Source organism: Aulonocara sp. 'chitande type north' Nkhata Bay, linkage group LG2 (assembly GCF_057382095.1).
Source record: "Aulonocara sp. 'chitande type north' Nkhata Bay isolate Kocher_YH1m ecotype deep benthic linkage group LG2, A_spYH_male_GT1.1, whole genome shotgun sequence".
NCBI lineage: Eukaryota > Metazoa > Chordata > Actinopteri > Cichliformes > Cichlidae > Aulonocara > Aulonocara sp. 'chitande type north' Nkhata Bay.
In genome coordinates this window covers 1390579-1460116 of record NC_141345.1, presented here as the reverse complement: position 1 = coordinate 1460116, position 69538 = coordinate 1390579, and the positions used below count along the sequence as shown (strand labels likewise).

At 40.2% G+C, this 69538-nt stretch overlaps 7 protein-coding genes across 15 annotated transcripts in view; 4 read left to right on the top strand and 3 right to left on the bottom strand.

The window, feature by feature from the left end:
* Positions 1–3708, top strand: part of gla (galactosidase, alpha) — a 5296-nt gene extending 1588 nt beyond the window's left edge. The window contains exons 2-7 of the mRNA XM_086301090.1: positions 21–195; positions 1437–1611; positions 2251–2342; positions 2440–2601; positions 2803–3000; positions 3197–3708. Coding sequence (XP_086157216.1) covers positions 21–195; positions 1437–1611; positions 2251–2342; positions 2440–2601; positions 2803–3000; positions 3197–3526 — 1132 coding nt within the window. The 3' untranslated portion in view covers positions 3527–3708. The remainder of the gene's footprint in view (positions 1–20; positions 196–1436; positions 1612–2250; positions 2343–2439; positions 2602–2802; positions 3001–3196) is intronic.
* A 93-nt stretch (positions 3709–3801) lies between these two features.
* On the bottom strand, positions 3802–9119 carry rpl36a (ribosomal protein L36A). Its single transcript, XM_086301103.1, has 5 exons — positions 8997–9119; positions 8308–8413; positions 7353–7420; positions 6069–6191; positions 3802–3882 (listed from the first exon to the last, which is right to left on the bottom strand). The coding sequence occupies exons 1-5, from the start codon at positions 8997–8999 to the stop codon at positions 3862–3864; spliced, it is 321 nt and encodes a 106-aa protein (XP_086157229.1). The 5' UTR covers positions 9000–9119; the 3' UTR covers positions 3802–3861.
* A 408-nt stretch (positions 9120–9527) lies between these two features.
* Positions 9528–18828, top strand: btk (Bruton agammaglobulinemia tyrosine kinase). Of its 4 annotated transcripts, XM_086301061.1 has the most exons (20): positions 9528–9628; positions 11158–11235; positions 12162–12213; positions 12440–12603; positions 12726–12833; positions 13398–13479; positions 13591–13716; positions 13803–13864; positions 13953–14140; positions 14537–14599; positions 14787–14841; positions 14925–15004; positions 15332–15459; positions 15836–15907; positions 16318–16489; positions 16663–16882; positions 17006–17070; positions 17162–17280; positions 17700–17857; positions 17952–18828. In XM_086301061.1, exons 4-20 carry the CDS (start codon positions 12463–12465, stop codon positions 18021–18023), a joined length of 1911 nt encoding a protein of 636 aa, XP_086157187.1. In that variant the 5' UTR covers positions 9528–9628; positions 11158–11235; positions 12162–12213; positions 12440–12462; the 3' UTR covers positions 18024–18828. The 4 variants fall into 4 exon arrangements, with proteins under 4 accessions (XP_086157187.1, XP_086157193.1, XP_086157203.1 ...); XM_086301067.1 differs by lacking the exon at positions 11158–11235 and having other exon boundaries at positions 9539–9628; positions 12445–12603; XM_086301077.1 differs by lacking the exon at positions 11158–11235 and having other exon boundaries at positions 9539–9628; positions 12729–12833.
* A 4002-nt stretch (positions 18829–22830) lies between these two features.
* timm8a (translocase of inner mitochondrial membrane 8 homolog A (yeast)) lies at positions 22831–24700 on the top strand. Its single transcript, XM_086301039.1, has 2 exons — positions 22831–23061; positions 23677–24700. The coding sequence occupies exons 1-2, from the start codon at positions 22951–22953 to the stop codon at positions 23836–23838; spliced, it is 273 nt and encodes a 90-aa protein (XP_086157165.1). The 5' UTR covers positions 22831–22950; the 3' UTR covers positions 23839–24700.
* On the bottom strand, positions 24362–28211 carry LOC147337169 (magnesium transporter NIPA2). The gene is made up of 6 exons (XM_086301026.1): positions 28058–28211; positions 27728–27860; positions 26446–26502; positions 26056–26146; positions 25641–25801; positions 24362–25519 (listed from the first exon to the last, which is right to left on the bottom strand). The coding sequence occupies exons 2-6, from the start codon at positions 27858–27860 to the stop codon at positions 24885–24887; spliced, it is 1077 nt and encodes a 358-aa protein (XP_086157152.1). The 5' UTR covers positions 28058–28211; the 3' UTR covers positions 24362–24884.
* A 2646-nt stretch (positions 28212–30857) lies between these two features.
* On the top strand, positions 30858–34171 carry mars2 (methionyl-tRNA synthetase 2, mitochondrial). The gene is made up of 3 exons (XM_086301011.1): positions 30858–31324; positions 31671–32005; positions 32348–34171. Exons 1-3 carry the CDS (start codon positions 31048–31050, stop codon positions 33524–33526), a joined length of 1791 nt encoding a protein of 596 aa, XP_086157137.1. The 5' UTR covers positions 30858–31047; the 3' UTR covers positions 33527–34171.
* A 366-nt stretch (positions 34172–34537) lies between these two features.
* On the bottom strand, positions 34538–68997 carry med12 (mediator complex subunit 12). 6 transcript variants are annotated; one of them, XM_086300953.1, is made up of 43 exons: positions 68834–68997; positions 68045–68149; positions 67737–67928; positions 61892–62051; positions 61566–61741; positions 60854–60964; positions 60232–60504; positions 59973–60119; positions 59404–59503; positions 59184–59320; positions 58686–58817; positions 57680–57806; positions 57251–57480; positions 57094–57153; positions 56817–56990; positions 55721–55865; positions 54697–54815; positions 53315–53458; positions 53054–53217; positions 52245–52376; positions 51846–52073; positions 51612–51756; positions 51265–51385; positions 49396–49506; positions 49199–49312; positions 48929–49065; positions 48259–48438; positions 47682–47753; positions 47404–47567; positions 47102–47263; positions 46699–46900; positions 44604–44713; positions 44195–44330; positions 43287–43436; positions 42664–43026; positions 42416–42557; positions 42080–42294; positions 41827–41901; positions 41420–41640; positions 41119–41284; positions 40383–40610; positions 35026–35107; positions 34538–34933 (listed from the first exon to the last, which is right to left on the bottom strand). In XM_086300953.1, exons 1-43 carry the CDS (start codon positions 68933–68935, stop codon positions 34896–34898), a joined length of 6492 nt encoding a protein of 2163 aa, XP_086157079.1. In that variant the 5' UTR covers positions 68936–68997; the 3' UTR covers positions 34538–34895. The 6 variants fall into 6 exon arrangements, with proteins under 6 accessions (XP_086157079.1, XP_086157105.1, XP_086157089.1 ...); XM_086300979.1 differs by having other exon boundaries at positions 40395–40610; XM_086300963.1 differs by having other exon boundaries at positions 40383–40607.
* Positions 68998–69538: the final 541 nt, after the last annotated feature.

Below are 69538 nucleotides of genomic sequence, written 5' to 3'. Positions count from 1 at the left end.
TCCTCCTGTTGCCTTGGCAGTGAGCATCTGTACATGCAGATGGCAGATGTGATGGTGAAGGAGGGCTGGAAAGAGGCCGGTTACGAGTACGTCTGCATCGATGACTGTTGGCCCTCCCACCAGCGTGATGCCCAGGGCCGCCTGCAGGCAGACCCCAAACGATTCCCAGGAGGCATCAAGAAACTGGCCGACTATGTGAGTATTAGTTATGGAAGAGGAATGAAAAGTCTGGATGTGAATATAGTATTAATGCCATAATTCCTCTATGGACATCAAACAGAAAGAGCTTCAGAGAGACTCGGTGAAAGTGAGAAATACTTTACTAGCTGGGAGAAGCAAAATGAGACCATGTGAGAGGACGTGACTGCGTTTATTGTAGCTTCCAGCTTTGGGGCAGCAGTTTGAATAATATACACAGTTCAAAGAATGATAAACCCACTTTATGTTCAACATGCCGCTGTGATTTTATGGTATGCAGTATTATCATGTCAGTACAACGTGTCTAAAATTTCAGATGTTAAAAAGTTCTTGTAGCCCTGGTTGAATATCTCTAGAAATAAGTGATTACATATTCATCATATACCCATTCAAGCTGACCTGCAGGTATTTACACAATGAATAGGAAAGGAGCAGATGTGGAATCTGTTGTCAAATTACCTTCCAGTATAGCACCTGGAGCCAGGGAAGATGTGCAAGCACATATTGTGTTGGATAGGAAAGTGCTGCCGTTGACTCTCTTCGCAGGAGACTCACAATAGAAAGGAGCTGGAAGCCATGATGCCAGGCGCATTTCGATGTATAAGGCTTCACGTATAAAGATTGCTAAAAATATATTGTTTAGCAGGAAAGGAATATATTTAGGCCCACTAAGGCAACCTTGAGTTCTGTATTAAAAGAATCACGTTTAGAGCTGTGCAACATTGCCACCTACTGGAAGAAACATACTGCCTGCTCAGAAAGTTTATGCTTTAAGCAGAATCAGTGGTTTGTTTGTTTTTTTGAGTAAAGTAGACCCTTGGGATGATCTGTTTGCTTTTTGGGGGGTTCATCTTTTTTAGCAATTTGCCTGTGCAGCTGTGGCTCAGGAGATAGAGCAGGTCATCTAGTGGTTCGATCCCTGGCTACTCCAGTCTGTATGTCTAAGTATCCTTAGGGCAAAATGCTGGACCCCAAGTTGCCCCTGTTGCCTTCATTGGAGTGGGAGTGTATGAAAGTGTGTGTGACTGGTTTAATGTCAGTCCATTTACTATTTAACCCTTAAAGGGATATGGTACAAGCTTTTTCCAGCGTGCACAGGCACAGTGGCATGGTTGCTCGGATGGGCTCCAGCACCCATATGACCTTGAATTGGACAAGTGAAAGAAAATGGATGTCACTGGTATTTGTCATTCACTGAGATGAATCAACAAATCTTTGATATTTTTTTATGCTTTAAGATCCACTCTAATGGCCTGAAGCTGGGTATCTACGCAGATGTGGGGGACAAAACCTGTGCTGGATATCCTGGGAGCCTTGGTTACTACGAGAAAGATGCTCAGACTTTTGCTGACTGGGATGTTGATCTGCTCAAATTTGATGGTTGCTTCATGAATCGGGCTTTGCTGGGAGAGGGTGAGTTTCTATTTCTGATTGGCAGTGCCACAAAGGTGAACAACAGGCACCGTATAAATACACATACAGACACATATATGAACGTACAAAAAAACCCTCTGCCATTCTTGGGGGCATCTCCCATTTTGACCTCGTGACCGTTCAGGCCATATTTGGCCTGGATTAGCTACAATCTTCCTCTTAATGATCCTTCCCACTTGGTACCCAATCTCGGGTGATGATATCTCCCCCCCTGACCTGGCATCCTGGCTCCCCCTTGCCGTAGCATGTGTGTTGTACCTGTGAAAGCAGTCTTCTTCCGAACACTTCTAGTTGTTTCATGTAAGCTCTTTTCATCTCTCTGTTTTTGTTTCTTTCTGCTGTAGGCTTGGTTAGCATGAGGTGTGTAGCTGGATACATACGCTCCAGGCGGGAGTCGAACTTGCGTCTCCAACTCGTGTAGTCTTATCACTACGCTATCCAGCTGCTTACAAAAATACATATAAAATATAAAATATATATAAAAATATACGCGCAAACAAACAATGTGGACATGTACTCTCCATCTATACAGGAGGTCAAATTTCTTTCCTAAACATCATTTTATTTACCAGTTAAGGTGTTTAAAGGGTTAACTACTAAATGTTTGCTCTGTTTAAGGCTACACAAACATGTCAAAAGCACTGAACAACACTGGACGGCCTATCCTGTACTCTTGTGAGTGGCCGTTGTACGAGTGGCCTTTAAAACAGGTGAGAACTTGTTTTAATGGTTAACTTGGTGTTTTGTAGAAGATGCTGCAAAAATAATGGAGTATACTCAAAATAAAGAGCATTTCTGTGCTTCCAGCCCAACTACACAGCTATCCGTGAGACTTGTAATCACTGGCGCAACTTTGATGACGTGTTCGACTCGTGGAGCTCCGTCAAATCCATCTTGGACTGGACTGCCGCTCATCAGGACATCATCGTCCCTGCAGCTGGACCCGGAGGCTGGAATGACCCCGATATGGTACTTTGTTCTACTGAAGGCCTTGGACATGAGTGGTTTTACTATCATGAACCTGCTTATTTTTCTTTTTATCTAATGCTAATCTAAATCTCCTCATACTTACTATTGTATTTAGACATTTTTGTAGGTTGTGGACACACTGTAGCATCATCACTAAGCCTGATTTGCTTATGAATTTACATATTGAATTTATTTCTCTAGCTTGTAATTGGGAACTTTGGCCTGAGTCACGACCAGCAGGAGTCTCAGATGGCGTTATGGGCCATCATGGCATCTCCTCTGCTCATGTCCAATGATCTCAGAGACATTTGTCCTCGCTCCAAGGAGCTCCTGCAGAACAAACGCATCATAGACATCAGCCAAGATTCAATGGGCAAGCAGGGATATCGCACTGCCAAGGTGGGTGTGCGACTCAGTACGAACTCCTTCTGCAATGGCAGCTCAGAGTATTTATGGTAGCCTGTCGTTGCTGTTTAGAAATGCTACATGGTTTGTGATCAGCCTGACAGGCTCTTTATAGCATTAATTACAAATGATCAGTGTGGGTAATGGCAGATGAAGGTATAAACCAGTAAGACTTCCCCTTTTTCTACAGGGGAACAATTTTGAAGTGTGGGAGAGGCCGCTGTCGAAGAACCGCCTGGCTGTTGCTGTGCTGAACAAACTGGAGACAGGTGGTCCTCGAGGGTTCAACATTGGGGCTGCCCCCGGTTGGAAGATCTGTGGCCCGCAGTGCAACGTCACACAGATCCTGCCTCAGTACAAGGAGATGGGAGTTCAGACTCAGCAGAGCAAAATAATTGTATCTGTCAACCCTTCAGGCACAGCTCTGTTGACTGTCACTCCCATCAGCAGCGATTTCACAAGGCTTCACAAGCTGAACTGGCAGGGTACATTTGTCAGACGAAAGCACACCATTTTGTAGTCCTCAGGTGGTTAAACGCACCCGAGACGTGTACAATATCTCAATTGTCTGGGAAAAAATGAAGCTGAATAAGTTTTAGGTGTTTATCTTGTGTAAATCTTAGTGAATTAAAATTAAAGCTGCCTGGAAATGGATCACACTTCATCCCATTTATATCCAATAAATTAAACACTTGCTGTTAACTGTCTAGACTACTGAAAGGTTAAATTACCATAAGAGACAAAGCTTGAATTTTTGTACAAGGAAAAAAAAGATTCAACTCAAACACTCAAAAGTATGTTTGGATCCATTTATTGAAAATAGTGACAACTTCATCCATATGACTGGACCACAGTTTAGAACTGGATGACCTGGCCCTGTAAGAAAACAGAGGGAAACATTTGTGAGAATGTGCAACTTATATTTGCATTACTTTACAGTGGTGACTGCCATGAATTTATAATTAAATTCTGACTTTTGTACTGTAGTTGAATAAGACTAAATAAAACCCAGTATCTTCACATTCATCAGCTTTACCAGCCTGTTGTAAAGTCCTGCCACATATGCATACAGAGTGGATAGGACTTAACTTTTGTGCTGTTGATGAGGAAGACAGAAGCTTTTAAATAGAGTAAAGTCTGATTAATGAGGTAACCCAACACATGAATACTGAGTTATGGGGGGACACAGGAGCCAAATCACCTTGAGGCAACTGTTGTTGTGATTTAGAATTAGAATAGAATAGAATTCAACTTTATTGTCATTGCACATGCACAGGTACAGGGCAACGAAATGCAGTTTGCATCCATCCAGAAGTGCTTTAGTGATATAGATATATTACAATATATATTAGCAATAGTATAGATATGTGAGTATATTACAGAAATGGGTCTATTATGGTATGTTATAATGTACACGGTATGAAGTATGTTGTGAATATTCTATAAGTATGTACAGGCTGTAGTGAGTACAAGCTATGTACAGGATATGAACAGGATATAAATATGAAAAACTATACAGAATATGAAATAAATAACTTTACAGAATCTGAGATATACAGCTATACAGAAATGGGAACTATGCAAGTTGTAAACAGTTGTAGGATTAAAGATTATCGAATGTACAGAATGATTATTTACACAGAGCTATACAGTAGTGCAGTTAAGATAAGTGAGGGTGTAGATAGTTTCTACAGAGGCTATATAAAGTGCTAGTGGTTGTGAGTTCAGTTCAGTCCATGTTATTATTGTGTTTGAGGGTACAGTTGTCCATTGTGGGTGTGTGTATGTTCAGTCCATGAGTTTAACGTGGGTCAGATGTCAGATTTGAAATTGAAATAAAAGGTAGCCAATCATGAATTTGAGAATCATGTATTAGAGCTTCTATTGAAGGAAGAAAAAACAAAGACGACAAGCTCAACAGCAAACCTTGTAAAAATAAATAAAAACTAATAACTGTATTGACAGTATATATATTGAGATCAACTCATGCATCGTATTTTAACCACCACAATAAATCAACAGCCAGCCCTGAGTCACCATCTCATCAAAACAAATACAATTTACCACTAACCACAAAAAACGACAACAAAAAGAAAAACAATCTGTCACTGAAAGCGAAATATGCTCCAGTTAAAATCCAAGCTGGGCTGCACATTTATCAAGTGTAGCAAACAAACATTTCCTAATGCAATTCTGGTGCTATAGCATGTGAAATGCGTTCATACATGCAGACACATGCCTCTTTCACAACTCAATTTCAAAAGCGGTTTCTCACTAATTACATCAGAAAAGGGTGGGCAGAATCGAGTCGGACATGGTCAGGGTTGGCCCTTTCCCTCGTCTAACACACAGAGCTCGTGTCAGACGCTTTCACACTACTGGAAAAAACTGTTGGGGTATTTTTCCACCTCTTGAAGAGTGTTGCCTAGGCAGAAGCGCCGACAAATACTCTAAAATTCATATTTTTATATGTACATCTGAAGAATTAAACAATTGCCAGAACAAATAATTCTGACAGGAAATGGGACGACTAGAGAGCGAATAGGCTCAAGATAATTACATATCCGATCAAACTGCATCCAACGTTTGCATTCTCGTGCACCTTCTTTGAATATCTTGCAATATCCATCTTTAGCGTGCAAAGCTAGTGTGCATGTGTAACAACAGCTTTATGCAAACTATTTTTTCCAAACAGGAAATCCATGTTTAAGTGAAAAAACAGCTGATATGCAAAATGTGCATTTTTATAGCTGTCACCGTGTTGGTTCCATAATTTATCATAATTAACATAAAAGATGTCAATATGTCGCATGAAAAACTAATAGTGGGTTATGAACATGAGGTTATTAAATGTGTAACAAAATAATTACCTACAAATATAAGAAGTCAGAATATTTTTAATGACAGATTTCTGTGGGATGATTCTGACACCAAACTGTAGCTTTAGCCGAGATTAAACCCACTATGAAAAGTACTACTGAAATAAAGTTAATATAAAGAATATGTTGTAAAGAATAGTTAACTTCAATCTTTACAATACCAGGGACATATGTGAGTCTTACCTTTCTCTTCTTGTCACCACCCAACTCGAAGTGCTTACATCTCTTGATGGCCAGCATTCTCTTGGATCTGCAGTTGGGCTCCACACACTCGAGCCTCAACACAATCTTCTTTGTAGTCTTAGCCTGTTTGACAGTATTTCAGTGAGTGTCATTTCCCCTCACATATATCTCAACACGATCAATCCAACAGTACAATGCTGTGAGATAGTATTTACCCTTTTCATGATCATTTTTCCTGTGAATTTGTCACACCTTAGCATTTTAACACTAGATAAAGATAATCTGAGTAGGGCTTGCTGTTGCGTTTTGGATCAGTCCTGCAGCATAACCCGAGGGCACTTGCAGATAAAAGCACAAACAGATGGCTGGACACTTTAGGATTTTCTGGCAGAGAGCAGAAGTCATAGATCCATCAATCAGAGCGGCAAAACAGCCTCTGACCATCACACGTCTGCCACCATGTTCGATTGGTATATTTTATCAAATGCTTTTAGTTTTGTGCCAGATCTAACACTACTTACATTTTCCAGAAATTTCAACTCTTCTCGACAGTCCACAGAATATTTCTGTCTTGGAGGGGGAGGGTGGGCGAAAGTGAAACTATTTGGTCAGTAATGGTTTGCACCTTGAAACTCTCCCATGGACGCCATTTTTGTCAACTCTCTCCCCACTGTTGAATCATGAACTCTGATCTTAACTGAGGCAAGTTTTTTAGATCTTTTGCGACCTCCGAGATGAGCCATAGATGTGCTGTTAAGAGTAATTTGGATAGGCTAGTCACTCCTGAGAAGGTTCGTTACTGCCCACAAGTTTTCTCCATTTGTGGACCATGGCTCTCTCCATGTTTCCAAAGCCAGAGAACAGCATTGCAACCCTTTTCATACTAATAACATCAATGTCTTGTTTGTCATCGTTTCTTAATTCCTTTAGATTGTGGCGTGATGTGCCGCTTTTTGATATTTTTTAAAAACTTAAAACCTGTACAACACATTGAAGTAAGTGACTTCTTCATATCAACAGATATGGCAGTATTCAGGCCTGGGAGAGGCTATTGAAATTTTACTCAACTACCCAAAAAATGTGGCTAATTACACTTAAATCATGATTTCACACAGGGCAAAGTAAAAACTGTGCTTTCTATTTACTTAGGTTATTTTTTTATAATATAAACAATTAGTATGATGATGATCTCAAACTTTAAAGTGTGACAAAATTAGCAGAAAAATATAAATCTGGAAAAGGACATACTTTTATTACAGCACTGAATGAGAAAGCCATGGTTACCTTTTTTCGGAAAATCGGCTTAGACTGACCGCCATACCCACTCTGCTTTCTGTCGTATCTCCTCTTACCTGAAAAACATTTAGTTTAGTCAACACATACTTGAACAATTAATAAAATAAAGCAAGGATGCACTGATGCATTATGGGTTCAAAACAAAATATTGGCCCATATTTGCAGACATCTTACAATTTCCCTTCTGTGATAGGAAAAAGATTGTAGATATATTAAGTGCTAAGACACTAATCTATTGATTTATCAAAATATGTGACGACAAATAATCAGATAATGCCATAGATGAGGCCAGTGTCGTGCTAAAAATTTACTGCTGATGCTCGTGTGACTTTGTGTATATCTTTGTTTGTATTAGTAGATGTAGTAAGCAGAATTTACTGAGTTATATATAAAATAAAGAAATGACCTGTTTTACAAGAATCCATCCACGTCATCAAGAAGAAGAAGAAGAAAGTGTACATTATTGTACTTTATTGAGCCCCGTGGGGAAATTGCTCTCTGCATTTAACCCATTCACTCAGTGAAGCAGTGGGCAGCCATTGGGCGCCCGGGGAGCAGTGTGTAGGGACGGTACCTTGCTCAGGGGTACCTCAGGGTAGCTGTTAAGGGGAATCGAACCCCCGACCTTCCGATCATGGGGCAACCACTCTACCTACTGAGCTATCCCTGCCCCAATCCAGTCTTGTTTGGCTACTTAAAATATATTTATGGAAATGCTGTTAAATTTGGTGCAATTTGCTCTAAAATCTTGATCAAATCTACTGAAAAATAAACTTTTAACTGCTTGTATTTTGCGACAGGAACGTTCTTCCTGGCTCATAGTGACTTGATATCACTTAAAAAAGATGTTTTTGACAGATCACAGGTCAATGTTTTATATACAGACACTTTTTTTGACTTTAGACACCAGTGCATCCCTTAAATACAGGACAAACATATTTACCCTGTACATAAAGAGAATCCTTCCCCTTCTTGTACTGGGTAACTTTGTGGGGCTGGTGCTTCTTGCACTTCTTGCAGAAGGTCCTGCGGGTTTTCGGGACGTTCACCTGCACAACACAGAGAATAACATTTGAGCAGACGTGCAGTATACACAAAATACCACAACGCGGACTAGCTAGCCACGTCCAACAGGCCCAAGCCATAAAACTCACAACACTTGTGAAAAATCAAGTGCACAGCTATCAAAGAGTTTTGTTCAATCATTTTCGAAATTGACTTAATACACAGAAGCACCGAGTTTATCATTTAAACTGTGGCCGGCAGTGTTGGGGCAAGCTAACACGTTAGCATCGCTATTTTAATGAAAACAGCGTAAACAAGTGACGCTCCAATACTTTTTACAAAGCAAAACACGTTTTGACGTAGCTGTTAATTGATTGTGATGTTTCGCTTGTTTAGTTTTTCGCTTCTGACAGAAAGGCCGGTTGGAGTAGAAAAACCAACAGTGGCGTTTCGCCACTAAGATAGCATCCATCAATATAACAGCGTTAAATATACCAAAGATGGCCAATACCGCCATCGTTACGCACATTGTAACATTATCAACATGACCGGGTGTATCAAATACAGAAATTGTACTTTAATCGGCAGGATTGAGATAGATTTGTTTTAGGTGTAATGGTAGCATACCATGGCTGCAACCCGATGCAGAGGGAAAGAGGAAGAAGGAGGCCGGAAGCAGTTCTTAAAGTCGCCCCTTCAATAGACCTCAGCCGTAGACAGGTCTGCCCCCTAGCGGCCGGAGATGCAAAGAAGCCAAAACCATGAAAAGACTGCAAACGGCCCCAATTTTAAGGAGAGTGACAGCCATGGAGTGAACAGCATAAACCTGACAAAACTCAGTGGGTCAGTAATATACTAAAACACAAGCTATACATTTTACTCACAGTGAAAAGGCTTTAATGCCTGCAGAAGTTATCATTTTGAAATATCTTTTAACAACGTAATAAGCAGGTGAGAAACTAAGAAATCCACTCAGGTTACAGTGTAACTATATGTAACAACCAAATATGGCCTTGCATTAATGTTTAGCCCGCTTCCACTTATCACCAAAACTGTCCAGAAGGCTGATATGAAAATTAGCAGCAAGAAAAAGGGGAAGTAAGCCCTGTCGATTCCTCTCTGTGGGTGTGTTTTAAGCTTCTTGCATCACAGACCAACACACATTTTATGGAAAGCCAGCTACTGAGGCAAAGGTCCATGCCACTCTTCAAGCTTCAGCATCTGCAGTTGTCTGATGTGTGTCATTTTTCAACATCTGGGTAAGCAGCACTTGTTTCTAAAGGAAGTATTTTTAGTCGCACTTTGTTCATAGAACTATAAATGAGAGAAGCAACCTTTGAGTACACTTCATCTGAAAGACCGAGGCCAAAAGTAGCATAGATTAGTGCAAGTACTCAACTGAAACCCACTGTAATTTCGTTTGTATGCAAATCCTGTGAAATAACCAATGAAATTATGAATCCACAAGTGACATTTTCAGCTTAAAGTCTAACGATGTATAAAGTTTTGAATGTTTTCTGGACATAAACGTACTGTTGTGTGCTGAGTGCTGATAATCCTTTATGTGCACACACTGACACTGTTCATCAAAGTGCTTTCTTTGTAGCAGAAACTGGTTAAATGTAAAGCAAATCGCTATCGCTAATCAGGTTGTACTTTCACACAGTTACTGACTCTCCATGACAGGTATCTTGCATTGAACTGTCATTTTTAATACTTACGTGTGCATCATAGGAAATTCTCGTATCCTGACAAATAGTTCTCACAAGTCACCACAATGTTAAACTTATGTGGTATTTTAATATGCCTGAGTATTCTTTGTGGTTAGAATCAGTCTTGTGACATTACTCACTTTTTTTCTCTCTGTCTGTTTCTTTGTTACGTATGCTCACACAGAGACACACGCAAACACACATACACAAGTACGCATTTTATTGCACATAGCACTTATCTACCAGGAAACACAGCATCTTTACAGGTTCCTGTTAACATTAGTCTTTCATGATAAGGTTGTGTCTGCTGTGTCATTCACATCAGACATCATGCAGTCAAAATTTGTGCACTTTAGAATAAAAAAATGCAATAATGACCATTTATAATGATTTATTTGCTACTTAATTGCCTTTCACACAGAGGGTGTAGTGACACAGTTGGCCTGTATTAGATTATATAGTCTAGGTCACACACAGAAGAGTAAAATTACAAATGGAACCTGCCAAAACTGGTACATTACATGCTTTTCAAATGTCCAACTCATGCACAGCAAAATTTAAAAGAGAGATACTGTCAGGTAAGAAGAGGTGCAGGCCACAGGGTTTCTTCTCTCTTCATATTGCAAAGCAATACTGATGCAACTTCCCTATGAGTTTGTCTGTGTCAGCCACCATGAGTCAACTCCCATCAGAAAAGGCAAAAAAATAATCTCCTCTGAGTAGCCATGATGCATTGGTAGCTGCACAGTTTCAGTCAAAAGGCTTCACTGATTTAGAGGCACATATCAAAGTTTTGGGCGTGCGCCCTCAGAGTTTTTTGACCTTCACTCGAGTTAGTGATGTGAGAAAAGACGGGTCGTGTTAAATGAGGAATGAGTAAACAATGTTTCACAGAATAGGGAACACCTCTGTCTGCTCATGAAGGCACAAACAACACCAGCAGGTAGTGTCACTCGAGTGTGAAGAAATGTCAGACTCCCTGTTAGCAGAGAGCAACAGAAGCTTCTCGTAGTGCCACAGTTACAGTTCAGATGATAGAAGGAAGTTCTCTCTCTCTCTCTCTCTCTCTCACTAAGCTGAAAATAGGCTGAGTTGAAGTGCGCACACATCTGACAGAAACTGACACACAGTGAGCGCTCGGCCGTGTAACGAGGGTGAGTCTGAGAATTTGATAGTTCACATTTGAGCGGTAACCGGTAACAAATAACTTCCCCACATTGGTGCACTTTTGTTGCACTTTTAGAACAATGTGGTGACGGGAATACCTTGGCTTTTCTTCTGGTCATTTGGTGAGATTTTAGTTTTAGTTCTGCATTGGTCAGAACCAAAGAAGCCTTTGCTTCCCAACCTATCATCAATATCTTTCAGCTTTGTTTTCATCAGTTGTCGTGATTTTCTGCGTGTACCGTCACTGCAGTACTATTTATACTGAATTAAGTTTCAGCTAGCTATATTTCCCCTAAAATATCAGGCTGTTAATGTCGCTATGTTACTAATTTCCACAACAATTAATTATTGTATGCTCCCCTTCACTCAGATTCTATCAATGTGTCTTGTTTTGGAGGTGCAAGTTTCATTTCAGCGCTGGTGGTTAGGAGGTGCTGCAAACAAGACACACTACACTGCCATAAAGCAAAAAGAGAGCCTTTTTCATTTGCCTACTTATCTTATGTGCGTGGTAAAATGTATAAATGTGCCCGAGGGGAAGGAAGCCTTCTGATAGTAGGAGTGATATATTACATGATATGTTTGCCAGCAAACAAATTTTATTTAGAAGTAAAACAAAAAATGAATCATGTCTAGACTGTATAGTTATATAAAATGAAAGAACTATACTACTGTATTTAGCCAGGTTTTTGGATCAACAAATCAGGCACTTGATATCCATTCCAAAGGCAAAGAGGAGTTAAATACTGTATCCAGATGACCAGGATGTAACAGCTAAGAGAAACAGATGTGCCACAGAGGCAAATGTTGGAAACCGAGGATGTTGCTGTCAGGAAAAGCAGGGCTTATGCAAACTACACCTAATCACACAGCGATATGCGCTAACACTGCATGCCTGTTCATCTCTTTCCAGATCTCCACTTTCACCTGTTGCAGTGGCACTGCTCCAACTCTATGAACAGTGGGTAGGTATTACATTCTTTAAAATGCTTTTCAAAGGAAACGAAAACACTGAATAAGTGTAAAGTTCAGCAAAACTTGAGGCTTTGTCATAATGCTGAGCCAGTCACAGCTCTCAGCAGAATTACAGATGCTGTTGTAGTCGGGGTGTGAACATGCTGTTTAGTGGAGAAGCATTGTGTTACGCCATGATTACTCTTTTTAAACGTATCCATTTGTCACTTGTTCCAGTGCAGCTGAATCCTGAATGAATCATGTCAGACTCTATACTGGAAGAAGTCTTCATTAAAAGATCTCAACAGAAGAAGAAGACCTCACCTTTAAACTACAAAGAGAGAATGTTTGTTCTCACAGCAGAAAAAATATCCTACTATGACTTTGACACAGACAAAATGGTATGTATATAGAACTGAAGAAAGGTTCGTTTCATATTAATGTTGGCTGGCAACCTTGGGCCACCAAATAAACACTTGGCTCTTTATCTTGGACTTACCTGACTGTTTCCTCTTCTGTTAAGCAGAAGCGAAAAGGTCTGAAAGGGTCAGTTGACCTAGAGAAGATCAAGTGTGTAGAGATAGTCCAGCCAGAGCCCAATGCCCCACAAGAGCGCATGTATCCATTCCAGGTAGATATTTTTCAATCCAATTTTCATTACTGAAGTTATAAACAAGAGTCAAATGCAAATGCTTTGTACCCGATTAAACTTTATATAAAATATACACTTTGCTTGCTTTCACTGCTGTTTAGCTTCGGGCCAGAACACATAACAGGAAGATTATATAAGAATAGAGCTGCAGAAAAAGAACAACAAACACTTTCTATTAAAAAAAACACGTACGAGCAGCACACAGCAGCATGAGTGAGGCTCTCCAAGGACTGTTCGGTGCTCCAATAGTTAACACTGTGAAAGTTAATTGTTAAGAAGTGAAACTTCCTCTCACACTCAGATGAGCTAGGGGCTTTTAGTGCCAATGTTGCCATAAATAGTAAAAGTTCAAGCTAAACATGTCTTAATTAAAGAAAAAGCAAAGTAACACTTCGTGGGTTCATGTGTTGAATTTCCGCTAACGCATTTGAAGAGACTTTTGCCACACTTGCAGCAATCTATTCTGCAATACCAAACTTGAAAAAAATAAAGAAAAAAAATACTGAAAATTGCCGTCTTGCTCCGCTGTGGATTTTTCCACAGGTCATTTATGATGAAGGGCCACTGTATATATTTTCTAAGACTGAAGACACCCGGGTTGTGTGGATAAAGAAGCTCAAAGAATGTAAGTGTGCATGTCTATTCTCGCATTTCGTCACCGTATCTCGTATCATCTTTCATGAACATGACCATATCTTGTGTATCTGAAAAACTCTGTGGCCGTATACGTGTACAGTGGTGCGCTTCAACAGCGATCTGACGCAGAAGTACCATCCATGCTTCTGGGTTGATGGGGTGTGGTTGTGCTGCCACCAGGAAGTTAAACAGGCCATGGGTTGCAAAGTGCTTGATAGTAAGAATGGTGAGAATTAGACTCCCCTTAGTTTAAAGTCTAAAATGATCAGGTCCTAAACTTTTAAATTAATATATCTAATAATGCCTTCATAGGAGTGACATCACAGCTATCTCGAAGGTCAACAAGGAAGCCGCTTCCTCCAACCCCAGCAGAGGTATAGACCTAGGACTATGAGATGAACATTCACCAAGTACACACTGTTTTCTTCTATATGACAAAAAGCTATCTTTTTTTTTTTCCAGAAAAAGCCTACTCGTCCTTTACCTCCACAGCCTCCTGACCCACCAGCGTCCTCTGCAGGCATGACTGTTGTAGCTGAGTACAGTTACACACCCATGACACCACAAGACCTGGAGCTAAGGAAGGATGAGGAGTACACCATCCTGGAAAAGTCCGATGCAAACTGGTGGAGAGCTCGAGACAAATATGGGTAAGCTGACTAGAGGTGACCCAAAGATGTCTCGTAAGAAGAGTGTGACCGCACGTAGCCCATCAGACAAATCAAAAATCAAGCGCAATCAGTTTACTCTGGAAACTTACAGTGGAGGCTAAAGTAAACCAACTGCAAGCATTATAATGAGGAAGACAGATAATCAGTGATGATTTTGAAGCACACAGATTAAAGATCATTTATATAAGAGAACGTTCAAAAAGTGGCTTCCGGGGCTACACGGCTCGTTAGTTCATAAATTTTGCATAACAAGTAGAAATGAATTTATATAATATACGATTCACTTGAATGATTTGTAAAAGTTAGAATCTGCTGGTGTTAAGAAGAAGTTCACGTTTTGCATGTGCCATCTGTTAATGTTCTTTTCTTTTCCAGAAAAGAGGGTTATATACCAAGCAATTATGTTGTAGAAGCTGAAGATGGGCTAGAAAGATTCGAGTGAGTATCAGTGTTATTGCTTTGCCCCTAAATAGGTGTATTAATGTCACATATGGTTATACATTTTATTATTTTTAACCTAACTCATTCTTGGTTCCTTATCTGCACTCTAATTCATTTCTTATTGTTGAACTAATACAACAACATTCAGGAAGAATTAAAAATTGTTTATTTTTTTTATTGACAGCTGGTATTGCAAGAATATGAACCGTAGTCAAGCAGAAAAACTGTTAAAGGCTGAGGTAAACCCATGACTGTCATTGCCAAAAATATGTTTCCGGACTGTGTTTAAGTCAAAACTTATGAAATATGTTGTTGTAATCAGAACAAAGATGGAGGCTTCTTGGTGCGGGACTCCAGCAAGGCTGGGAAATACACTGTGTCTCTGCTCACAAGGGGTGGCGGGTGAGTAAGCTTAGCGGTGTTAAACACTGCTACCATTTATATAGTGCATCCACTCGCTCCGGTCATGTGTGAACGCATGAAAAGAAGAACTGTTTGTAATGAAAGAGGAAACAGTGGCCCACAGAGGGAGAGAGATGTAAATGACTTATGCAAAACTAGGACTAATGTGTCTGCGGTACTTTTTTTTAAATTCCAAGACTGAGCTACCCTGTTCAGAACACTGAGGAGATTTTACCTAATTATGCATATATGATAAATCATTCCTGTTCGGTGGTTCCAGTGAAAACGTGCGAACTAAATCCACCCGTGTTACTCTTCTCTCTACAGGGAAGCTGTTGGAAGCTGCCGACATTATAACATCTGCACCACCCAGCAGAGCCAGTATTACTTGGCAGAAAAGCATAATTTTAACACCATCGCAGAGCTCATCAACTATCACCAGCACAACGCAGCAGGTCAGTATAACTGCCCGGGCCATATGGATACATAGTCTCAGCTTTAATACTGTGGTATTTGTTACACAATAAACTCATTTTCAAATTTGGTTACGGTAACAGGAAAAAGGAAATGAGTCATAAGCAAGTTTGAGTGGGGGGTAGGGGGCCATTGGAAATTTTGTGGGTTTAATTATTCTTTTTTTATTATTAATCTCCACTTTATTTAACTTAAATTTACAGTTGCTTTTTATTTTCTTTTTTAACGTCTTCTGTAGCCCTTTCACTCACATGTCAAAGCTCAATGAATTAGTTCATTCTTGCAATTCATATTCCAGTCATCTTTTCAAAAATGACTATCTTAATAGGTAATGTGGCTTTGTTATCTCCCCACTAGGCATGGTTAGCAGACTGAAACACATCGTATCTAACCGGGCACGGCCCCCATCCACAGCAGGCCTTGGTTATGGTAAGATTATGACTGCAGATGAAATTTAATTACACCTGCTTTCTTGGATTATGAATGTATTCTTTTTTATTATAACAGCTTTCAGAGAGTGTATAAAAGCTAACATGTAAGATACTGATCATTGTTTTAACAGTGTTTTGTTCTATTAGTATATTTGGCAAAGTTATTACACTTTTGTGCCTAGTATGAGATCAGAAGATTAAAAATGGTTTTCTGTCTGTGCACCTGATTACCTGGTTTTTAGTTTGATAAAAGGAAAAATGTTTCTAGTGTTTATGGTAACCAAGAGTGGCATCTCATTTATCTCTCAGCAGCAGCGCTAAAAAGATATATACAACGTGTCAAGCAGTTATTTTAATGAGGTCGTTACATGCTAAAAGAGCACAATTATTTTCTCTTGTTTGACGTAGGTGTGTGGGAGATTGACCCACGCTACCTCACCTTCATCAAGGAGTTGGGATCTGGACAATTTGGAGTGGTGAAGTATGGGAAGTGGCAGGGACAGCATGATGTGGCCATTAAAATGATTAAAGAGGGCTCCATGTCAGAAGATGATTTCATAGAAGAAGCAAAAATCATGATGTAAGCACAACTAAATGATAATTGCTGAATGTCTAACTCACTCTAAGATGAGTCTGTTTGTGCACAAGACTCATAAAACTGATCTGTCATACTGGGAATGGTAGTTCCTATAATGTCTTTGAGGAAACCCAGCTCACAGTGCTTAAGTTCCTTCTTCTTTTTGCTCAAACAAGGAAGCTTCGCCATGAGAACCTGGTCCAGCTCTATGGCGTGTGCACCAAACAAAGGCCTATTTATATAGTGACCGAGTACCTTGCAAACGGCTGCCTCCTCACATACCTCAAGGAGGGCCTGAAGCAGCACCCAACAAGCATCCAGCTGCTAGAGATGTGTAAAGATGTCGCTGAGGGCATGGCCTACCTCGAGTCACACCAGTACATCCACAGAGACCTGGTGAGAGACAATGATCCACTGTGTCAAAGCTTAAAAAAGAAAAATCCTGTTTGCTACCCAAAGATAACGCTGAAGGTTTAATGATTATTCCTGAACCAAAAGCATTGTTTGTTTTATCTCCAGGCTGCCAGGAACTGTTTAGTAGATGGAAATGGCACTGTCAAAGTGACTGACTTTGGGCTATCAAGGTAAAACACTTTACATAAGTTGCAAAAAGAACAAGACACACTGGTACATCATCAGCATAATATTAAAATCCTCTTCCTCCAAACCTTCCAGGTATGTTTTAGATGATGAATACACAAGCTCGGTTGGCTCAAAGTTCCCTGTCCGCTGGTCGCCACCCGAAGTCCTTCTTTACTGCAAATTCAGCAGTAAGTCTGACATCTGGGCATATGGTAAGTAATATACTGTATATATTTTTACTGTTTTATTGATGTACTTCAAAGTGAGTGGACACAGAAACTTCAGTATTAAAAATAATAAAGGTGCAAATGATTTAATAGGTTAATTAATAATTACTCTACTGTATAAAAACAGTTTTGGTGAATACATAGGGAAAATAAATGTGCTAACAAAAGTATTCTTTAAAATTGTAATTAAATAGTTAAATGGAAAACTAAATACATACATTGGGAATTTATATTACAATTAATGCATTAATACCTTCATTTAAAAATATATATTTTTATGCATGTAATGTTTTATTGTTCTGTTGATATCTATTTTTGACCTTTATATTTTGTTTTGTTTTGTTTGCTCAAATTGCATAAAAGCATAATGATTTTAAATTCTAACCATTTATATAATCCATTAGGGGTTTTAATGTGGGAGGTGTACACTCTGGGACGGCTTCCTTATGAGCGCCTCAACAACACGGAAATAGTGGACCAGGTGTCCCGGGGCCTGCGCCTCTTTCGCCCCCAGTTGGCCAACGAAAGAGTTTACAGCATTATGTCAAGCTGCTGGCTTGATGTAAGTGAATTTTCATATTTTATTGCAACTCTCGGTTGAGTTGACATTTAATATTGGCCCTAATCCTAGAGGTTTCCTTTGCTGTTCCTTTCAGAAAGCAGAGGAGAGACCAAACTTTCAGGAGCTGGCGCTGACTGTTCAGGATCTGCTATATGAGCTCCAGTAGGACTCCGAATAATGTATCAGCACAAAACATCGACAGTTCACTCAGAAGCCCACAGAGTCGTATCTTCAGATGCCCCTGGAAAGATAACAGTCAGTGAAAGTAACAGCACAGCGAAGTCCTCTGAAATGTGAATATGTGTACTGTGAATATCACTGTTGCTCACTGATTATACTATCCTTTCCATCCCATAAGTAGAAGTACATTCCTATAGAGTAGCATTTCAATTGTGTACATTTTATTAAAGAGCACCGGATTGAGTTTGTATGTATGTAGTGAATTTTGTGAAATATTTGTTGAATGTGTAAACATCTTTGCATGTCTAAACAAGCTTTGTACGCGCATATGTATTGCACAAATAAAAGCCAAGTATACCAGGCTTTGAAATGTTTGAAACATCATCATGTGGAATGAAAATTAAAAATGAAAATGTGCAAAAGATGGAATGAAAATTTCCAACCATGCGACAGACCTGCTGTATTCACGGATGGCGTTATCCTCACCGAACTGAAAACAAACGCGTAAACACACCCTCAAATGGATACGGCTGTTACGAACTGCGGTCAAGTGAGCCCTCACTTACGAAGTCACAGTCAAGCTAGCCGCTCCGCCAGCCGCACCGAAAATGTGTTTGCACTACTCTTACGTATATTACGGTATGGGTGAAGACCGGCTTAGAAACGAAGTGTTTTGTGTCCTGACACTATTTTACTTCACAATCCACTCCCAGTTTTAGTGTATCTCCACTTTCCCCCCTGTGATCCACAGCCCAAATTACTGTATGATTCAGAGAAAATTAACAATAAAATTTACCCAATTTACTCTACTGTACTCTTAATGTCCTCATCTTTGAGCTCAGATTACAGGAAAACTATAAGAGGTGACACAGATATCTCACTGGATTATGACTCTGGGTGACCCCTCTCTTCACCCTGTGATCCACAGCCAAAATTACTGTACGGATTTCCAGAAAATTGATAGTAAACTTAACACAATTTACTGTACTATACTCTATATATTCTCATCTTTGAGCTCAGATTACAGGAAAACTGTAAGAGGTGACGCAGATATTTCACTGGATTCTGACTCTGGGTGACCCCCACTCTTCACACTGTCATCCACAGCCAAAATTACTGTACGGTTTTTGAGAAAATTGATAGTAAAATCTTCCCATTTTGCTTTACTGTACTCTACATATTGACATCTTTGAGCTCAGATTACAGGAAAACTGTAAGAGGTGACACAGATATTTCACTGGATTATGACTCTAGGCTGTCGCCACTCTTCATCCTGTCATCCACATCAAAAATTACTGTACAGTTTTTGAGAAAATTGATAGTAAACTTTGCACAATTTACTCTACTGTACTTTTAATATCCTCATCTTTGACCTCAGATTACAGGAAAACTGTAAGAGGTGACACAGATATTTCACTGGATTCTGAATCAAGGCCATCTCCACTCTTCACCCTGTGATCCACAGCTAAAATTACTGTATGGATTTCCAGAAAATTGATAGTAAACTTTGCACAATTTACTGTACTATACTCTATATATTCTCATTTTTGAGCTCAGATTACAGGAAAACTGTAAGAGGTGACACAGATATCTCACTGGATTATGACTCTGGGTGACCCCCACTCTTCACCCTGTGATCCACAGCAACAATTACTGTACGGTTTTTGAGAAAATTGATAGCAGAATTTACCCAATTTACTCTACTGTACTCTATATATTCTCATCTTTGAGCTCAGATTACAGGAAAACTGTAAGAGGTGACACAGATATCTCACTGGATTATGACTCTGGGTGACCCCCACTCTGCACCCTGTGATCCACAGCCAAAATTACTGTATGGATTTCTGATAAAATTAAATCCTATTCCATTACCAAACAAAATGAGTTCATTGAAGTATTTGCTTAACTACAAGAAATTTCTTTCCACACACAATTTAAATTTTTCAAAATGTCATTCACACACCACCTCAAGTAGCAACTTTAGTTTTAGACATTATTTATTCAGTGCTTAATCACAACAATAGTCACCTTAAGGCACTTACATAATAAGTTAAACCTTACAATAATACATACAGAGAAAAACCCAACAATCATATGACCCCCTATGAGCAACAGTGGGAAGGAAAAACTCCCTTTTAACAGGAAGAAACCACCGGCAGAACCAGGCTCAGGGAGGGGCGGCCATCTGCCTCAACCGGTCAGGGTGAGAAATTACATTTCTCAGATTACTGATTTCTCATATTACTACTACACAGTTTAGATATATTGTTATTCATTATCTGTCATCACACAAATCAACCCAAAAAATCAAAAAGGAAATACTTGAAGTACGTGCACAAAGCAAGAATGTTATACACATTGTGTTTTACACATGTGTTCCTCAAAACACCAATAACAACTATAAGCAGATTATTCAAGTAGCTTTCACTGCGTGTGGAATTAGGTTACACAAAGCACACACTTCCACTCTGTCTTCTGAGCACTGCTGAGCTGTTCATTTGTCATGTCCAGGCATTCAGAATGGAACCAGCGGTTATCACATTGGATCTGTAAACAAAAACATATGAACTTTCATAAACACATTAAGTAAATAATTCTATGTTTTAATCAATTACAATCTTTAAGACACAGAGTCAAATACTTTGTTGTAGATAACATAAAACAATTATATATATATATATATATATATATATATATATATATATATATATATATATATATATATATATATATATATATATATATATATATATATATATATATGTGTGTGTGTGTGTGTGTGTGTTAGTGTTCATCAGTTTGACACAAATAAATATGTCCATTTGAAGAAGATATTACACACCGGAGGCCTCAAGTATTGTCTGTGCAAATGTCCTTCGTGCCTGGGCCATCTCTTTTTTTGTCGTCAAAAATGTCATTTCTGGTTTATTTGTGAATGCTTCCATTACTACTTTGACCATCTGAAATTAAAAAAAACCCAAAAAATATATCAATTTTCTCAAAAACCGTACAGTAAATTTGGCTGTGGATGACAGTGTGAAGAGTGGGGGTCACCCAGAGTCATAATCCAGTGAAATATCTGTGTCACCTCTTACAGTTTTCCTGTAAGCTGAGCTCAAAGATGTTAATATGTGGAGTACAGTAAAGCACAATGGGAAGATTTTGCTATGAATTTTCTCAAAAACCGTACAGTAATTTTTGGCTGTGGATGACAAGGTGAAGAGTGGCGACAGCCTAGAGTCAGAATCCAGTGAAATATCTGCGTCACCTCTTACAGTTTTCCTGTAATCTGAGCTCAAAGATGAGAATATTAAAAGTACAGTACAGTAAATTGGGTAAATTGACTATCAATTTTCTCAAAAACCGTACAGTATATTTGGCTGTGGATCACAGGGTGCAGAGTGGGGGTCACCCAGAGTCATAATCCAGTGAGATATCTGTGTCACCTCTTATAGTTTTCCTGTAAGCTGAGCTCAAAGATGAGAATATATAGAGTACAGTAGAGTAAATTGTGCAAACTTTACTATCAATTTTCTCAAAAACCGTACAGTAATTTTTGCTGTGGATGACAGTGTGAAGAGTGGGGGTCACCCAGAGTCATAATCCAGTGAGATATCTGTGTCACCTCTTACAGTTTTCCTGTAATCTGAGCTCAAAAATGAGAATATTAAGAGTACAGTAGAGTAAATTGGGCAAATTTTATTGTTATTTTTCTCTGAATCATACGGTAATTTGGGCTGTGGATCACAGGGGGGAAAGTGGAGATAAACCAAAACTGGGAGTGGATTGTGAAGTAAAATAGTGTCAGGACAGAAAACACTTCGTTTCTAAGCCAGTCGGCACCTATACCATAATATGCGTAAGAGTAGTGCAACCACATTTTAGGTGCGGCTGGCGGGGCGGCTAGCTTGACTGTGACTTCGTAAGTTGTTTTTTTTTTTTTTAACTTTATTTATCACATTATAGACATACAGTCAAGTAAAACAGGGATCACATAAAAGATAACATTGTGGTAGTACAATGAGGAACAGAAAGAGTGACAAAGACAGTAAGACAAAAGTGAGTACAAAAAATAAAATAAATCAAGGGGAACATAAATAAACAAAAGTTTGCAAGAGCCAAAATCAAGTTAGCAGTTTCAATCGGTTACAGATGTTAACAGTCTTGAGAGCCTTCGTGTTTTTTGATGAGGAGATTGTCCTTATATATTGTGCAAGTTCCATTTTTAATACAAGAAGTTCAGGCTTTCTGCCGAGGACTTTGCTTTTGTGTATATGAAATTTTGCCAAAAATAAAACCAAATTTATAAAGAAGAAAGCATCATTGTCCTTGTCTTTAAAATTATAATAGCCAAAGATAACATCCTTATAGTACAGTTGAAGATTAGGGAGAACAGAGTCAGTAATAAACTTGTGGAAATCCTTCCAGAATTTACACGTAAATTTACACGACCAAAACAGATGAGAAACTGTTTCAGGTTGCTCTTGACAGAAGGTACAATTTACATTTATTTCAGCCATAAATTTGGACAAATATTGTTTGGTAGGGTAAAACCTATGAATCAACTTAAAGGAAATCTCTTTAATTTTGTTTGTCAAGAAAAACCTTTGTGGTAAAGTCCAAACTTTTTTCCATTCAATATCTGTTACAAAATTGGCCCAATAAAATATGGCTGATGGAACAGAGACCATTGCATCCTGAATGTGACTTTGTAAGTGAGGGCTCACTTGACCGCAGTTGTTACGAAAGTCTACGTGTACAGGATGACGATGCTTGTCACACAAACGTGCTCTGTGATTGGCTGAACTACTTCCCGTTTCCCGTCGTGCACACACACGTGAAGGTCAGCAATAAAGCCATTAAGCATTTACAGTTTGCAAAATATTACTAGTACGACCTCTTTATAAGCAAGTATGGACAGCCAGGGAGCGACAGCTGACCCTCAGCTTCAGCAGTTCATCGAAATCGAGTCTCAGAAACAACGATTTCAGCAGCTGGTGCATCAAATGACGGAGGTCTGCTGGGTAAGATGAGCGTTACGCTACCAGCTCAGCTCTGCCATTTGCTATGTGTATAAATATATCTGGTTTTTTTGACTGATGGCTGGTGTGTCTTATATTATACACAATTTTAGGCTTCCGTTTTTACTGGCCGTGGACAGAAAACTATATTAAAAATTGATTTTAGCCGTTTACAAACACCGGGTCGCACCGCTTTTCTTAGGCGACCCTTACCGCTATGTCAAAGCAGGGATTCAGTAATAAAGTGTTAGAGACACTATACTATTCACTATACCCCGGCTTGGTATAGCTGGCGCTTTAGATAAGGAGTATCGGAGTGAAGCGAGGTGGACGGACATGTAGTATTTTAATGTTCATGTCAAAGCGGGCAAAAGGCAGACGTGTGAGGTCACGAAGGACCGCCTGAGAATTTCCTGAATAACTGGTTTAAAAACACTTTTGGCTTCGACTTCGAGTGTCTGAGCAACACGTCCGAATCGTGGAGTGCCGCACTGCGTGCTGAGGTCACAGCTGGGGCACATCACGCGCTGACGTAAAGTTGGTACTTTGTAACAGCAACTCTGGCGCTGTATCCAATCTTGCCGTTACATTTCCTTTTAATCGTGTCTCTGTTTCCAGGAGAAGTGTATGGATAAACCCGGGCCGAAGCTGGACTCGAGGACGGAAGCGTGCTTTGTTAACTGCGTGGAGCGATTCATCGACACCAGCCAGTTCATCTTAAACAGACTGGAACAGACTCAGAGGAGCCGGGGGTCGTTCTCAGAGACCATGTCAGACTAAAAACTGTCTCTCAGAGCGCTAACGAGGCACACGGGCACTGCTCTGAGAGGGACCGTACCTCTGACCCTGCTGTCTGTACAGTACCTTGAAGAACTGTCCAGCCAATGGGGGGAAAAGGAATCTAAAGTGTTACCTTTTCATACAAGTGCCTGAAAGTAACATCGAGCATGGACTCCTGTAGTTTTTTTTATTTGTCTTCTGCTGGCATCTGAGTGTTGAGAAAAAAACAAACAAAGCCACAAACCTAAACTCTGTTTTTGTCAAGTCACAGAGCTCAAGCTTTAAAACTGAGTCTGAATGTGAAAACTCACAAAATGTGCAAAAACACACTAAGCTGGCCTGCTGGGGGTTTTACTTGCAGCAAGAGGACTTAACTACATGCTGGTGTAATGAAAGGAACTAAAGATGTCTTGACAGAAGAGGCATGATCAGCAGCCGAGGCTGAACATATGCAATAAATAAATTTAACAAAAAGAAAAACCAAACAATATTGTCCATCTTTTGGAAGAGTGCAGTGACATGATGTTGTAAATGTGTTTTAATCGGCATTATCAAACATCCAAAACACAGTTAACGCAGCAATTTGTTACAGCTTGCACACATTAGGTAGACATTTATACAAGTAGACAGCATTCTTTGGTGTGGTTTGTGTGTAATACTGAGGTAATTCAGTAACTGACATCATCGACTCAGAGCAAATTAAGACTTTAACACTGACTGCATTTAAATAAGCTCACACATTTTTAAGCATGATGAAAGCTAAAGGTGCAAAACTTTGGTTATAGTTTTCAGTAACAGAAGGCACAATCTGGCTTGTGAAGGCTACTTTTTAACTCAATATGTTGTAAAAAAAAAAACCAAATGTACACACCAGTATGATGTGGACAACTAATTTTAAATAAAATCCAGTGTACTGATAGCATTACTCTCATTTTAAAGCCTCCTCTCCCATCCTCCTCGCTTTTTTGTAAGATAGATTGTAAAGCTGTGATATGCATTAAAGTTTTAGAATGACTTTGTAGTGATAATAACAATACTGGCCCTCTTTAAGGTGCTCTCTGGTGTATACCCCACCCTCCATTTGTGGCTCCTTCTCTGGGAAGATTCATCTCGTCTTGTGCTTGCAAGTCATAGCTGGGAAGAGCCAAGTATGGCTGTTGGCCCCATGGAAAGCCCTGAGGACCTTTCCTCAGATAAAGTGGGAGGGAATCCCAGGTAAATGTAATGTCTTTAAAGGCATGGAGGAGAAAAATTCCCAAAATGATGGTCAAGAACCCACTGATTGTTCCCACTATTCCATCTATGTTCATTCTTAACCATTCCTTGAAGAGGATGGCCGAGCAGGCCATGACAGACGTGGTGAAGAAGACGTAATAAATGGGAGTCACTAGTGATGTGTTAAAAATGTCAAGGGCTTTGTTCAGGTAGTTGATTTGAAGGCTGACACAGATTACCAGGCAGATGATTAAGGCCCAGAACAAAGGTTCCTTCAGCACCGCTGTCCCGGCAAACAGCTCCTTAATGCCAATGCCCAGGCCCTTGACACAAGACACAGAGAGCGAGCCAATCACAGAGCAGATCAGGATGTAGACCAGCACATTCTTCTGTCCAAAACGCGGAGCCACAGCACAGATAAGAATCAGACTGCTTCCCACAACGCACACAGCAAACACAATGAAACCTAACGGGAGCATTCAAGAATGAGTTAGTAACCTGAAAAAAATCAAACATCCAGCTCCTTTCAGGGATTCAGCTTCCACAGTGTTGTTAATCAGATCACAGCAAAGCAGGTCTGGTCATACCTGGATCCAGGAGCTTCTCAGACATGGCACTGAGGGAAGCCACCTCTTCTTCCTGCGGTGCATGGATAACCATGACTGTGGAGCCCAAGACGCAAAGCAAACAACCAATCTTCCCATGCACATTCAACCTCTCGTTCAGAAAGTAAGAGGACAGCACGGCACTGGAGATGAAAAACATACACAGCAGAGGCAGCATTGGCACAAATGGTACTGTTCCATATTTAGAAGGGTATTTCTTTCATAGTGGAAAAAAGTGAAAGCAACAGCTTTTAGCAAATATATAGATATTTCAAACCATAGTAAATATACTGTATTTATTGGGGATCATTTTCAATCTCAGATGCATTTCCAACATGCATCCTTCATTAATAATACTAGTATACAACATAATACATTAAACCTTTAAAACGTTTACCTGACAAGTACACTCAATGCTCCTAGTGGAGTCACAAGTGTGGCTGGTGCAAATGCATATGCGGCAAAGTTGGCAGCCTCTCCAGCTCCCACTGCAACACAGCAAAGATCGTCATTAGCATGCAGATATATTCATATCTGGTGCAGCTGCTTAGGTTAAATATTTTCTTCCAAACCCACATGTGCAAATGTGCTCTTTGAAGGAATGTGTACTTGGAATATTTGGTGTGGGTGCAGTGCTTACTGCCACGTCACCAGCAAAAAAAAAAAAAACAACCCACAAATGCCTTGTTTTGTTTTAAGAAAACAAAGAAGACAGTGTTTCTAGGAAGAATCCTGACCTTGTTGCCCGTTTACAGGGCAGGATTAAATCTGCCAAAGATTCACTTACTTGAAATTAATCCTGCCCACCACAGCCATTCTTTCAGGTAAGCATGGCCCCCTTGACCTGTTAGTTGCACAAAGAGAAACTGCAGTAGATTTCACAATAACAGCTGCAGATTTCGCCCTCAAAACCATCATTGTTGGTACATTTATGAACAACCAGGTTAATGTTACTAATCATAAGTTACACAATGTACTGCGGTAGCTTGAATGTGCACAGCCCTTCCGATACCCGCTGTAGTATATTTTTATTATTCAGGTACACCTGTCTTCTTTTGCACTACAACATATAGCTGTAGTTTTCCACAACTTATCTCGATTTTATTTATGCAGTTCAAAACAGCCAACATCTCAAGGACCTTACGGATTATGATATAAAGTTCTCAGTTACAAAGCCCGAGGTTTTATAAAGTAGTTTAAATCAATTCCATATCAAAAAGCTAAACTGCTGTTTATATAATAATAATAATACAGTAATAAGACATTAATAGAAATGCCTATGTATTTATGGAAGAACTATAGTCCATGAGTCATTTTGAGTCATTTTGTCAAAAGCAAAATATTACATATTTACTGCTTCTTAAATGTAAGCATTTAATGCTTCTTTATGTCTTGAAGCTTTATTATACATATTAACTCCTGGTTAACTAGTAAATCCCTAAAAAGTAAATCCATTCTTTGTTTAAAAAACATACATAAATAAATCTAATTTCATTTGTAATAAGGGATAAATCTTTACTGTACCAGATGGGTGTGTCTTTTAGTAAACTCTTGTAAAACAGGGTTAAATACCACTGGCATACTGTGACTAGCAGCTTTGGTGCTACAGTGCAGTGGTTTCTGCATACCTAGGTGTCAGAATCACATAGGAGAAGTCACAAGGAAATCTCTTACATTTTTTTCTCAAATTAATATGCCACGTTTTCTCATAGTTGTGCTTTTTAGATGAGCTGACTTGTTTATTGTCACAGAAAAGTCCAATATTCTGTCATTTTCCCTCTAAAATGTCAGACTTCGATGCAATGATTAAATTTTTAGTCTTACGTGATAGTTAAGCGAGTAAGAGTCTCAAAGTATGTGAATGCAACACAGCTGCATGACAACTAAGCTCCCTCCATCTTACTGTTGATAATGAAAGCTGGATCATTTCCATCATGACAATTGCAATAACAATTCAGCTTTAAGGGTTACTTTATCGTGTTGTAGTTATTGTTGATACAACTACGTGTTCTAAAAATCTCTTCGCGCGCTCGCATAAACTTCGCTACAGTTGAGTTTTGTTGTATCACCTGCTCGCATGGACCCCTTGCTGGCCAATCGGAGCAGGCCTTTCTTCTTCAAGATGAAACTTGAGCCGATAAAAACACTGGAGCTCACAGCTAGTGAGAGGCCAATGTAGAAGTCCAACCGCGTCACCTCCATCTGAAACAGCGGATAATGCAGTTAAACATGTTCCGGGTGTAAAAATGGTCGACCTACTTCAAACACGAAACTTTCCAGGCATCGAGCGCCGGAAAGCTCATGTTTAAAGAAGTCACATGACAGGCTGACCGTACCGCGACGAACTGAAACTACCCATTAAAACGACCGTAAAAGCGGAGCAATATGAAAGTACGTACCGCTCTGATTTGCTTGTAGTTTGTTTTAGTGCAATTCAGCTTTAGCCGGTCGGCTAACGTCACATTTTGTGAAATGTTTTACCTCCGTCGTCACATTAAAGCTATTCGTCACATTCATTGCGGACCGCGGGAGGAGAAGCAGCTGATTGGCTGGTCGTCACCAAGCAACTTCCTTGTGATCGTCTTGGAAACGGTTATCTGCTACCGGTCAAACAAACAGCTGCTCGCCATGTTTTCATACGGGATTACAGATTAAATTATTTTCGTGATATTTAGTTATAATGGCTGTTTTCCTTAATAACATCAACAAAGTACTGGAAAGAAAGTCGTAGAAGAAATAACAGAGAAAGGTGTTAGAATATGATACTGATAAAACAGTAAAGGGTCAGTCTACAGTTGCAGGACATTTTCTGTATGAAATACGACAACATGTTTGTTGTGTAAAACACACTTCTACTAAGATAAAATGTACCTAGTTGTTTAAAACGTGGTTCCAAAATATTATTTAAAACACAGACAAATTGCATTTTTCTCTTGTCCCTACTTGCTGATAATGACATGTCTTATACACTATAGGATTTTAAATGAGTTTTACATTAACTTGATTGTTTTGAATTCGTTAACATATCTATAATTGTTCAACCTTTTTTAAACCTTTTCTAAACATCAGGATAGTTTAAAAAAAAACGTATATATCCACAGCAAGTTCCCACAAAATATGTGCAGACTTGTTACCGAAACCTATTTAGCCTCAAAAAGGAAGAGACAAAACAATGAGGTGGCATGATAAAGAAGAAGTGACATGATCAAGTCCCGTGCTAACACCAATGGTAGACCAAAGGTCAGTCCCTTTGACATATTTTGTATTTGTCCAAGCTTTTCTGACTAAAGTATGTCACTCTAACCATTACAAGTCCCTGTTACCCATATTATCAAAAGAAGACAAATGAATTTCACATTTTCATTCTTTTATTAACTACGTTCATCCCTGACTTCCACAGTACATTACATTCCACATTACATTATCTACAAATTAAGCAAATATAGCTATTCGACCCTGTTGCCTTGTCCTACACTGTTTTTAACACTGTTACTATATAATTTTTATTAAAAATAAACACATTTTTTATTAGCTCACAAGGGTTGGATCTACTACCTTTGTAATAGTAACTATTATAAAGTTCAGCAAGGTAGATTTAGAAAGTTGCTTAAATGAATCAATCTTAGCTATTAGTATTAGTATATTAGTATTCCACGTAAAGGCAACCATCATCACCTTTTTAAAATCTAAACTTTTACAATTTTATAATCTACATTTTCTGGTTCTGGAGAATTGGAAAATATTTTTGTAAGTTTAATATGTAAACTTAAAAAAATATTATACATTACTTAAATAATGCTGACAGTTGATAACATCAGGCAATATCAATATTTAATAATATTTACAGTATTATTAAGTAGATATACAGTTGTGGTCAGGAGTTTACTTGTCATGGGCATGAATGTGATGGTAATTTTTGATGATTTCTTTGAAAAATTTCCACGGTAGATTAAATTGTATGGAACACATGTTCACTGACTTTACAAAGCAATAAAAATTTGGATTTATTTTGGATTTTCTCTAATCCACACTGGGACAAAAGTATATATACAGAGTCAAACATATACACAGGACCACTTAAATCTTTTCAGAAGTGGTGCTGAACGTTCTAAAATATCTTTTAACTTGACAAAGCCAAGGCATACTAACTTCTCGTTAGTAATAATGATTGACAATTGGAAGTTTCTTTTTGCCAGCAAAAATGATTTGTTTGACACCGCTCACTGGACTCACTAATACAAAATAATTCGTATTTCGACGAAGCTATCAGTGGATACAGTAAATCCACCAAATCCAGAAAATTTGGCCAATCATCAGGAAATCAGGCGGGGAAAGCAGTGCTCCACCACTGCTGACTTCGACTAAGGGCATAGACAAGCAGTAGAAGGAATACTTTGTGAACCTCTTTAATCCTACTGACACGTCTTCTGTAGAGGAAGCGGGGTTACTGGAAAGGAGAGTTTGTCCATTAGTTGAACCCCAGATTCGGGAAGAGCAATGTTGTTTTCTTGCGCTGGTGGAGCGCTGGACCATCTATTTATCCTGTTGAGGATAACTGAGTGTGCATGGGAGTTTGCCAACCAGTCTGCATGTGTTTTGTGACTTCAAAGTCTGAGGCCATGGTCTTCAGCCAGAACAGGTGGAGTGCTCACTCTGGAGTGGGGACATGTTTCTGGAGGAATTCAAGTATCCCATGATCTGGTTTGAGTGAGGAAAGGGGGGAACAAGTTATTCAGATGTGTCACTACTTTGCCAAGGTTTGGAAGAAGATTCGAACAATCACAGTTTTGTTTGAACTGTGCTCCAATAATAATCACATCAACAATGTGCATTTTATTAAGCACATTGTTGTATTAATATATGCAACAACTCAACAACTTAATTGTGATGAGTGGATTAAAAAAAAACCAAATCCTTTGTATTTACCTCACTGAAACCATGTGCCTGTGCACATGTCAACTTCCTAGTCTGTTTTTTGTCAATAAATTCAAAGTTTAAAAAAAACGTCCCACTGAAATCGATGTAGTTTTTTTTTTTTACCGTAAATATTTTGCTTTTTGTATAGTTTCTTTTTTTAATATGTGTTAGAATATCAGCGGTAACACTAAATTAAAGAGAAAAAAAGGAAAAATAAGAAAGAAATAGGGGGAAAATACACCTCGTAATCTGATTGGTGGTTGATAGTCAATGCGCAACATACAGCGTTTTCATTGGACAAATTATTGTTATTCGTAGAAACCGGAAGAAGCCTCAACCTTCACAGGCAATGAAACACATGGATTCCAGGGTTACATTGAACTGAATTTGCCGGTTTTACGCTAACACTCTACACTACGTGGATTCAGTATCGTGTTTTGGTCTTCATGTGGACGTCGCTTGGTATCCAACTATGAGGTTCCCCTTTCTGTTTGCTACCAGAGGATGTAGAGCGGTTTACAGACTCCATCAAAAGCAGTTTTTATCACCGGTTCCACCTCTCTGGGAACATCGGAGCAGCGCTGCTTTGAGCACTCAGCTATGCAAAGATGACAGAAGTTACTATATAACTACTCCCATCTTCTATGTCAACGCTTCACCTCATTTAGGACACCTTTACTCAGCTGTCTTAGCAGACTGCTTACACAGGTACAAACTACTGCAGGGATTTAACTCAAAGTTTGCAACAGGTAAATCTTCCATTTACGCTAAGTGTTCGTTTTTCATGTTACTTTAATTAATGGGTGTCTATAGGTATTAAGGTCTTTGTTATACACCATTTTAAGCCTTACACTGAACAGATCAGGGCAAACGAGAAAATGGTATAACAGAGAAGAAAAGACTAAGATGTTGACATAAAACTCTTCTGTGATCACCTTATAATTTTGACATTTTGAAACTGTTGAAAAAGTAAATTAGTTCGTTTTCTGTTTTATATGATTGTGAGTGGAATGCATTTTAATTTTAACCATTATTATTGCTCAGTTGACTTTTTGGCTTTTGATGATGCTCTTGTTATGTTTGTCATACATTCAGGCACTGATGAACATGGCTTGAAAATCCAACAAGCTGCTGAAGCTGCAGGAAAAGATCCCCTGACCTTCTGCACGGGTGTGTCCAAGCAGTTCAGACATCTCTTCAGTAGCTGCAACATATCGTACACAGACTACATAAGAACCACCGAGCAGAGACACCGTGAGGCTGTGGAGCATTTCTGGTCGGTGCTGTGGAACAAAGGGCTCATCTACAAGGGGAGTTACGAAGGCTGGTACTCCACGCAAGATGAAAGCTTTCTTATGCCCTCTCAAGTCGGTGATGCTTTGGACTCATTAGGGAAGGAGATCAAAGTGTCGCTGGAGAGTGGACACAAGGTAATTTCAATCAAACTGTGCAAACAACTTTTTCCTTTTGTCTCTTGAGGAGCTTTAAGAAGTCTAGGAAAAATACGCTAACTTGAGCCTCTAATCTTTAGTGTGTGACATTTGCTGAGTACGTGGAGCCTAACAATGGGTTCGATTTTACCACAGACTATTTACTGCATGTAGTTCCTGTCTGTGCTCTACTGCCCTGCCAAATAAACACTGAAAATGCTTCCCAAACGAATTGTGAAATGGAGATTTTTATCCGTTTTCCCCTTTTCAGTGTTTATATGAAGCTATTTTAACTTCATTAACAAAGTTTCAAAAACAGATTATCTCGCCACTGTTTTGCAGGTGGAGTGGATGAAAGAGGAGAACTATATGTTTCGCTTGTCTGCGTTTCAATCTCAGCTGCTTGACTGGCTCAGAGGAAATCCTCAGGCTGTACAGCCTGAGCGTTTTCACCAGGCCGTACTTAAGTGGTTGCAGGAAGACCTTCCTGACCTCTCGGTGTCCCGTCAGAGAAGCCGTCTTCAGTGGGGGATCCCAGTCCCCGGAGATGATGAACAGACTATCTACGTATGGCTAGATGCTCTGGTGAACTACCTCACAGTAGCAGGATATCCAGATAAACACAACCAATGGTGGCATGTGGCCCGCCATGTTATAGGAAAGGACATCCTAAAATTTCACGCCATCTACTGGCCAGCTTTTCTCCTAGGAGCTGGACTGCCACTGCCACAGGTGATTCATGTGCACTCCCACTGGACAGTAGGAGGAAAGAAGATGTCTAAAAGTTTGGGAAATGTGGTCGATCCTCTTGAACGCTCACAAATGTTTACAGCTGATGGTATGAGATACTTTCTCCTGCGTCAGGGTGTTCCTGACTCGGACTGTGATTACACAGATGACAAAGTTGCCAAGCTGCTCAACGCAGAGCTCGCAGACTCTCTGGGTGGTTTGCTTAACCGCTGCACGGCACCAGCTCTCAACCCAGCTCAGGTCTACCCCTCTTTCTGTCCTCAGTCCTTCCCCAGAGCACACGGAGGCAGAGCTGTGCATGAAGACTACCACATGTTGGATGCTATACAGAAACTCCCAGCTGTGGTGGAAAAGCACTATGAGGCTATGCATATATACAAAGCTCTGGAGGCCATCAGTGCCTGTGTGAGGCTCACTAACGGGTTTGTCCAGCGCCACACACCCTGGAAACTGGATAGGAAAAACAATGAAGACCAGCGCTGGGTAGACACCATCATTCATATCTCTCTTGAGTGTCTGAGGATATATGGCACACTTCTCCAGCCAATTGTACCAGAGACTTCTAACAAATTGCTGTCACGACTTGGGGTGCAACCGCATGAGAGGAGCTGGGCAGGTCTGAACTTCCTGGCGAGGTACCAAGGAATGGACTGTCCTTTTGAAGGAAGAGCACTAGGATCTGACAGCGGAGTGCTTTTCAGTCGCTTGGAACCTCATAATGCCGATAAACAAAAACCTAAGAAAACAAAAAAGTCTGCAAATTTGAAATGAGGATGGTGTGGGTTTGTTTTTTAATGTAATCTCAAAAGTAAGTTTCACAGTGTGAGAGTTGTCACACATGCATTGCAACCATGAACCTTTTCCTCAGTGGTGGGTGTGAGAACACAAAGATCTAGCTCAGTCACACTGCACATTAGGCCATCTTTCATCTAAAACCTCGTTAGGATAAGGGTTTATATCTGATTGCGCTAAGTGCATTCACTGCTATCTGCACACTTTATACTGCAGCACATTTCCAGTAGTGAGAATATATCTGAAGTCATTTCTTGTTGAGTGCTACATGTGAGAAAGGACATCAGTCTCATTCGGATTCCAAAAATCGACAGTTCCTGTCTGAAAACAGCTGAAGCCTTTGTTTTAATATCATCACTCTAAACCGAATGGAGCCATGATTCAACATCTTTTTATTCTACTGTTGGATGTCATACTGTCTGGATTGAAACTCTATTCTAAACACTGTTAAGCTGAAATGAAAACACCTGTATAGTTACACGTGTATACAGGGCCTTTACACCTTGCTGTTTGTATTTCTCTGTGTTGAAATTTTTTTTGAAAACTCCAAGATTAGTTGTACTGAAAAAAAACATAATTAAATACTACATATTTCATAGCTGCCCAGTCTCTGAACAGTTGTTAGTCAAAGTGTCCTTCCACTCTTTTTACTAATCACTATGGTCGCAAGCTGAGGAAACACACCAACTTTACCAGTATGCCTTCCCCCTCTCTCCCAATATTAAACACACAGACGTGAATAATGAACTGATGCCTCAGTCCCATTTAGCTGGTTCACTTTCACAGTCCTTGTAATAAGAACACCGTTTTATTTACTCATTATTGGAACACTTTTACAAAACAGTCATTTACGGTGGTATTTACATCAGTTTGATACATTTTATGCACTCGTTGTCATTTTCCTTCTCCCAGAGCTTGAAAAAGAGCAGCGAAAGATAAAAACTTTCACTACCCGGTTTTAAAAGAGGCAGCTAACACAAGTACCAGACATTAAAAACTGACATGATTTTTAATGAGAAATACACGAAACTGAGAAAAATTGTACAAATTGAAAAAAAAAATTGCATTATTCTTATAATTTGTGGTAATTTTTTTCTTTACATAGGCTCCATCATTAAGCATTACGTGTTTACTTCAGATAAGGATCACTCCATTGATATTCTATAATTACACAAGTGACACAAGATCATCTCTGATTGTGGTCAATATTGGATTTCGTTAATCTGTTTGGTGGTCCTTTGTGCCTTCAAGTCATCCCTCCTAACTACCTTCATGGGACAGGACACATGTATTCCCCCAATCCACAGAGCAGGGCCCCCACTCTGCCCACCACTATGAACAAACATTATCAGTAATAAGAGTTGGTGCCCTGTGATGGTTGTGTACCTGGAAAACAGAGGGGAAAGGTTTACAAATGTGGAACAATGAACACGCATTAGAAATGTGAGAAGATGCCACTGAAGAGGTTTCTGACTTACTTGATAGTTGCTGTTGCAGCTGTCTGACCAGCGCTGCGGTCTGCTGTTGCTGCTGAGTCTGCTGCATTCCCTGTCGTGGGAACTAAAAGAGAGAGAGGGTACTTAAAACTATTTTTGCACCTTTATCCAAATTAACTCATTTTAAATAAACTCAAGCTGGATTTCCAACTTGGAAGTCAGAGCAGCCCTACTAACCCAGGGTTAATGCAAGATGACAATAGTCCACAGAAACCTTAGTAAAACTGGCCAGTCTCTCTCCTTTAACCTTGATTTATTTAAAAAGCAGCCATTTAGCAGCAACTGAATATTTGGGGTGCCTGAATGCTCAAGTGGGCTGGTAAATGATCACAAACTGATCGGCCACTCGATAATGTTCACGCTGGTCTTCGGTAGTGAGTTCTTCACCAGGAATGACGTATGTTTTGGATTGCTATCATCCTGTAAGACAAAGTGATGACCCAGACCCGGTTTTGCTGCTGGCTCTAGTTTCATCTCATCTGACCAAAGGATGCACTTCCAGTATGCATGGTCCCTCTCCAGGTTGTCCTTAGCACACTTCAGTCTGGCTTTAAAGTGTCTCTTCTGCAGAAGTGGAGTTTTTCAGTGCAGGATCCTAGTGACTGTCGAGTTGGCTAACAAATTCACTAGTGTCTTGGCAGTTGTTCTGGGGTCTTTAAACACATCTCTCATCGGTTTTCTCTCCAGAAACATTTCGCTTCCTACCTCTGCCAGCCGCCTTCTGTGCTGTGTGGCTCTCTTAGAATTTCCTGATGATACTTTTCACTCCAGTTCTTGGCACTTGGAAATGCAGTGATAACTTTGTATAGCCATTTCCTGCTTTGTGAGTAGGGCTGTGCAATATGACCAAAATCTCATATCCCGATATAAGAATTCTATCGTCCGATAACGATGTAAATCACAAAAATGTAACATTTTCTGTAATTTCTGTGAATCTCGGGCAGCTCGACTTGCGTGAAGTGTTTCCAGCTGCGCGTCGTGTAGCTGGAGTTTTAACCGATGCATGAAACGACACATTTTTAGACATAAGTTGTAACGGCGCCGTTTTCTTTGTGAGTATTTATTACACGGCGTGCTGCGGGGAGAAGCCTGTTCTAACGTTTGAGTCTAAGGTTTATTTTTTAGCACCTGGCGGCTCTTTTTTACTTCTCATCCGTAAATAATCTGCTCTTTCACGTGATTCAGTTTATTTTGAAAAGTCTCAACAGGATCTTGAGCTTTATTGTGAAAGGTTTATGTGGAACATAAACAAGCGGACACGTGATGGTGTTACTGTCGTTGTTGCTAACGACAACACATAAAAACAGTCGCTTGTCCGTCCGTAGTGTGGTTTTATTAAATATAAGAGAAAGAGAACTTTGAGAAATGAATACAGCCACTACAGTGACCATCAAAACCATGAAAAAATATTGTTGTAAACAGTTTATTTTGCAACACCACGAAACAAACGATAGCGTAAAATGAAAGGACAGATGTTTTTATATCGTCATCCAATATATATGTTATATCGAACAGGCCTATTTGTGAGTGTCAACAAGTCTTTTTCTCAAGTCTAAAATGATTACTCTTATTCTTGGCATTTATCTTCAGTGAGGCTAAATCAGAATCAGAATCAGAATACTTTATTGATCCCTGGGGGAAATTATTTTTTGTTACAGTGCTCCATTTTAAACCAACATTAAGACAAGACAGACAATACGCTAACTAAGAATAGTACAATATATACATACATATATATACATACATACATACATACATACATACATAAGTCACTTATAAATAAATATTTGGAAAAGAAACATGTGTAGCTGTAGCAGCAAACAGTGTGTTAAGTGGATGCGTTGTACAGGGAGATGGCCACAGGCAGGAATGATTTCCTGTGTCGTTCAGTGGTGCATCATGGGTAATCTCAGTCTCTCACTGAACGAGCTCCTGTGACTGACCAGCATGTCATGGAGTGGGTGGGAGGTGTTATCCAACATTGTCTTTATCTTGGACAGCATCCGCCTCTCCGACACCACCTTGAGGGAGTCCAGCTCCATCCCCACAACATTGCTGGCCTTACGGATCAGTTTATTAAGTCTGTTGGCATCTGCGACCCTCAGCCTGCTCCCCCAGCATGCAACAGCATAGAGGATCGCACTGGCCACCACAGACTCATAGAAAATCCTCAGCATTTTCTGGCAGATGTTGAAGGACCTCAGTCGCCTCAAAAAATAGAGACGACTCTGGCCCTTCCTGTAAAGTGCTGTGGTGTTTGTAGCCCAGTCCAGTTTATTGTCAATGTGTACTCCAAGGTATTTATAGTCCTCCACAATGTCAACACTGACCCCCTGGATTGAAACAGGGGTCAAGTGTTTCCTGGTCTTCCTGAAGTCCACGATCAGTTCCTTGGTCTTTGCCACGTTGAGCTGCAGATGATTCTGCTCACACCACGTGACAAAGGAGTCGACCACAGCCCGGTACTCTGTCTCATCATCCCTGCTGATGCATCCAACCACCGCAGAGTCATCAGGAAACTTCTGAAGATGGAGGTCTCTGTGCAGTGGCTGAAGTCTGTGGTGTAGAGGGTGAAGAGGAAGGGGGAGAGGACAGTCCCCTGTGGTGCCCCTGTGTTGCTAATCACCTTGTCAGACACACACTGTGGGAGACGTACATATTGTGGTCTTCCTGTCAGGTAATCAACAATCCAGGACACCAGAGAAGCATCCACCTGCATCGCTGCTAACTTATCACCCAGGAGGGTCGGCCTGATGGTGTTGAAAGCACTGGAAAAGTCAAAAAACATGACCCTCACAGTGCTCGCCGGCTGGTCCAGATGGGTGTAGACACGATTGAGCAGGTAGATGATGGCGTCCTCAGTTCCGAGACGAGGCTGATAAGCGAACTGAAGGGGATCCAGATGTGGTCTTACTATGGGTCGCAGCTGGTCCAGGATGAGCCTTTCCAGGGTCTTCATGATGTGGGAGGTCAGTGCCACGGGCCTGTAATCCTGGGGGCCACTGGGACGAGGCGTCTTTGGTACAGGGACGAGGCATGATGTCTTCCACATCACCGGGACCCTCTGCAGACTCAGACTCAGCATAAACAGTTTATGAAAGACTCCACACAGCTGGGGGGCACAGGTCTTGAGGACGAGGGGACTCACTCCGTCTGGTCCAGCAGACTTGCCTGAGTGAAGTCTCCTCATTTGCATCTCAACCTGGTATTGAGTGAAGGTGATGGGTGGGGGAGGGGTGTCAGGAATCTCACAGGAGGCAACATGTGAAGAGAGAGGCTGGCACAGTGGTGTGGCTCTGGATTCCAGGCTGACTGCAGGTGAGGTTGTGGGGGTGGGAGCAGACACTGTGGTGTCGAATCTATTGAAAAACAGATTCAACTCGTCGGCTCTATTCTCACCTCCCTCAGCTCCCCTGCTGTTGGTTGGCCTGAATCCAGTGATGGTCTTCATGCCCCTCCACACCTCTCTCATGCTGTTCTGCTGGAGTTTCCACTCCAGCTTCCTCCTGTAATTGTCCTTAGCCTCTCTGATCTTGTCCTTTAGTAACACCTGGACCTTCCTCACCTCCTCTTTGTTGCCCCCTCTGAAAGCCCTCTTCTTGTTGTTGAGGAGGGCTTTGATGTCCTTAGTCACCCACGGCTTGTTATTTGGGTAACAATGAACAGTCTGAGCTGGAACAATGGAGTCGGTGCAGAAAGTTATGTAGTCTGTGATACACTCAGTAAGCCCATTGATGTCCTCGGCGTGAGGCTCACAGAGTGTTTCCCAGTCGGTCACCTCGAAACAGCCCTGTAGTTCCGCTATTGCCTCCTCTGACCACCTCCTAACAGTCCTGGTGGTCACAGGTTCCCTCCTCACAATTGGCACATAGCGGGGGGTGAGGTGAATCAGGTTATGATCTGACCTACCAAGTGGGGGGAGGGAGGAGGAGCTGTATGCATCCTTGACGTTAGCATACAGTAAGTCTAAAGTTTTCTCTCCCCTGGTGGGACAGTCCACATATTGTTTGAATGTTGGTAGTGTATTGTCCAGTGATACATGGTTGAAGTCACCCGAGATCACAATAAAGGCACTCGGGTGCTGAGTCTGTAGCCGAGCTATGGCAGAGTGGATAGTGTCACATGCAGCTGTGGGGTTAGCAGAGGGGGGAACATAAACAGCCACCAAGATGACGTGAGAGAATTCCCTGGGTAAATAATACGGCCTGAGTCCAACAGCACACAGTTCAGTGTCCGGGCAACAAATCCTTTCTTTGATTGTTATGTTGGCAGGGTTACACCACCGGTTGTTAACTAAAACAGCAAGCCCACCTCCTTTACGCTTACCGCTAGCGATGCTGTCCCTGTCCGCCCGAACAGTGTGGAAGCCTTCCACGGAAGCATTCTCATCGGGAATGACCTGGTGCATCCATGATTCGGTGAAACACATCAGGCTACACTCTCGGTATTCCCTCTGACTCCGTACCAGTGCTGAGAGCTCGTCGATTTTAATTGCCAACGATCGCACATTTCCCATCACGATAGACGGCAGACACGGTTTAAACCTCCTCCTCGCTTCGAGCCTCCGCTGTCTCACCGTCACCTTTTTTCTTCTCTTCAACCCTTGCAGAAGTTGTTACACTGAGTGTAAATTGGTAGATTGGTTTTTAACTTGATTTTACATGTTTTGATCATTACTAAGCTAAAACATGTCATTACATGTCAGTCATTTGTGCTATTGCTCAATAAAAAGGTCCGTTTTTCAGGCAGTTAATTATATTGACTTGTATTTTTCCTGGATTAATTTCTGTCATTGTGTTCAAATCACTAATTTAAGCTTTCTAAACTATTATTACTAAATATTAAACTAAATTACTAAACTATTATGTTTAGAAATAGTACATTAGAAATGCCTTGCTCTGTTGAAAAAGTACTTGGGAAAATGTTTACAAAAACTTTAAATTTCATGGGGGGTGGACGTGTCCCTATCTGTAATTGTTTTTGTTTTATTATGCAAGACCATTTCCTTATTGCACTTTCTAAAAAAAAAAAATGGAAGAAAAACATCAGAATTAATGGAAGAGAAAAAAGACCCAACAACATTGGAGCTACTCTTTGATGCAAACAGCACCTTTTTTATCCCTCTTGTGAATTATTTTTTGTGATAACTGAACACAGACTTTAAATAATTATTTAGCAGCATAACAACAAGTCTTAATCCTTTAGTTTATCTCGCCACATCCAAAACATATTTAAATACAGATGACGTTTCCACGAAAACTTCCCAGCACCTGCCACCTGTCCAGTCGTAATGAATAAATCCTGCGAATGCCTGGAGTACTAAAAGCCACTAAAATCACCTGGACTCCTACCATGGGTTGCTGCGGTGGCAGCGGCTGCATGCTCAGGCCCTGGTTCTGTGCCTGGCCCGGTGGAGGCACAGCCGTCACCTGTGGCTGTTGCTGCTGTGGAACCTGCTGTTGAGGAGGAACCTGCTGTGGTTGGACCTGCTGCTGCTGCTGCTGTTGCTGCTGCTGTTGCTGCTGCTGCTGCTGCTGCTGCTGTTGATGTTGATGTTGTTGTGCCTGCTTTGGTTGGGGAAACATAACACAGAAAAAGCTTGTAAATTTCAATAATGCACCACAACAGCTGAAAGAACAGCAAGGGCCTCTTGCATACTGGATTTAATCTCAAAAGATGCAGATTTAAACAAGTTAACATGTCCAAATGGTGTTTCCCCCCTAATATGGTAGAAGACAAAGCTAGGGAACCAATCCTATCAATCTGAGATAAGACTAATTTTGTTGGGAACAACTTTTATTCAGCATAGGAGGAAACATTTAGCTGTGACGTGTTTAAAAGTAAAGTTAACGTTATTCAATACCACTACACTTCTAACACAGTAGTGATGTGCTGTTAGAACTTTAATCTATGCTAGAAGAGGAACTTTCTCTGCTTTTACAGGCCATGCCTTTTAAGCACAGCCTTCCATCAACCTGTTTTTAGTTCTTAAGGCTGCATCAGGCAACTTTTTTTCTGTTTTAAGAAAACCCAAGCCATGGCCAAGATGTGACTAACTTCATATAAGTGACATACCCTCATCGCTGCATGTTGTCTGAGGTACTGCTGCTGCTGCACTAATTGTTGCTGCTGTTCTGTTAATATCTGATTGGGCCTGGACAAGCCTGGATGGACACCTTGTCCCATTTGCCCGAGATGGGATGGCATGATAGGATTCTGCTGGAGTTGCTGGTGGGGAAACCTGATATGTACAAGCCAATAAGAAAAATTAGCATATGCAACAATACAGCAAGCATAACAAGGACAAAAAGACACAAAGACTTCTAAGTGCTAATAATTATCAAACTAGCAGATTTACTTGCAACATAATACTGACCTCTGTGTGTTCTGCATACTCTGTGGGTAGCCTGTGGGCTGTGGGGCCTGCTGGAGAAGATACCCACTTGACCTCTGTTGCCTTAGAGGTTCCACTACAGCAGGGTTGGCTCCAGGATGTGCGCCTGGGAAATTTTGGTTGCCATAGGAATGAGGTACTATACTACCACTTTGAGATGGATGCTGCTGCATTCCCATGTGTGATCCGTATGTGGTATAGCCCTGTGGTATAGCACAAATAAAAACAATGTTGATAATTCAAGCCAAGCAAGGAGGAGACAACTGCAGACAAAACCAGGAAAGACCACAGGCAAAATATAGGACAGATTTCAAAAACGGTCTGTGGTCTATGGTATCATGTTTGATACAACCTTGTGTTAAATGTGACAAAAAAAACCCACCACTTACCTGGGATTGCATTGAAGTATATTGTTGGTTTGGTGGCATTTGTCTAATCTGCCCTAATGCATTTGGATTTTGATGCTGAAAACACAAAAATTGAATTACTCATTTTTCTCTACTACAAAAACAATCAAGGATCAGAATTTAAGCAGCAGTTAAACACAAACTACGTCTGTTTAAGTTTACTAAATAGTGCTAAGGTGGCACAACTATTCTCAAGGAGTAAGTATTGCTTGACATGTCAGAGGTACAGACTCACCAGTCTGACCTGTAGTTGGTGTCGCAGATTCGGGCCTTGTGGCATGGTAGCATGGGGCTTAAAGGTCATTTGGTACTGTTTATCTGGTCCCATGATGCCAGGCATGCTTCCCGGCATGCCTGGCATCATGCCTGGATAACTAGGCCGAGCGGGCATCATTTTGCTAATTTGGCTGCGGTTTGGTTGTCTGTATGGAACATCTAAACCTGGACCTCCTGTGGAGAAACAAATAAAACACAAGTCTCAATCCCAGATGTTCCAGCTGTGGCAATTCCTCTTGGGTGCTACAGCAGCATAAGTCATAATGATGAGAGTATCCTGCAGTTACTATCTGACCTGTAATCTGACCTGGAGGTAGAGGCTGGCTCTGTGTGTACACGTTCTGTGGATTATAGGGCATGGTCCTGGGATATGTGGGGTTCTGCATCAACTCTGGTGCCATACTTGTATATGCAGGGCCTGGTGTTCGGTTATAGTCCTAGTCACAGAGGATAAAGTATTTATTTAAGTTTGGAAATCAATGTTTCAAATATAATGATCTCTCATATTTAATAGCAAAAACATCAATTGGCAGGATAACAGACCTCTGTTTTGTTAGAAGGAGTTTTCTTTTTCTTGGACTTGGACTTTTTGTTGGACTCTGGTGGCACAGTGGCTACATTCTTCTCCGTCTTCACCACCTCTATCATCTTCTCTGGTTCCTGTGAGACAGGTGTCAGGGGTTCCTCCTCTTCAGGGGGTAGGGGAAGAGGCTCCAGGTAATAGCTACGTGGTTTGGGCTTCAGGTGGGTGTGATAAAGGAGGAATCGCTGCTGCTCCTCAAATTTAGTCACCTTACGGTCCACACGTACTGTACCAAACCAGCCCCAGGAGAGAGGGGCGGAGTGTTTCAGACCCTCAAAAACATCCCACGGAGAAATCTTTTGTTTAGTAGATACTTGAAGACCCTGATAGATCAGAGACAAATTAAACTTACTAAACTCTTGCTAAATTCAAAATCATCAAGTTAGCATCAGTTCGTTGCAGATTTATCTGGTTTTCCTGTGACCTTAACTTGTATTTATCTTTACAAGCTGCAGTATTTGCATCTTTAGTTGTCTTCAACATACTTCTCTACCCCTCTTTCAAAATATAAAAACTGTGTACATCTAATTTTTTAAGCCTAATGTACAGGATGTATATTGACAAATAAAAAGAAAGTGTTTACCTCCTTCTCAAAGCCAGCTATCTTGTTGCCCTTAGTGTCTATCAGCGAACCCTGAGGTTCACAGGTTATGACATCGCGGGTTTGCTTTGGCAGCGGCAGAAGCTGGCGAACCTTTTCCAAACTTTCTGACTGCCGATCTCCAAGTTCTTTCTGTGGACACAAAACAGATGGAGTGAGTGTTAATAAAACTTAACTTTACATGGGCAAAATGCAGTTCTTCTCATTTAATGTCTACATGAGCAAAGCCATTACTTTGGCTGCCTTCACATGCAAAATGATCAATAACCAAGATAGTTACAGCTAGAATTAACCATGACCTTTAGTCTTCAAAGTAAACAAGCCTTTTGCACTTAAGGTGAAAAAGCAATTGTTTCACTTTTGTCACTCTGAACAATGTGGTCAGTCTCATTTTTAACTTGAACTCAAGTGGTTATTTTTATAGACGGCGCTCACCCTTTAATCTGGCGCGTTCGCTACTTAATACACCTTTACTACTTATAAGGAAAGCAGGAAGTCGCTGTTACATACGCAGTAACTTCTAAAGCAGATCATGTATTAACATTTTTCTTTTGACACTGAATTTATTTATTTTGGTATTTATTTACTAATTGTATTAAGTAATTTAATAATCATGTAATAGTAACTTAATATTACTGATCATTTAGCAGTAAATACAAGTTTAAAAAGGAATAAATACGTGCATTTAAAAACAGTTTAACGAGTTAATACAATTAAATGGAAAATTAAATGACATGGTTAATATAGTTCATGCAATACTTATTCAGAGAGTGACTTTTTTTATCCTTCATAATAAGGACCACAGTTGAGCATTACATAACATCACACATGGAAAGTATTATACACAGTAACAAAATCTTGCATAAGTGAGGAAACTGTGCTCATCCTACCCTGAGCTTCTTAACCAGGTTCATGTAGGCTCTCTTGTTTTCCTCCATGCTGCCCTGAGAGATGCTGGACATGTCAGCAGCCAGTGTGCCATTAATCAGCACACTCAACATGTCCAGCACTGTTGTGAAGAGCTCGCTGTTGGACAGAAGCAGAGTTAGTCAGTTAGATAAAGTCAGTGCCCAGTAGTAACACTCAAGATTTTCAAACTATAGTTTATTAGACTGTTTATTCAAAGATTCACGAGTGACATTAGATGGTACTCCACAGTTTCTTGCAAAGCAAAATACGACTGTAACTGTTAAAAATGCAGGTCAAGTGCTAGCAGCTGGAGAATCCAGCTCATGGTGTCCAATTCAAGAAATAATGTGCCAATATTTCAATAGAAGTTACTTTGAAGCAAACACTTACTTATTGGACTGCATGTCCACTGTGCCACTGCTGATGATGTCAAGGAGTAGTACCGCCCACTCCGTGGTCTGTTGCGTGCTGCGCTGCACTGTATCAAACATGCCACCGACCTGATGGGAGAAGAAGAAAAACAGGTGATTTTAAATAGTGCTCACATGAAAGATGTTCTTGCTTGCATTTCTTTTATTGGTCTCAGCTTTTTTCCACGATAAACGCTGGGTCATTCCAGCTTTCAACAAACCAAATCTACTAAGATTTGATTTGTTTCCACATGACTGCTTCATAATCCATATATTAAATGAAGCCATGCAAAATTTTACCCTGCAACCAACTATGTGCCCTCACAGCACATAGCAGCCGGTCAAAATTTCACTCTTTTAAAATTTGGACATTTTTTTTTAAATTACTTTAACTTCAAATATAAATGTTTCAGAGCTGAAAAACAAATTTATGCTCTGCTAAAAACATCAGCAAAATCCATTTTACACCCACTCAAATGTAAAGCCAAAAATCACATTTTTGTTCAGCACCATCTTCTCTAAAACAATACATCATAGTTTCAAATGTGAAACTTGTGTGCTAGTGTCCACCAATTTAATGCAAATGATGTAGAGATACAAAGTAGCACTGATACACAACATCTCTGTTTCCTCATAATAAACTGAAGGATGCATCCTATGATTGGACGGGTGGCTGTGGCTACAGACGTAAATAATCAAAAGGTTGTTGGTTCGATCCCTGGCTGCTCCAGTGGATTGCATGCCAAAGATTTCAGATACCGAATGCTAGTTGCTCTCAATGACTTTGCAAGGGTGTGAATTAGGGGTGGGTTTTGCTTTTTGATTTATTCTAGTTTGGATAACGTGATATCGATTCATTAAAATTCTGAATCGATTTTTTTAATAGAAATTTTTTTGGCCGAAATGCCAGAATCTCAGGCTAAACCTCACAAAATTTCTACAACCACCAAACAGCTAAAACAGTCAATGAGAGCAGGAACACGGACTCTGCACAAAGACATAAACACAAAGCGCCGACGCATCAGAATCAGTGAGATGTGACTTTCTCACCCGACGGCACGGACACGGTCGGGGCTGAAAGCCGACAGCTCGCTGATTCCGATGTTTCGGCGGGTCGCGCTTTGTGTTCACGCCCTTTTTGCGGTGATTATGAAGCTGAAGGTTTTATCTCTCTCCAAACAATACTGTTTACAGCAAAATACAGCAAAAGAAGATCCAAACTACGCTTCACATAAACATCGTCGTGATTTCACTCTTAGTTTTGCTGCTTTGCTTCCACCAGGATAAAAATCACACTTCCTGCACAGCTCTCTCTCTCTCTCTGTACTTCAAGAACAGTTTCCTGTCTAAAAACCTGTTTTCTGCATTATTCGCGTGCTTGTTACGCACAAGTCTACCGTTGTTTACAGCGCTGTCGGACGCTGTTTTTTTCCCTTTTACTTCTGAAACGAAAGCCTCATTTCTGCCGTTCAATACTGAACAAATGTAAACTTTTTAAAATTATGCAAAATTGCAAAACGCTCAGCTGTGTCTGTAATAAAACCTCTGTAACTTTGCTCTGCTTCACTTCAGCAGCATCAGGTAATGTTCATATGTTGATTAATGGTTTTCTTTCGTTTTTGATCGACTGCAGAATATTTTCATAAAATCCCAGGAGAATCACCTCCACGTTTTTGTTTTATCCTCAGCTACTTTGACACAAAGGCATCTGCTGTGACGCTTATACACCTTTGATCAAGTCTTGCAAGTGTCAGCGTTCGTTTTATAGATATAAAAATATGGAAATGTACTGATGCATGATCTGAATTGTAATATTTCTGACTGTCTGAGGCAAAATTTCCACGATTCAAATCGCATCGAATCGAAGATCAAATCGATTCGGGACTTTGTGCATCAGAAACGAATCGATTCTAGAAATCAGTGACGATACCCAGCCCTAGTGTGAATGTTAGGTACTTCTCCCCACAAAGATTATAAAACAATGTGGATTTTTTTTGCCTTCTTTGTAATTTGATTTAATTCATGCAATTCTTTCTTTCTTTTAAACCAGCTGTCTCTTCTTTAAAAACGCTTACAAGATTCAGTCGTAGCTTCAGTGCCTCATGCATCATTTGCTTTGCCTTGCAGTCATCTTGGTACTGGTCTTCTCTCCAGTTGGTGACAATCTGCTGCACTTGGCTGTAAAGGGAGGTGAGGAGACCCTCCCTCTGTTCATCCTGCCCTTTTAAGCAGGTCAAGACCAAAGACAGGAACGGCTGCTGGCTCAGCAGAGACATACTGTGAAAGGAAAACAAATTTCACTTGATGAAAAAGGAATCATTGTCCAGAAGTGGGCAGACTGAGTTTTTGGAGATTTCATAACATGTGTAAGTGCTACAAAATGAAAAATGTCCTTCCTGCCAAACATTTCTTTCTGAGATTCCAGATCAAAGAAATCTAACTGGTTTAACGACAAAGAAATGTTAGTTGGCCACATACCTTTTCTGTTTCTGCCTGTCCCTCTCCTTACGTGAAGAAGAGCCAAGGTGCTGCCCTTTCTCCAGCTCCTCTCCTGCCGCCTTTAGCACATGGCCCTGGACTGACGTGGGCAGCTTGGCTATCAACGGAGCCACCAGCCAAACACCCGATCGCTCCGATGAGCTGCAGATAAGAAATATTACACGTCAGCATCGCTGTATTCAAACCCAAATGCAATGGCTATGATTTTTTCCTTATAAATAAATGTCCAGACACAACAAAAAAAACAAACAAATTTTAACAAGACCCGAGGAGAGACGCACCTTAAAATAGGCTTCATTTTGCTTGTGGTACTGTTGTTATTAGATGCAGAGCCTCCTTGGGCTGCTGCTCCGTTCCCTGAGGGGTTACTGGAGTTCATCTCAGCTGATTTCTGGAACACCTCTATAGTGGCCTTGGCTATGTTCTCCAAGAGAGAGTAGAGTTCCTAAAGGAAAACAGATAAGAAATAATCTGATATGTCTGATAACAGAAATCCCACGATTATGTTGTTTTCTTTTCTTTTTTTAAAAACCCCCCAAAACAAGCAGATAACACTTACATTGTTGGTGCTCTGTTTGATCATCAGCTGCAGCTCCAGAGATGACTGTCTCATCGTCCACTGGTCCATATTCTGCATCAGGGAAAGGATTACTGTTAAATTCTCTTCTTGTGGTAGAAACGAACAACCTGTCATGAACAGGTTATGGATAGTTGAGGCATTAGTCCTGTGTTAAACCATGTCCTAAACATGTTAGATTTTCTGCTTTGTTTTAAACCACATGTAAAGGGACATTATGTGAATATTAAAAACAGCCTTTGATACTTTACGTACCTAAGGCTGTTCATAATTCATTATGTAAACAAACAGTTCACTGTGTGTCTGTATTTTAAAACAGGGGCATGTTTTTCTTTACTGATCCGATTTTTTCTGGTGGCCCATTAAATGAAATGAGTTTGACACTCCTGTCCTAAAAGCCTCACTTAGCCAGGAGAGGGCAGCAACACTCCACCAATCACACTCAAGCAACAACTTGATAACAAATGATTTTAGACACATTAAAGCTGTTACAGTTAACACGCTCGTTCTAAACGGCAAACAAAGTTTCATGCATCATGTGAACTTTTTTTTTCTCTACCTGGAGGATGCGTTTGATACGCTGCCTCTGTGGGTTGTCACCGTCATCACTGTCCAGCTGGCGGTGAGGATAGCAAATAAGCTGCAGCAGTCGCTGGGCTTGAATGTTCACCAGCACCGGGTCTTGGAGGGCACTGCTGTCCTCAGACAGAGACTTCAGGCAGCGTTCTCCAACCCATTCCTGAAAAACAAGGGAAAAGGCGTAAAGTGGGAAATGTCAACAACTTCAGCGACCCCCAGGTTCAGGTTCAAGTATCAAGATAAACTCTGTCATCCAAAACAAGCATGACTAAAGCTAAGTGAGTGGTAATGAGAACAGGGCAATGGGTCAATTCTTATGAAACAGAGCTGCTGACTAAAAAATATTTTGGAAATTTCATGAGGTCTCAGAGCAAGTACATTCCTCTAAGATCTGAAGAGCTGCCAGCTCTTCCTCCAGCCTTCATATCTAAGTGACATCTGGTGCAGAATATGATCTCATTCATGCTTTTTATGCACCTCTGGCTACGTGAAGTACAAAATAAGAATAATCAGTTACTATTTGCTGTCTCACAAAAGCTTTCTGACAAAAACAATGCACCAAAGACCAAAGTTCTCAAAGTAAAAAGCAATCTTTTTTTTAGCCATTTTACTGTGGACTATATTCACACCATCTTAACTCATGTTCTCACCTGCTGGCAGATGGTCTTCAAAACATACTTCGCATATACATCCAAGCTGGCCGTCTCGATCGAGACATTGCGTCCTTCGGATATGTCGTCGAGGCCGGCGGTGTGAGACAACCCTGAGCCTCTCAACTCAGCATCACCTGCAACAAGAAGGAGCCGGCAAAACCAATCAGTAAACATTTGGCAAAACTGATTATGCCTGTGTTTGATACCAGTTTTTACATGGTGCACTCTAAGCTCTAAATTATATAAGAGGAATATAAATAGTCATACCCAACATAAACACAGCTTTGAGAACAGCAAATACAGCTCCAACCACTATGCTGTTCTGGGAGGCGGCAAGAAGGTGGCGATCGCAAGATGACCGGATACCAACTGAAGCCTTGTCTGCAAAGTTATAACACCAGTTTAAGACAGGCTTTGTTTCAAGCTGAGAAAAATGGTAAAACGTTTGTAGATGCGCTCACTACCTGACTTCACGCCATCTTGGGGGACAGGGTTGCGTTGTGGTGTCTTGAAAAGATGCAGCAGAATTCTGCAGGTCAGTCTGGCTCCTGGTTCAGAGTCTTGCTCACTGCAGGCTGAAGTCACGGATCAAAACATATGCTCTGATTAACACCGAGTTCCTTCACATCGCATCAGGAAGGTTCACTCCTTTTTTCTTTTTGGATGGGCTACACAATCCACTACATCAAAGTCACACATCTAAATTTAAACCCTGTCCTAGATAGGCTCCTCATCAGGCAAGATAAAGATGAATTTTCATAGAGCTGTTGTCGTGAAACAGGGAGTGAGAACAAAGCATTTACTACAAGTGAGAGCTGTTGGCATTTGGCACATGTAGTAGTGTTATAACATGAGCCAAATGCAACCAAACAGCATGGCTGAATGAGGCTTTGTCTCCACTCTGGGAGGGAAAAAAAGATTAACAGCAGGGAGAGAGGCACTTTTCTGGCGAAAGCACAAACTGCACCGAGGCTTTGTGGACCCAGATCAAATCCGTCACGTTTATTCTCCCCTTTGATAGAACTAATGCATTATAAAGCTGGATATTCCTTCCTGTGAGCCAGGCTGAAATGTGCTGCTCACTCATTTATAGAATGCCCAATGCCTGTGCGGTTATATAGAGATGCTTGGAAGGAAAGTGGTATAGAGAACGCAAGTAAGGCTAAAGGAAAAATGTAAGCGAGAGATTTAGTGGACAAATGGGCTTTACTACAAAGAATGTTTTAAAGAAAACACTCCCACAGGGGGCAGTTTTTAAATAATACATAAAAGAAGTATACTTATCCATATCCTTATCTATTATTAGACAAGTATTTCACACACATATCATATTCAAATATGATACTTAGGGATAGCTCAGTAGGTAGCGCAGTCGCCCCATGATCGGGGGTTCGAATCCACTGAAGGGCTACCTTGAGGTACCCCACACGCTGCTCCCCGGGCGCCTGATTAGTGGCTGCCCGCTGCTTCACTGAGTGAATGGGTTAAATGCAGAGAGAGTAATTTCTCCAAGGTGATCAATAAAGTATACATTATTATTATTATTATTATTTTGGGTTTAGCAGTGGAGCACACCGATGACAGAGTTTAACGATCTCTAGAACAATGCTAAAATAAGGCAATGAAATGCATCCCATTAGTTAGGTGGACAAAACTCAACGTCTAAATGCACTATTGGGACTGTGAAGTTGTGTAGGTCACAAAACTTCAGAGTCCTCATATGTCACATGGAATAAAGAGCGCACTCCTTGAAACTTCACAAAGCTACATCTAATCAAAAGATGGAGTTGTGTCATTATTGTTCTTTTTTTGTGAAACGATCAGAATTAAACCTCAACCCTTGCATATACACATAACATAGTTACTTTTTCCTTTTGTCTTGGTTCAGTGCTTTCCATTTTCTTTTAATCTTCACATTTATTTTACTTGGTTTGCCTAATTTTACTTTTGAAAAGATAAGGAGCTGAATTGTAGATTGTAAAACTTAAAGCGTTTGACGAACAGTGGAAACCACGGAGAAATCGATATCTCAGCTGGACATCTGCGTCTGCCAAAAATGTCCTTTCTGTCTGATACCGGCTGATCAACAATGTGATGTTTACTGATGGAAAATAACAAATTGTTACTTTAACAATTTCACAATTGAGGCATCCCTAACTGAACTTGTGAAAACGAGCTAGCAAAAGCATCAAGCTCCTGTGGATTCTGTTTTAGTACTACAACTGTAAACTTCACCAATGTGATCAAGGCTCCCGGCATCTGACCAATAATATTTGAAGCAATGGCATAAAGTACTTCCTTTACCCGAATTCATGGGATTTAAAAACTCTTACCTGCATTGAGAAGGGAAGGAATGGCAACACAACGAACCAGGTCTTCAAGGAGCAAGCACTGTCTGGCAATGAGAATGGCTACAAAGGTTGCCAGAGAATCGTGGAAGGACAAATCGCTAACCTTAAGGACACAAGACAAGTAAAGAGATCAAATTTAACACACGTGTTTTGTGAAAAAACATTCTTCCCTAATTTAGAAAAAACAAACCAACCCAAAAAACCAAAAATACTATGAAACTTCGGAAGAAACTAGCATTTGCTTTGCTTAATATGAGCCTCGACCACTGTTGAGAGTATATGCATAAGAGAAAATAAGGAAAACAGGTTTACTTTAAAAAGAAACTTACATCTACGTTACACAGCAAGTCATTGAAGCCACAGTTGCCGTTGTTAGAGGAGCAGCAAAGAGCCTTGAGAATGCCGAGCCATTCGGCGCTCAGGGAGCGGCAATATGCTGTCAGCTCCGCACACAAGATCCCAATATCGTTCACCCTGAAAGCACATCACATGCCATGAAACCAAAGTCCAGTAGTGCAGCAATCCGAGCCCTACACCCGTGTAGCCCAGCAGGAGTAACGCACCTTTCTGGGTCTCGGTGATCCACACACACATCCATTAGCACATTACAGACAAAGCTGTAGCGGTTGGGTGGGCTGTCATTCAAGAGTTTGCCAATCACGGAGTGGTTGAAGTTGTTGGCTGAGGGGTTGGCGATGGCCTCCATCATGTACATAGGATCCCAAAGCATGTTGGAGTCTGATGGGTCAATATTGCAGTAGATGGAGTTCTTCACTTTAGAGCAAAACTCACTGTGGTAGAACACAAGGCAAAAACAAATAGTTGAGATTATGTTGCACCGAGCAATAAAAACAAACAAACATATTAGTTCAAAAGTGGGTTCAAATTATTCTATTCTAGCATAATTTATGAGTCTATGCATTTTTTCCTGTGCATTTACACAAGTTTTTTTTTCCCCTTACCTAAATATCTCACCAAACTTGTTCTTGAGGTGACTACAGGAGGTGTAGAGATCATACAGATAGGCCAGAATGCAACGCTCAGCAGAGGAACAGTCTGCTGGGTTCACACCTGACTTCACCACAATGCGCAACCTGTCAATACAACGAAAATGTGATTCGTTCAGTTATGAAAAGAAAAAGTTGGTTATTTCTTGCTGAGGAGGATGTGATGGGACAGCACGGAGAAACAGTGTTACATATATATGTTACTCTGATAAAATGTAATAAAATCCATTTAAAAACCACTAATAAAAACACTACTGTAATAACAATGCACCATATACGCAAGGTTATGAGGGTCCTGTTGGCCTGCATCATTAAAAATCAAGAAATTGCCTGCCACATAAAATCTGAACATGTGTTTCCACAAAAGAATAGAAAGCGATATACTGTGGTAATAACGGCGCTTTAGAGGTGCAATTAAGAGGCGTTTGTTAAGTGTTTTACGGTACACAGCATTCAGGAATCAAATGCACCGTCAGCATCCCCGCGGTATAAAAATCCCAATTAAAGTCAAGTGAATGCCTTTCTGAATGAGTGCAAACCAACAACAATTCTTTAACTCTGCAATGACTAAACGCATCCTCTCTTTACTACTTTAATTACAAGTTTAACTGAAGCCTTAACCCTGCAAACATCCCTTTATGGGTGTGATGAAATCTCTATTTCAGTTTATCTAGCAGAAAGATGACAACACAGTCTTGGTCCACCGACTGCAATTTAAACTGGTATAAAATGAGCTTTTCCAAACATTAAAACTTGTAACATACCCATCAAAAACTTGGGCTGTCTGCTCAGGATTGAGGATGAGGCAGGAGTGGTACCTCCTCAGCACTGCTACAATACACAGACACAGGCTTGTGGTGTAGCTGCCCACCAGGCTGGATGACTTCAGCAGCAGCTCTGCTTCCACCAGACTTAACTCATTCAGAAGCTGCGCAACACAGTCAACAGATGTTTACACATGACGCTGAGTAAACGGTGAAGTTAACTTGATTTGTCTGTATAAAATGTGACTGAAGTGCCAGTACCTGAATAGCGAAGTCTATGAGGCCACTAATGTTAAGGGAGTACTCCATGAGGTCAAAGATGAACTGAATGTGCTGGACGAGAGGCAGGTGGTAGGACATCCCTAAGGCAAAGCTGGTGATCTGTTCCAGCACATTTCTGGACACCTGCACACAAAATACCAGACGTGAAATTAATGCAAGAAATATGAGAACAAATATCTTCTTTAGAGTCAATAAACCAATTTGGAATTTTAAGTGCATGTGGATTAATACTCAAATCATGGTAAATAGGCAAACTTAGTTTAACTACCAGCAAAAGAGGAAAACTAATAAACGCTCAAAGTTTCTCACAAAGAGTCTGATGAATAAAAAGGACGACTGAACTGTCACATCTGAAGCTACAGCTGAAGGGTGATTAGCTTGGCTTATAGTAAAGACCAGAAGATGGGGAAGTAGCCAGTCTGGCTCTTTATAAAAGTTTAAAAAAGAAAGAAAAAGCTTAATGTTCAAGAGATATATGGATGGAATCAATCTTCTTACCCACTTGAATTTTCAAGAAAGCGAATAAGCATATTTCAGAAAATGTCAAACAATTCCTTTAATATAAATACAGACACCGACTCAGCCGTAAAGTGGTGGAAAGTTATACTTATGTATTAAACTGTAAATCCCCAAACACTATGAGACAACGTCTGGCCTCCTGAGGCTTCTGAAATCTGAATTAGGCCCTTGAAGACTTGAGTCCAACTAATAAAGTAAAAAAGTTCCAAATGAAATTTTCAAAATGTTTTACACAGTTTATAATATGTGGGCTAATACTAAAAACACTTTACTATTCAGGACTGACTGCATTCTCTGCCATTTATAATTTAAATAGATGACATTATGATGCGTTTTTACCAAGTGGCAATCTCAGGAGCTGAAAATAGAGCCAATGCTGTTTCAGCTGCTCCCTTATACACAGGGGGTCGCTCCAGTTTGTGTTTTTAGACCAGATGCCCTTAACGACTCAACCCTGAAGAGACTTGTCTCAGGTCTGTGAGATGGAACCATGCTAAATGCTAACCAAGCTGGTACCCGACTAAATATTCACACTTCTTTCTCCGACAAGTCAAAACTAAAATGGCCAAAATGCTAATGTTAAGGCCTCAAGGTGCAAAGTAAAAACCAGCTGATGGCATGGCCAATGGCTATATTTTATAAACTCAGGTTTTCAGGTTCCAACCTTCTCAGAGCTGTTTTGGTTCTGAGGCATTAAATTGTTTTGTGACATCTTACAGAAGAAATATTTATACGGATACATTTGAAAGGTCATTCCTTCGGGTCCATTTGGCTACTGTTTAAACAATAACAGAATCTAAAACACGACTCCAATGAGAAGATAAAATGATTCCTTGTCTAACCTGGGAGGTGACCTGGTGCTGGTCAAAGTGGGAGAGGTGCTGGAATTTGGAGAAGATATCCTCTGCAGTGGGAAAGGCCTCTGGCTTACTCCTCTTCCTTTTTTGTCCTTCCTCTCCTCCTGTGTATGCAGAGGGTAAAAAACAGAAGAAAAAGAAATTTTAAAAAAAGGAAGCAGCAACTCTTGCTGGTCAGCAGTATTCTTTCCAGTCCGCCAAACAGGCCAGCCATGAAATCTAGTTAAGCTAGTGGAGTCTTATCTTATTCCAGCCTACTTCGAAGCTTCGCTGCAAAATACATTGCTATGGAGGCACTTTAAAGAAAAGGAACGAGGTACTTTTTATTTAAGAGATACATAGCTGTGAAGGGAAGGTCATCACAACCTCAGAAATCTGCCATAAAACATTCTGGTATGTGCAATTATTACTCCCAAAACCTTAAATCAGACTAATAAGGTCACGTGTATTTGAGATAAAGTGTCTGTGAACAGATGAAAGCTATTAGCATAGAAATTGGGTAGAAAGAAGATTGAGTGATGTAAACCCCTGAGGGTTCATAGAGAACAGAAGGGAAAAAAAGAGGGCTTTTTCTTTTAAGAAGGGCAGAAGAAAGGCGTTACAAATGTAAAGTACACAAAGAGGAGAATTATTAGTCGGATAACGGCTGGAACGGCCACAGTGGGAAAGCAAGCAATTACCCTACGTGTGAAAAATGTTTTACAAACAACCAAACATGATAAAGCTTCTGTTTTCCATGTTGCTTTCAGCCAAAACATTATCTTTCATATGATAAACACGGATTATTCTGCAGAAAGATGCGGGGGAAACATTCAGTCAACAAATTGGGGGAACATGTATAAAACATTCAAACAACCCCCTGACTCCCATTTTCATCCTTAAAGGTGAAAAGTAGGTAAAATAAAACTGTAATGTAATCTTAAAAAAACATAAAACTGCCAGACAAAATTCATGCCCGGAGAAGCAAACAGAAAATGTTTAGCATCAGTCAAAGGAGGAACGCTGTTACCTGTTTCTGCTGTGCTTTTGCGGTTTAGCACCTTCAGGATGTCTTTGGTAATTTTCTTAATGGTGTGTCTCGCCTCATCTCTCAGTTTGCCCACACCGTAGAGGACCACTAAACGCTGGTTGCATTCATGACTGGCACTTTCCTCCTAAAAAGAAAGAAAGAGATCCTGATGAACTTCAATAAAAATCAAGAACGACAGGAACCAAAAGAAAAAGACGAGCAATAATTTAGCAAACCTTTCAAACCAGCTGATAAGGACAATAAAAACTACCCCAAAAAAAGAATCTTACACTGAACTGTGTTAAAATCATGCTGTGAATGAGTCCAGAATTAAAGCAGTTATAATTCTGTGTATGAAAAAATCTCATCGAGCACTAAACAGAGCCATTTCACAAATAACATTAAAAATATCATATTCATTTAGCTATATTAATATTAGAAATTATTCACATCAATGCTTTTTGTCCACCAATGACATTATAAAGCATCATTTATATAATTTAAACAACATTTAGGGACCAAGATTTAATAGATTCAAAAGTTCAATGGCCTCAGTGTATGTGCAACTTCATGTATTAAGCAAAGTCATTTTTTATAGCATTTACACCCATTCACAAAGACCTTGCAAAACAAATCAAGTTAATATACAAGACTTTATTGATACAGAGAGTAAGAGCTAGCTCTTCATGGGAAAAGGAAATCAAATCTAAAATAGCTGAAAAACAATTCCAGACCTCATTAGGAAACTAGGAAACCACCAAAACATATTTTCTTTTGGCCACCTGAGTTGATCTGGGTTGATTTCATAATGTAAATTTGCTTTTCAGTAATTTAGGCTATAGTTAAACTGAGACTGAAAATGAAAACGGGTTTCAGGAAACTAAATAAAAACTAACAGATGTACCGACAAACATCCAGTTCAGATGTTGTCAAAGTATAGAGGAAGAAGATTATTCTCCATCTTTATCATTTACTACATAATATCACTGAGTCATACTGTGCTTTCAGTGTATTAGGAAGATATCTGCGCTTAAGTCCCTGTAGGAGAGAGTATCGGGTATTTCTGTTTTCAAAGTCACACTGTAAGGATTCTTACCTGAGGAATAGGGAAGTGAGTGGCATACTGGATGTGACGGGGTTGCTCATACAGTTGAGGAAAGGCGGGGTCCATACCCTTGTCCTTACAGTTGGGCTTGCTGTCCTGATCTGTAACCGGCTTCTCTGGAGAGGGGCTTCCCTTGGTTTCACAGTGCATTGGAGGTGAGAACATCTGCAGGACAAAGAAGGCTGAAATTACTTCAAGCGAGGAACACCAAAATGTTCAGACAGAAATGGCTCCTAGTGTTTGTGTGTAAATTCTGGCAAAAATATACCTCATCAAAATTAGCACTGGAGTTATGATCGATTTCCATGGACTCCGACAGGCCAGTATCCTGTTGAACAAACAAGAATTCATGTTATCTTTTTACACCACACAGCTACTGTGTCTGTAACTCTACACAACATCGACAACAGATTCCTCCAACATGCCTCCATCTTGACACTGCTGCCTGCATCCTGCTCTTTGCGCTCCGATTCATCAGAGGGCTCATCGCTGGGTGAACGTGGGCGGGGCAGGTGGGAGTCAGAAGCCAAGTCGCCACGGGAAATGAGCGTGCACATGTAGATATTGTGGGAAAAGACGTCGTGACGGATGAGCTCGCAGAAGAGAAGGACTAGGTTGGAGAACTCCACGCGTTCGCTTTCATTCCCAGGCTCCGCTGTGAAGGGGAAAAGAGGATTTGAATAATTTATTAGCAGATTTCCCCTGCCAAATCATTTCGAATAAATATGCAATGAGTAATGAAGTAAAAAGGCAAAGACAAAAGGACGTAAAGTTCGTTCAATATTTAGACTGAGATCATGTGTGACACATCAGAGAATCATCGCTGCAAGAAACAAACAAAAAGAAAGACTCACTCAGGGTGGGAGCCTGAGTGTCGAGGAACTGCAGCAGCACATCCTGAAAGACTGGCAGTGTGGCAGCTGACAGGGAACCAGATGACACAGAGCCCTTCTCATCCACCACCTCCGACTCGCCGCACCTCTGCAAACAAATGTGCAACAGACAGTCTTTGAGTGCTAAATTCAGAAAAATGTTCTTACTTAGCATGTTTCTTTGGATTTACAGTAAATCTACACACACGCTGAAAGTCAACTGTGTATACACATTTAAAGCTTCTCACTAAATCTTATACTCAAAAGATAAAGATTAGGGATGCGACAACTACAAATAAACAACATCAGAGACTGATATGTTCAGACACAACAGATGGTTACCGTGACTTCAAAATATAAACTAAAGAATAAAACCCTATTCACACATTATCTGAGATACATGCTATGTTGTAGGGAATGGAGAGCTTACCTGTGATCTTAATCACAAAATGTCACAAATATGTCTGCAAGTCATGAAGCATGCAGCAAATTCACCACCAAATTTTGTCAAATGGGTCATGTTAATAGTAAGCCCCCTGTAAAATGGCATTTCTGCCTTTTATTTTATTTGAACAGTTTCGTTTGTGTCCCCACTGCTTTCTTCTCCTGCATGAGGAAGTTTTAGGGAGTTTGTATCGGCAATTATAAGGGACAGTCTGGAAAGCATTTTCACAGCACAGAGGCCCAGTCATAAAAACAGTGAATGGTGAAATCCATCACAAAAGGAAAATATTAAAATATGATGATGATGATGATGTTATGATGATGGATGACATGCATGGCAACATTCGGTAAGGAACTGTAACAGTAATAACGTGGCAAAAATTATTAGTGTTAGATCTGCGGCTGACAGCCACGGATGTCATTAAATTTGAATATATCCTGTGTAAGAAATGTAATAAATTATAAGGTTTCTGTGACAGAAGTTGCACTAAAGGTGCAGAAGCGGCACAACAGAACTCAGATTGGAGGGCGGTGTTTCTCTTACCTCTGCTTCTATTTCAGCCTGCCTCTTTTCCAGCAGCTTGGCCACAACCATGGCCCTGTGTCTGCCTGAACGCTTACAGCACACAGCCCATTCACAAAGCAAGGTCACCACCGCATCATCATCAGGTGACATCTGGGTAGAAACACGCTTTATGAGACAACATCTCCAAAAATAACATCACTCGGTGTCACACTATTATCTGATGATCGGTAATCACATGGCATCAGCAGTCTGCTTTTTATTACAATTAACAACAACGTGGTCAGTACTCTCCTGTAGCATGCAACTACTAAAGCTAACTCAAACTAAACTAACAACTGTGGGAAAAATCACTTTTAACTTAAATAAAAACCTAGCCTTTAGTGAACCATTCAATCAAAACTGGAAACGACCAAAACTACTTCAAAAACTAGAACTAAAGTGAATACCAAACAAAATGTAACTAACTATAACTGCATTTAACTGTTAACTCACTAAAATATACACCAAACTCATTACCTCGTGGCCATCTTTGCTCTGGCCTGAACCAAATATCCTGTTGTACAGTGAATCCAGGGAGTTGTTGAAGTCAGACTTCTCAAAGCTGTGGTTGTCCAAAACCTCCAGAGTGTGGAGAACCCTTCCGATGGTGAATCCTGCCAGAAGATCAACGTTATTTTAATTTGTTCTTAAAAGCTGCAATCAAGTATCTAAAGAGTGAAAGAAACAGTGTTCATACCCGCTGTCGTCTCCTGGCACTTATCAAACGACCACCTGAACTCCACTGCCTGACCTCGCTCCTTAATTTGTTCCTCAATCTCCCGCAACTTTGCACGAACCTGTGAAAGACCACTCTGTTAGAGGGCAAGAAACAGAAACCCAAAACCTGTGGGACTGCCAACAAATCTTAAGATTATGAGGTAACTAAATAACCAATTAAAAGTAGTGAAGAAGGTTTATGTAAAGCACAGTTGTGTTTATAAGTAGAGAATCTCCAAACACCTGACATATATTTCAACGCAAACTTCCATTTGCTCAAACTGGCTTTGTTGGTACTTCAGAGACTGTCCTTGTGTTTCTGCACTAGGAGCCTGTTTGTGCACAAATCTGTTTTGCTCTGTGCATTTCTTGTTCTTTATTGATTTACTGTAATACACTGGAATCCATTGCTTTTGTGCACTAGAAAAGCCAATACAATGACTTTAATTGCAAACAAATGAAAGAAAAGCCCATGAGGTTTTTTTTTTGAGCACCATATGAATAATTTCACATACAAAAAAAGGAAAATGTGAGTATGGATGGAGGTACCTGCTGTGTAAAGGCAGTGTTGCCTCCTGGCATTGGCAAGCTGGAAGGAGCGATGGGCAGGAGGTCGAGAGGGGAACCAGTCTTGTTTCTGCTGTCTGTTAAAGAGTAATGCCACACAAGAGCACTGGGACAGCACAACACAATGCTCTAATGTGACAATGACAGGAGAGAGAGGGGCAGGGAGAAGGAATAAAGGAATAAATACCGGGCTTAGAAACCATGTATTAAGTACATGAGAATGAAATTGGACATAGAATACCTGTAACATGCAGCTGAGACCAAACACCAGAGGCCTGTGCTGTGGACAGATATAGAAGTCTGTAAAAGGTGTCTGGGGCTGGTTCCCTCCCGCTGGCTGGGAGGTTGGTGTGGAGGGCAGAGCGTTGCTTTGCTGTGTCAAGATGCCGTGAGCTGGATGCCCTCCTGTGCCGGGGCCCAGGCTCCCGTCACTTAGCAACAAGTTGAGGCGGCGCGTGCAGAAGTAAGCCAGTCTTCGTGACAAGTAAGCAGACTGCACGAATTCCCCCGAGTACTGTGGCACAGAGGAGAGATTCACAGCATTAACCAGAGCACTTGGTGTTCATTCACATCAGTCAGCTACAGAAATTGAAACAAAATGAGGGCTGTGGGCCCCGGTGGGTGCTGTCACCAAAGGTTACTGCCATCACACGAAGAAACAAAACAGGATAAAGTGGTGACAGCTGTAGAAGCACGTCATACCACAGAGCAGGTGGGTGGGTGTATCTGCACAGCTGTATGAATGTTAAGGAGGAGTGCAGGTTTCGCAAATGTGATCCATTAAAGCACGAGTGATGAGGTTAGATTGAAACTAAAGACTGAGGTTCATAATGAGGTGACAGTGAATGAGCAGATGTGTATACCTGTAGTAAAAGGGGCAAAAGTAGTCTGAGAAGCTCATCTTCACCAGGCCGGACTTTCTCAAAACACTCCAGCACCCACGTCAGGAACTCGTGTCTGTCTAACATACCATCCTGAGCACAGAAACACAAGTCCAGCTTAATACTATGCAGATCTTAACACTCCTACACACTGTCTCCTTTGTGTGGCTGAAAAATGTATTAAATTAGAACATTTTCAACATCATCATATATACACAGAACACAGTAGCTGCCTCAGACTTCATATCATCCACTCAGAAGACTACTGAGATTAATATGACTGAATATGCTGCACATACATGCAAGAGCAACATCCTTTGGCAACATCTAACCTCAAAACTTTCCAGATCTAAAACAAATGATAATTTTTAGAAGAGAAACTATTGATACAGCAACAACCCTGAAGTTCAAAGCATCAATCAGCGTCTGTAACACGTCCATTTAAATTTAAATATCAATTACAGACGGCACAATTTAGTGAATTAAATATGATAAATATTTGTTACAAATTGCACGCTTGTGACTCAAAGATAAAATAGTATAATAAACCAGTGCGATTCATCAAAACCTAAATGTTGCCATGGAGCGTCATTAAGTTTGTGCACAGCAGGTAACTCGTGTAACTACCAAAGCTCAACTGCAGCATTTTAACTCCAAGACTTTTTCAGCAGCAGACTTGAGAGTGTGAGCTGACCTGAAACATGAACATGGCCAGCTTCTCGTTGTATTCCCACTGCTTCATGGCCGTCTCCACATCAGGGGGATTAGCTGGCAGGGGTGAGCTGCAGCCTTGGCTGGGAAACTGTCTGTAAAACTCAGCCACCTTCTGAAGCTGCTCCCAGAGATACTTGGTAATGATTTGGGTCCATTCTATACAAACACACATACACACACAAAGAAATTACTTTCACAGCTAATACATATCTAATACATGATGTCACAATATCAAATGAAAGGTAAAATTATATCGTTTAGCCAAATGATCCCTCGAGACTGAAAGGACCCAAGTAACATGCTCACCTATGCACGGGTCAATCACATGCCTCTTCTTGACTTTAGTTTCTGTGATAGCTGCATGATATGCGCAGGTCATCTTAATCATCCATGCTGAACGCATTACAGGGACTGAGTACTTGGCCAAGTATCCAAAAACCTCTTCCTTCTTGCTAAAGATCGGTACCTGTAAAAAGATTTAGCAACAAATTTAATGGAGTGCTGTATTGAACTGCTGACAGGGAAGCAGGAGTACACTGACCGAACAATATTGCTATATCTGACTGATATCTTCATCTCCTTATATGTAAAAATGACAGCATTTTCTGATTGCAGTGGCTGATATTTATTTTGTTGTGTTATCTTAATTGTGTGGTAAACGGCCTGTATTTGTATAGCGCCTTTACTAGTCCTGCCTAGGGACCCCAAAGCGCTTTACACACCCAGTCATCCACCCATTCACACACTGGTGGAGGCAGCTACAGTTGTAGCCACAGCTGCCCTGGGGCAGACTGACAGAAGCGAGGCTGCCATATCGCGCCATCGGCCCTTCTGGCCATCACCAGTAGGCAACGGGTGAAGTGTCTTGCCCAAGGACACAACGACCGAGAGCGTCCGAGCCGGGGCTCCAACCGGCAACCTTCCGATTACAAGACGAACACCCAACTCTTGAGCCACGATCGCCCCGTGTGCTGGCAAACTGCTCAAAACCACTGTGATAAAGAGCTAAAAGAACCTTAATCATAAGTTAAAAAGGAAGAAATAACATAATAAGACTAAAAATATCCACAGTGATGACGGCCATTAATAAAATGTTTAACATGGATAAAATTAAGAGAGACTGTAGAACTGTGTCAAATTGCCACACCTCTAAATACACACAAATTGCATTCTGCACTTTTTATAGACTTCTTAGTAAGCCATTATTATTTAATAATTCCTTTATTTATTATGTCTATCTATATTATTATTAACATTAATGTTTAATTACATATATTTATATTACTTTTATTTTATTAGGGTATCATTCTTTTAATTGTTCCCAGGATGAGACCTCAGTAACTTCACCTCATTCTGTCACGTTTCTTCATCAAAATGTAGCATACATATCAGGAATGTATGTTATTCCTAAACTATATGGCTCCAGTCTTCAGAAATCATTTCATTCATTGCTTGATCTGCTTTGAAAATAAATGGTGAGAAAGAAAACACCTAAAACGCAGCCAAGGAGAAACCTGGAATTGTTATCCTTCGGGAAAAATGATCTGCCAAAGTCCTTAATAAATCCAGCCAGTTTATCACGGCACAGTGAAGTATGTTAAGCAATAAAATAATTTTAAAAACTGCAATGTGCAGGTAAAATGATAAGCAGCTTGCTTGAAAACACACACAAAGCTCACCTTTCATTTATTTCGATGCTTTAAAACTTCAAAATCTATATGCTTCAATTTGTAAGAGCACTTACTTGGAGAATAATTTCACAATATTGAACAAAACAATTCAGACGATCTATGACTAACAGATTTCGTAGTTCTTTAAAAAAAAGAAAAATAAGCTGCTGACACTTTCAAATAAAGACATGCATTGTGTTTTGGGTCAATACACCCAAACAAGACTAACAAAAGGCTTGATTTACACAAAAGCATTACGTTTTCTTAACTAGGCTATTTAAAAAGCACTTTTGAATTGTTCCTGTTTCGTAACATCTCAACCAAACAGGGGAGTTCTGTTTAATATAGGAATTATTTTCTCTACACTCATTCAAACTGCTGCCTTTTCTCCTTCAGCTTTTACAGAACCAACACACTTTCTTCTCATGGTCATGTACACGTAAGGATTTTGCCAACAATATTTTTATATTTTGATCTTTTTTAACTCCACCATTTCTTTTGATCACGACCTCATCTGCCACGCTCTGGTGTGGTTTACCCCCAGATGCTTTCTATAACATCATCAAGAGTCCTCTTTGATGACCTCACCTGGGCTTTATATACACACTCCATTTGCTTCTCTTGGGTTGAGAAGCAACCTAAGAGTATGAGGAGTTGATGACTCCTCATACTGTTGCTCAATAATAAATACTAAGTTCTGTCTCACTAGGAAAAGCTTTCAAACCAAGCCTATCAACTTCAGTCAGCTCAATAAAAAAAAACAAAAAAAACAACAACAACAACAAAAAACTGTTATTAGCTAAAATCACTAGGTTTAAAAAAACCTACAAATTCATATAGCTAGCAAAAAAATAGTTGTTGCTGTGGCTCAGGTGGAGTGCCCAGTTGTAAGTTTGGTAGACTCCTCTGGTCCTCATGCAGAAGTATCCTTTAACAAGATACTGAACCACTTGTCCCTGATGCATCCATCAGGGTGCAAGTGTGTGTGTAAATGTTAGAAATCTTAAGCAGTATATGTCTGTGTTATTGGGTAAATGAGATTTGCAGTTGAAAGGCAGTATATAAGTACCAGGCCATGTTCTACAATGTGTGCCTTTCTCTTATTTTTGTATATATTTCTCCTGTTTGCCATTTATTCCTGCTCTCTGCTATTTAATACATATATATATATACACACATATATATATATAACACAAAAAATGACAACTTATAAATGATATTCTACAACACTCAGCTCTGTTAATAGCTTATCTAGTAGAGCACACAACATCACATTTCAACTTGAAGAGGCAAAAGAGCCACTAAACTTCAAACTGCTGCTCCTTATGGTTATATAGCTATTAAACATGCAGGAAATCCAAAGTGTGGGACCATTTCAGTAAGTACCATTTCAAAAGACAATCCTAAAACGGTAACATGCAATCTCTGCAGGCATACATTCCCCTGTTATTCATCAACCTTTAAGAAAATGCCCCATAATTTGAAACATGGATCCACTTGGCATGCCTGCTGGCTAAACATTAAAGTCTCTTTTATTTATCTATTTATTTATTTTATTTAGAAAGAGGGGCAATACATATTAATGAACAAGTTAACAAATGTAAATATGACAGATTATAGCCTTGGGCTAATTTGCATCTGCAGACCCTCTGGCAGGTTGGTGTTACACACAAGTTAGTAAAAAGATACAGAGACACTATTTACAGGTCAGGTGACAAGGACAAAAACATTATACTAGAACAAACAATGACAAGAAGAGTGGACAAGAGAGGACAATATAGATAATAATGGAAACACATCAATTATATTGCAAAAACCCCAAAATTACACATGCCCTGACTGTCCTGATATTGCACTGACCCATTACACTAATAGTTGTAATACACTAACTCTTTCTCATGTCCAATATAAAGCATGATTAATTAAACATGATCACATGTTTGTGTGTCCCTGAGCCACCCTTTTAAGTGACTCTTAAAGATGGGGAGACTTGTACTTCCCTCACTGACAGTGGAAGAGTATTCCAGAAGCTCACTCCCTGATATGACAGAGCATCTATGAAAAGGTGCTCCGTCTAAATGCCAATTCACAATTACATCTCTCAGTGGCTCGAGTCAGTCGAGACCCGGCAACACTGCTAGACTTTTGTTTAATAAAATCACTGATTGGTGGAGGCACCAGACCATGTATAACGTTGTATATTAGACAGGCAGATTTAAATCATTTGAAATTAGTAAAATTTAGAAACTTGTATTTATCTCAAATTTGACAATGGTAATATAAAAAAGGTTTCTTATGTAATATTTTCAATGCTCTTTTGTAGCACACTTCGATTGGCCCAATAGCAGCAGAGCTCGTATAGGACCATCTTGTAACACAATATTCAATATGAGCCGGTATCATAGAGAGCAGGAATGTAATCGCTGCTGTGTCTGTTAATGATGTGCAGATATGTCTAAAGTTCTATATTAACATTTACAGTTTTCACTACTTTTTTAACATGTTTTTTAAAGGATAATTTTGAGTCTAGTAGCACTCCCAAACACTTAAATTCCTCAACATTAATTAGTTCTTGTGCACCCAAGAAAACTTTTACTGCAGCCACGGTTGTTTTAGGTTTACTAAAAAACATTGATACGGTCTTTTTAACATAAAGGCACAGGCATGAGTCATTCAGCCATTTTTGTAAATCATGTAATGCCAATGAAAGCTGATGGGCTGCATCATCAGCAGTTTTGGCTTGTGTAAAAATTACCATATCATCAGCATACATAATCGTGTCCACATTTTTGCACACATTGGGCAAGGCATTTACATAAAGTGAAAATAACAGGGGGCCTAGAATTGAACCCTGAGGGACACCTTGCGCACAGTAAAGATAGGGTGACTTGCTATTCTTTATTTGCACGCATTGTTTTCTATCTGATAGATAAGACTGTATCCATTTAACGGTGTGATTACTAAAGTTAAATGTTGACAGTCTAGACAAGAGCTTAAGATGATTCCGTGTCAAACGCACGGAAATCAAGAAAAACAGCCGCAACGTAACTGCTCTTGTCTAAGTAAGACTTCACTCTCTCAACAAAAACACAGACAGCCGTTTCAGTTGAGTGAAGAGTGCGAAACCCGAATTGCATAGGGTGCAAACCCGGATTGGAGTCATTAAGATGTTCAATGATTTAGCAACCCACTTTTCTGCTATCTTTGAAAAGATGGGGAGTATGCTAATAGGTCGATAGTTAGCAGGGTCTATTTATCACCCAATTTATAAATTGGTGTAACTTTTGCCACCTTCCAACTCAGAGGAACGACTGCCTGCGTGATTGATAAATTAATAAGATGGGTCACAGGCACCAAAAGACAAGATTTATAATACTTCAAGAAATTGGTATGAAACCCACACTCATCCCTTGCTTTAGAACTTTTTAATTTAGAGATTATATTTTCTACTTCATTTTCTGTAATTTTTCAAATGTTGAACTTTGAATCTTCAGAAGAAACATCCTCTTTGGTGTCAGTATTCCCAATATTTTGTTGAGGGTCACAAGAATTAGAAAACACGTGTGCAATTTCATTAATAGTACTTTGGAAAAAAAATCATTTAATTTAGTAGCTAGGCTGAGAGGCTCTGATACCAGCTCACTGGCAAATTTAAGTTCAAGGTCTTTATCAGCATTATGCTTACTGTTACCAAGGAGTTAATATTTTCCCAAATTAGCTTACAATTTCCTTTAGCAATATTAATTACAGTCATGAAAAAATTTGCTTTTGCCATTCTCAAAGTCTGTGCGACTTTATTCCTTGCAGATATAAAATGTAATCAATCAGTATTTAATCCAGATTGTAACAATGTTTTAAGTAACTGGTCTCTGAGTCTCATAAGCTGTTTACACTCAGTATTAATCCAAAGCAAGGAATAAACTCGTTTCTTTCAATGGCTCTCGTTCTGAAACTGTGACAAGACCCCTTTAATAGAAGAGTATAATAGATCACAACATTTATTAGTGTCATCATATTATAGTATGCTATTCCAATCGAAATTATTTAGAGCTGCCATTAAATGTTGTTCTTGACTATTTGGAATCAATGTTTTTTTTATATTCATGCTTTTACTGACGTCTCAGTCGCTTTTAGTCAGCTTTCTGGAGAAGAATATGGCACTGTGGTCAGACCTACCATCCCCCCCAGTAGCTTTTCTGGCTACTGAATCACATTAAAAATCATTAATAACTTTTCAGGTTCTCTGAACTTGAGGCTTTCCTCCTGCATGCTTTGGGAAGACTTAAAGTGTAGTTGTTGTTGTGATTTTGCTTCTCCACAGCCCAGGAATTTAAACTATGCTTTAATGTGTACTTACTTCATATCATAAATTTAAAAACAATTAACTCACTAACTAGGTGGCTTAATGACTTGTGCTCAACTAGGAAACCAATTACAGGAATGCCCAATAATAAACAATAAACAAGGGTTTTAAGTTTTACCTTTTTAGCCAGCTGTGTCAGAGGTTTAGTCCCAGCTAAATCCGTGAACCAGTTATTGATGGAGCTCTGTGACCTCGCTGTGACAAGCCAGAAATTATCCTTCTGGTTGACCTGTGGTTTACGCTTCCCTGTGTCTGGAAACGTGCTGTAGCGCAGCTTCTCTGCAATAATGCTGCTGAAGTTTGAGCTGATCTATAAAGAGAGAGGGGAACATGTAAGATGGCCAAAATCCAGCAGGGAGGGGGGGGGAATCTATCCAGTTGTGAATGGTATGCTAGAGCAGGAGCTGTGTTAAAATGAGCCATTACCTTGGAAGGGTTGAAGTTGACATTTTTGGCACTGCCATGTTCATCACCGGATACAGCTGGTTGGTTATTGAATCCTTGCTTCACATTCAATGCAGTCAACTCATCCTGAAACACATTTCAGCGAAGAGAAATGATATTTTTCATGCGACGTTAGTGTTTGAGATCCCAGACCACTGAGAAAGTCAGGATGCGTGGTTGATTGGTTTTGCAGACATGACGTAAACATAAATAACAATAAAAACATTTTTTTAATTATTATTGGGGAAACATAAAGAGTCACTTTTTCCATTTGCATCAACAGATTACATCAGGTTATTGCTGGATATGAACGAACAGGGATACCTCAGCTAGGCCAAACTCCAGTCTAAAAACTCAGCAAATAATTTACAGCTTGCTGGTAATAAAGATTAGCTTTGAAGGTCTGGTTATTCGTAAAAACAAACCATATGGCTATTAAACAGAAACAGTCACGCACAATCCAACACCGAGCGCATATTGTTTAAAACCACACAGTCAGACAATGGCTGCAGTTTATATCAAACTGCAACGCATCCGCCACCCGAAGAGTTAGCTTAGCAAACTCAGCGATCTTACCAAGTAGCTGATTGTCAACTAAGAAGGGCAAGCTAGCTAACAAACTGACAACTAGGTTCTGTTCATTGTTATTGCTAGGCCCAGACCGTTCACAGGACTGCAAGCTAGTGTTAGCTCGCACAGCTCCTCTGCCTACAATTTTCCTCGAGAAAACGTTACTCCCGGCCGTTCAGGGAGCACGTCGTCAAATCTGACCTCTTTTTGCTTTGGATCTTGCGGATAAACGTCCGGAGGGCCGAGTCGGGGCCGCTTTAATGGACGGTGTTCGTAACTTAAGATCCCGAAAGCAGCCATCATCCAGCGGCATCACAGCTAAGGCTTTCCTCCTTCCAGCAGCCTGGGGCGAGCTACAACAGCCAAACTCACTTCCGGCAGGGTTCCAGTCGTGAACTTCAAAATAAAAGTCAGGGAAACTAAATTGCATAAAAAGCTTTGTGCTTTTTAGTTACTCTAGTAAACCGCCAGTAGACCCTATACAGAAGAAGAAGTTACTCTAGTACAGGGGTCGGCAACCGGCGGCTCTTTAGTCCTTTTAGTGCGGCTCCGCGTGGTTTGGGAAAATAAATTAGTTTTTTTAAGTAATTAGCTTTTGTGTATTTTACTTATGTTAGTTCTTTTTTAACTTGTAGTTCTAAATTGGAAGATTATTGTGATATTGAAATATAAATCTAAAATGATATTCTATTATTTTTTTGATCGCTCAAAATAAGCCGCTCAAACAGCGCTCACGCCTCACAGACGACAGCTTACAGTCCTGCGTAAAGTTGAAAGTGACTTCGTACAGCCTCGATTTGCAGACGCTGTGCGCAGAGGTTCAGGAGCAGAAGTCCCATTGTAAACATATCACGGCAGACCCGACGATGTTTCCATGAACAGGCTTTTCAGCATCTCTTTATTGAC

Coding starts and splice junctions, on each gene's coding strand:
- rpl36a (XM_086301103.1), bottom strand. Junction 6,192..7,352: donor AGCCGATTTTCCGAAAAAAG/GTAACCATGGCT, acceptor ACTGTCAAACAG/GCTAAGACTACAAAGAAGAT. Junction 3,883..6,068: donor GTGGTGACAAGAAGAGAAAG/GTAAGACTCACA, acceptor GTTTTCTTACAG/GGCCAGGTCATCCAGTTCTA.
- btk (XM_086301061.1), top strand. CDS start 12,463: ATGTCAGACTCTATACTGGAAGAAGTCTTCATTAAAAGATCTCAACAG. Junction 15,908..16,317: donor CACAGCAGGCCTTGGTTATG/GTAAGATTATGA, acceptor TGTTTGACGTAG/GTGTGTGGGAGATTGACCCA. Junction 16,883..17,005: donor AGTACATCCACAGAGACCTG/GTGAGAGACAAT, acceptor TTTTATCTCCAG/GCTGCCAGGAACTGTTTAGT.
- timm8a (XM_086301039.1), top strand. CDS start 22,951: ATGGACAGCCAGGGAGCGACAGCTGACCCTCAGCTTCAGCAGTTCATC. Junction 23,062..23,676: donor AAATGACGGAGGTCTGCTGG/GTAAGATGAGCG, acceptor CTCTGTTTCCAG/GAGAAGTGTATGGATAAACC.
- LOC147337169 (XM_086301026.1), bottom strand. CDS start 27,860: ATGGAGGTGACGCGGTTGGACTTCTACATTGGCCTCTCACTAGCTGTG. Junction 26,503..27,727: donor CAAGGGGTCCATGCGAGCAG/GTGATACAACAA, acceptor TGCAACTAACAG/GTCAAGGGGGCCATGCTTAC. Junction 25,520..25,640: donor TGAGAAGCTCCTGGATCCAG/GTATGACCAGAC, acceptor TGCTCCCGTTAG/GTTTCATTGTGTTTGCTGTG.
- mars2 (XM_086301011.1), top strand. CDS start 31,048: ATGAGGTTCCCCTTTCTGTTTGCTACCAGAGGATGTAGAGCGGTTTAC. Junction 31,325..31,670: donor TAACTCAAAGTTTGCAACAG/GTAAATCTTCCA, acceptor TCATACATTCAG/GCACTGATGAACATGGCTTG. Junction 32,006..32,347: donor CGCTGGAGAGTGGACACAAG/GTAATTTCAATC, acceptor ACTGTTTTGCAG/GTGGAGTGGATGAAAGAGGA.
- med12 (XM_086300953.1), bottom strand. CDS start 68,935: ATGATGGCTGCTTTCGGGATCTTAAGTTACGAACACCGTCCATTAAAG. Junction 53,218..53,314: donor TCATAGACTTCGCTATTCAG/GTACTGGCACTT, acceptor TGTGTTGCGCAG/CTTCTGAATGAGTTAAGTCT. Junction 41,641..41,826: donor ATACTTCAATGCAATCCCAG/GTAAGTGGTGGG, acceptor GCTATACCACAG/GGCTATACCACATACGGATC.